This window comes from Nyctibius grandis, chromosome 5, assembly GCF_013368605.1.
Source record: "Nyctibius grandis isolate bNycGra1 chromosome 5, bNycGra1.pri, whole genome shotgun sequence".
Lineage (NCBI taxonomy): Eukaryota > Metazoa > Chordata > Aves > Nyctibiiformes > Nyctibiidae > Nyctibius > Nyctibius grandis.
Genome location: NC_090662.1, coordinates 30,091,050 through 30,163,138, shown reverse-complemented (window position 1 = coordinate 30,163,138; position 72,089 = coordinate 30,091,050). Strand labels below are relative to the sequence as shown.

Sequence of the window (72,089 nt, the reverse complement as noted above, 5' to 3'; positions counted from 1 at the left end):
GAGGTTCCTCTGAACTGGAAACTCCTCTTTGATACCCCATAGAGTTCATCTGGTGAACAAGATAAAAATCTCAGCTTTTCTTTTTGTCATATGCTGGATTCATAAATTTTTCCCTCCCTGTTCCTGACTCCCCTGCTTTGTCCTGTCCCTATTAGAAAACCGTATGCTTCCTCCATGACTTAAGTGTCCTGACGCCGTAAAGCAGGGAAAGTTCATTGACTACATAAGCCCACTCATTATCCTCTTCTACAGCGTTGAGCTCTGCCTTATTTATCCTTCTCATCTTTTTCCAGACTGCATTTGTCTTGCTGAAAGTTCATGTGTGGTCTAAGCTCGCCATCTAGGCTCCTTAATAGAGACACAAAAAATGATTCATTTCATCTCTGTTTTAAAACTTCAGAGGATAAAATTACTCACCTTGGGAGGAGTTTTTCTACCTCTTCCCTTCTCTCTCTCTCTAGAGGAAGTCTAGACAACAAGTTTAGACTGAACGCTTAACACTTCTTTGATGAAAATTAGATGGGATGACTTTCAGTCCCACTTACCAAAAGCTTCCCCCTAAGTAGCTGCTCTGCCCCTCCACTCTCCAGTATTTTTGGAAATTGCAGAGGCTTCTCAAGGAGCCTCAAAAGGAAGGAGACATGCCATGATTTATAAGGCTTGCTAAGCAATTGAACCACTGAGCCAAAAAAGGACTGGAAACACTGTACAGCCTTCTCTTCTGGAAAAGGTTAGTGTTGCCTGACGCATCTGTGCCTCTGTAAAATATGGGGTGTTTGGAAAAAGTGGATACATTACTTTCAAGAACCTCCACTATCTCACCACTTCACTGCCCCAAAATTACAAATTAGAAACCAAGAAAACACTAAGTTTCACTCTCAAAAAAAACATCCAAATTACCATAACTCGAGACTCCATGCACAGGCCAAATATTGAACACTGTAATAAGTTTAAAGTTATGCACAGATTGACATACATATACAGCTCCAGGATCCTGTATGAGGAACTACCAACATGAATACTATTTTGTATGCACGTGTGACACACAGTTGCATACAAGCCTAAGATAAGATGTACTAACCCTTTCCTGTAGGAAGCTCACAGAATGTTTTACTGGATCCATACCTCAGGAAACAGGAGCAGGTGGTCTTTCCTTACAATTTGCTGAACCAGAAGCATATTTTCTTCTATGGAGGCTGTTGGAAATATCATTCACCCCTAGCGATTTTTAATTTCCCATCTTTAAACAGCATAAACAATTGAGATAAAAATATGAATAGGAAAATGCAAAGAAGACAGTAAATATTTTGTTATACGTCTTTTTTTTTGTAATAAAAAGTAATGTTTTGTTCTGTATAAACACCCATATAAAGGGTGTTTTGAAAATTCTCAACTATACTCATTAATTGTATATTATAATAAAGCCTTCTAACTACACAAGACTAGTTTGTAGAATCTTTACTGTGCTTGTGGTTAAAACAGTATAACTTCATGATATTATGAGGCATTAAAGTGTATTATGACACAGAGTTCAGATGGGATTGGGTGATTTTCTCTCTGAACTCCACAGTTTTATAATATCTTTTTTTTTTTGTAGCTCTTATGTTCTTGGAAGATAAAACTCAAAAAAGCTTGCTGTGCCTAGGATTTTAATAAAGTGTTCAGAAGAACTGTTACTGATAGGTGGTCAGAACCAACACTCTTTCTCCTGTCAAACATAATATTTCTTCCAGAACAGACCATGTTCCTATTACAGAAATAACAGGCCCAGATTCAGCAATATTCTTCATCCGTTGTCCAGAATAAAGTTAGTAAAGTTATTGTGTTACTGGCACTCTCACTCTTAAGTACGTGTTCAAGTGTTGGGGAAGCTGAAGTGCTCTGAATTTTAATTTCTGGATAAAATATTAATTTAAATTGGTTTAGCTTTAAAAAATTAAAGTTCCCTTAAAAGTTCAATTTTAACAGCTCTGTTAGTTACCTTGCTAGGAGTTCCTCCTGAATGTAATTCTCTTTTCTAATATAAAAGCTGCCAAACCATTCAGATGTTCTGCTAGACCTCGTCAGGCCTCAGACCCTTTATGAAATCGTCACAGTCTAGGAGCGCACCTTTAAAAGATGCTTGTTTTACACTTTTATTTTTCTTTTTTTGATGGAGATTAAAATATTCCCAAGAATTAATAACAGTGAAAAGGAATTGTCAGTAATCCTCTGGAAGTCCCTAAAAGCAGTCCTCAAAGACAAAATAAATGGTTTTTTTTGAAATGCGTATGACTGGGCAGAGAAAATCCTTATTATCCTTTAAGATTATAATTGCATATTTTAAGGAATGCAACACAAAAAAATCCCACTGGAATACTGCTAAAATCTGTGAAGTGCAATAGAACAGAATAAGGATAAGAATAAGAATAAGAATAAGAATAAGAATAAGAATAAGAATAAGAATAACTTAAAACTGACTTGAGAGATGTATAAAATCGAACTTGGGGAGGACGGTGCTTAACTTTTATCTGAGGGAGCAGCAGCCCTCCAACACAAGCCCACACATTTTCTATTTGTTGTTGACTAAACCAACAAAGGAGATAGAGTTCCAGGTTTTCCTAACTATCAAAGAATAGGAACACAGGATAACAGCAATCCCATGTCTCAGCATCAAAATACAGATCTGCCTGATTAATATCACATAACATGAGCACCTCTCAGAGAATTGCTGTGAGAGTGGAATAGTAAAATACTCATCATTAAGCCTTTTAGTACACACAGAATTCTAGTCACTACTGGAAAACCTCCACTGAACTCTGAAGAGTATAAAGCATTACTATCATAAAATAAAATGTAAAAAAAAACAGCATTCATCTACTTTTACAGCAGAGCATGTAGATTAAAATGCCCTGCTACAGAAATAGTTTGGGTAGTGACTCTTCAGAAACTATCTATATCAAGGATACTCTCTCTGGCTGAGGTTCAGCTCGAGATTAAGAGACGTCAGTTTGGGTGCCTATATGTATAAAGCCTCACTGTGTTAGGTACTTAAGCTTCCATTACAGTCGGTGGATATCAAGACAGCAATCAAAGAGCAATTCAGTTCACCTTGGAGTTAGCTGGTCAGTTGAATCACTATCCAGGCAGGTCTGACTGTATTGACCAGATGATATGCTTTGAGTTTAAGGTTTAGACAGCTAGCTCACAGGTAGACACACAGATGTCTGAATCTCAAAACAAATCCCATCTCTTTAAAGGACTTTAGAGCATGATATTATGGCACTTCCTGAGTACAGCAGAGTTTGATTCTGTTCCAACCTGTTTCCACTAAGATTCAGCTTGGTCTCTGGCTTGGAAGAACAACTTAAATGCTGTATTCCAAGTAGCGTACGCAACTGCTGGTTTTCTACCCTTACTGTATGTGACAGCATATATTATTTAATTGTGATATCATAGATCATATGCTGCTATTTTTTCCCTCAAGACTCTGTTTTATTCAGTGCAGAAGCCTGATGGTATATGTGATAAAAGGAGAATTTCACGCACAGAACAAGAGGACACTGCACACCTGTATGAGATCTCCTTCCACGGTTTTCATATGATTTACAGAATCTTGTTCTGGAGTATTTATCATGTTCTTCACCATTGTATTCCTCAATGCTTACTTCTCTCCCTCCACAACTCTCTTTCCTCTTCTCATTATTTTGTGCAGCAAGTGATTTTTCCCCCCTCTTTGATCCTAATTCAGATCATCCTGAGAAACAACTTACATGTAGAAGCTGGATGCCTCAGTCCAGCCAAAATATTATCAAAAACAGATGGGAAGGAACTGATCTCTGAGGCATTCTCAGACAACATCTAATGTGCTTAGAAATCACTGACTTCAATGAAAAATGACAGTAGTCACATTGAGAGAAGTGTGAAGAAGTCTTTGGCAGTGATTTCTTATATTAAGAAATTATTACAATGCTCCAAGAACTGTGAAACCAAGCTTTTGGGGACCTCCTCAGTTTGATGAGGGTGAAATCTACAACCCACAACTTCCCAGGAGATTGCCCTAACCACACCACAGTTTTTCATCCCATGTGTTAAAACTAGGCCACAGCTCAGCCAGGAGTTCCTGGTACAGAGAGTAAGTAATAGGTAGTTTGATCTCATAGCCCGCTGATGAACACCATGAGAGGGAGGGGCCAAGGTCTTGGGACCCTACTCAAGGGTTTGCTTATGCATCATGGATTAAAACATCATTGGAGAAAATGTACTTTTGACTTGGGTAGCAGGGACTAGATGCCACTGTTGCAGCCAGGAAAATAAACCAGATCTCCAAAGCCTGGCCCTAGCCACTGCCCTTCTATCATTTATAAATGCATTTGGCTCCTGCTCTAGAGAACTTCAGTAGCTTCTGCTGTATTAGAATGATTTCATAGTTTTTTTAATCCCTTTTTCAAGTAAATGAACACAAAGACCTATAAATAGGTTTTAAATTACTGTCTCTATCACACACAGTTGTGGAGGACATGAAATCTCCTGGGAGTTTGATCTGTGTTAATTAAATCAAAAAAAATCTCTGTAAGGTCTAAAGCATGCTTAATGAATTAACATGGAGGCCCTGTTGAGTAAAAGCCTTTTAAACTCCAGTGAAACAAATCAACTCACATTTTATTATTATCCACTTAACAAATTTAATCTGTCACTTTATATCATGTGAAACCACAGTTTTTCATAAATGATAATTAAAACCATTAAAAATGGAAATCTTCTTCTAAGGGGCTTATGCAAAGTGTGAATATATGCAAAGAGATAGGCCTGTTTGTCCTTATGAACGAAAGATAGTACTTCTGCTATAACAAACTGTACTTGGGAAATCTGCTGGGAGTAAGCATAGATGCCTAAATAAATGTGAGATAGGGAGGGGCTTCAAAAAGCATCACTTAAAGGAAACTGGTATTGCCATTTCACTGACAAGGTACCACCAGTTTTGAGGAATGCCATCACATTCGAACCACAAAAAGATGGAGAAAGGAAAACAAACTAAAATGAAAAACAAAGCACCTCCTGATCTGAATCCTTAGAATCCATACATATTGAAGCCAATTTAGTGATCATCTATAATTTGACCCATGCATTATTAATGTATGGGAATAGCGATGCTTATAGAAAAAACAGAGGAACTGAGTCTGGTAGGATGCTCAGAGCACCTGAGTGAGTAACCCTCCTAGCCAGTGGCAGGAAGTGAGGGAATTCACATGCATTGCATCCCTTCTTTGGCAATTGTTTTTACTCTGCCAAATTTTTTCCAAGCATGCACTGAGGAGCACATGCACATGATTGCTGACAGTTTCTGCTGTTAGATCCTAAACAGGGTGGCAGATTAGTAGGAAGAAACATGAAAAGCTCACAGTTTAAAAACCTGCTTAAAATCCATGTAAGCAGCCTTTAAATCTTGCTTTCTTTACACATTCAGAGTAATTTTTTTATTTTTTCCTCAAGCACTTCAAACTAATTAATTTCCCAACAGTTCAGCATAAATCAGAAACAACACTAGAGCCATTAGAAAAAAATCATAGAAAATAACAACTTGAACGGTCATCAGGATATCACCTCATCCATTCCCCAGATCTACTGTGTGATAAACTGTACCCACGGCATGCCTGATGGATGTTCGTATAATATGATTTTTAAAAGCTCCGGTGGTAGAAATTCCTTCGCAGAAAAACAGACACTTCTCAGTTGCAGCATGTGTAGGCCTTAGCATAAACTCAGTTTTTACTATTACTTGTTTACTACTATTTGCTAAATCAGAAATCACTTACTTTATTTTTATACTTATGTCATATTTATATTATGTATTAAAGTACATGCGTATACATAAATATTATGTATATTATACAATAATATAGTTATATTTATAAACTTTATATTTATATTTACAACATTAAAATTCGCCTAGATATTTAATTTTATTAGACAAGTATGATTTACTATTAGAAATGGTAAGTGTTTTTTAGAAGCTGCCCATTGTGGTTTTAACATAGTGACTATTTTCTTTTAGTCTCAACTATCCTAATTATCAGGGCCTGCAGACCTTCAAACAATAGTATTCATCTCTAAATGACACTTGCTGTCTAACAAGAATTTACAATAACACATGCCACAACACAGAATAAATAAGCTAAGTTTACCAAAAAGAGTTGGCACCTATTACTGGTAAATGTGATGGTATTTTATTTAATTGAGGAAATTCAAGACAGTTCTGAGTCATTCTCACTCACGTGATGTTCAAGTGCCCACACATGAAAAATAATATACACAACTTTTTACCCCAGAGACTTTATACCTCAAATGTCTTAGATCAGTGCTTTCTCTCTAGTTTCACTTTTTGTCAACATAACACTCTGAAAATGAAATTTTGCCAACATAGAATCATATCCTCAGACCTGTTTCAGGAGACATTAAGTTGGCTCAGCCATTCCAGCAGGGGATTTTTCCTCCATCAGGGGATTCCTTACATACTTTTGAGCCAGGATATTGTCTTCACCCTTTTTCCTAAAACTTAGTCAGAATGGGAAAAACAAAAAAAAAGGAGCACTACTGTGGTATCTGCAGGTACAAAAATAGCTTCCAATGAATGGGCCAAAACCAGGACACTGAAAAAGTAATAAAAAGCCACCTTTTTCTCTTCTCTCTGATTCTGTGTCATAAGCAGGTGAGAAACTTGAGGAGACAGAAAAAATCATAGCAGTAAACCAGATGTATTTAGGAGGGGAGAAAACTGAGTCATTTCTGAAAAGCCAGTAGTCAAGTTGTCTCTTATTTTCAGTAGGACTGTTCAGAAGAACAGAAAAAAAAAACAACTATAAACCAACATATCAGGTGGCAGCAGAAATAATGTGGTAAGACAGAAAAAAAGGCCATATAGTCAAGATAGAGAAAACAATGGGGCATTTCCAAACTTATAGATTTAACTATGGGAATATTAGTTTCAAAAAAGCCAATGGAAGTATTTAGCCAAGAACAAGATAGTGATTTCTAAAACGGCAGAATGATGTGAAAGTGGCAAGCTGAAAAAAAGCCACAAGTTAGCGCAAACATAGACATTGCCCTTAAGCTCTAGTGATAAAACAAAACTGGCATGGACAATTTCTCAGTTGCTAGCAAGAGAGTGATATCTGATCAATAAATAGTTATTCTATTGCTGTTAGAGCATTCACAGCATTGAAAAATTACCATCGATTTCCACATTGGGTAGGAGGCACACGCAACATGCTCAGGACCTAGTCAACAGAGTCTTTGAGAATTTTGAGAACGATTCAACAAAATACATAAAAACATAAAGAATAAAGAAAAACTTGTATTCCATCAGAAAGGAGAATGACATGCAAATGCCAGGCTAAATGCTTTACATAAGGAAATTATTCATATCTATATTTATAAAAACTGAGTGTAAAATGAAACCAAAGCAAAATGGTAACATTAAAATCTACGACATATAAAATAAACCTGTCTTGTGTTATGTTCATAATTTATTGTGATACTATTTTATTGTGTAAGTCAGGCAGCAGCTTTGCATTTAAGAAACACTTTTTTCTTCTAGCTATTGCTACTCTTTATGTCTTTCACTTTTCTACCTTGTCCTTCTATTACCTTATCACCCAACAGCCTTACTCTTATTAAGAACATGACACCTTATTCTTTTAGATATTCTCAGATAAGTAAGGCAAATGGAGAAACTTTCGGCATTAGACAGCGGAAGTTAGGGGGGAAAGGGTCACAAAGATCCAGAAACTATAGTGAGTCATTTGAACATGACATAGAGACAATCTTATGGAAAAAGCTACTGATAAAAACGTGGGCAAGATACAAGAAATTAGTCCAAACAATAATAGCAAGGAAAAATAACACTTTGGAATTCAAATACATTAAATTAGAAGAGCTTCTTAAAGCTATGGCAAATTTTGTTTTTAAAATAGGTGTTTAGCATCCAGCCCTACCATAACCTCTTCTCCTACAAAGAGGATAGTTTTTTTCAGGTAAATGCATAGCCCTCCTTCCTTCTTAGGCCATGAGGAGAAAGCTCTTGATCATTGAGGGTAAGCAGAGAAGAGAAAAAGAGGATTCATAATACTTTCCACCCAAAGCTACTTTCAAAGTCATAGGGAGCTAGGCATCCTGCATTGTATACACATATGTAGATGTGTATATGTATTCTGTGCATGTACACCTATATATTGACTATATGTGCCTACCCCTTTCCAGGTACTCAATCTACATCACAAGTTAGGTGACATTGGACTCAGCGCCTACACAATGTGCACACAGGCCAAACAAGTGCATGCAGCACAACCTCAGCCCAGGCTGCACCGCTGGAGCAATGGCGTGCACATTTAGGGGCACCTCCTCCGTGGGAATGCCAAGCCCTTAGATACAAGACAGATATTTCCTTTATGGAGGCCAAGTCCTCACTCTAGACTCCAAGACTCTTTTCCACAGAAGGAACTGGTGGAGAAGCCTAACTACGTTTAAGATCAATTTAAAAAGGGCATGCACAGTCTCCTGTTTAAAAATCACATGTTTTGCAATATGTTGAAAGAATATAGATCCCCCTTTCCTTATATCTAAAAATACATAGTGACATTTGAAAGAAGGAAGTACAGTCCAAATATAGATGTGGGAGATTTCAGCATTGTCTTCCTGTGCTGCTAAAAACTATGATAAAATAACTAAACACCCATTGTTCCATATACACAAAGCCGTTACCAGAAACTGAGCAATTATAGGACACTGCGTATTTTCCATATATTCAGGGCATAATTTTGATGTCTTCGCTCATTCTTAATAGTGCTTTACTTCTTGAGTAGCTCCACTTATGTCAGTGGTAGCACTCAAGCAATATGAATAAACATTCTAAAATTGTATTGTTTTTTAATATTGCTTTGCTGTTCTTTTAAAATGTAAGTAAATATAAATGCTTCCTTCCATTTTTGTGGGTTTATTTTGGAAGAAATTTTCTTTCAAGGAAAAATGGACTGAAATAATCACTGATATGTTTTTAGCAAAGTAAAATAATAAAATGGCTGCTTTAAATCCTAGGTATGTCATGAAAAGATAATGGTCTGCAGATGAATTGAGAAGCCAAATTTTTTTCTATTAATTATGACTATTAATTGAAAAAAATGTTCTAAATGCTTTGGAAAATATGAGGGAAGTGACCGCTACTAGGAAAGAAAAAACATCTTGGATTTTTGAGAGCGGTTCTAGCATTTTGTGATAAATTGCTGAATTGTTGCAATTTGTGTCTAAATTGCTATTTTTATATGACATCCAGTTCTACAGACACTTTGGGGACAGTAGCCCATGAATAGGCTTTTTGCCTCCATCTAATTTTCAGAATCTGAATGCCAATAAAATATTAGTTGGTTTCTTTTTCATTTTTTTTATAATGGGCTTTAAATATAAATTGACCAAAGAAGGAACGGAAAAATCAGGGCCTGGTTACCTCCTCAGTGTCAGAGATTTTAAAGAACACACTGTCATTTTACTTTTTTCTTTCTCTGTCAGAGAGGAGATTACTTTCCTGCTAGCTCGCACCCAGGCCAGCTATTCCAATTAGAAAATAAAGTTCTGGTTCTGTCACTGTGCTATTCTAAAACTTCTGACCAAAATCAGCAACGATGATGCAACTTTATGTCCAATGCCATTCATACCTACTTCTTGCAATCGAGAGATGAGAGGAAGTCAGTGTGAGAGTCTAACTGAGTGTGAGATTTGCTGCTCTGTCTTTCATCAAAAGCACAACAGAGAGTCAAGAGAAGAGGGACCAAGGCCAGTAAACTATTCTTTCACCTCCACACATTGGGTTTTACATGGCTGGAAATCTTTCCTCCAGAAACGCTCGACTGGAGAAGTGTGGCCCCAAGGAGGGCACCAGAGCTTGAACAGGACGAAGCCACCAGCCTTGACCCAGCTGCAGGACGCTCTGGACTGCAGGACAGGGACATCCACGGCTCCCTCCCCTGTCGCTCTTCCCTTTGCCCTCCCCCGGCACAGATGGGGATGCAGAGCTGGAGCACAGACAAGAAGCTGGCTCAGAGCAGGGCATCAGTCAGCACCAACAACTAACGAACACGGCACTTGCACACTCTGCTGTAACAGTGATTTTTAGCAGCATACGTTGAAGAATATGACTCAGCCATGAACACCAGACCTGTGTCTAAACATCTTAACACTGACCTTGTGAAACACTACAATATCTGTGTAATAACATTAATGTACCCAGTATATCACATGCAAAATTTTACACATAATAATGAACTTTACAGCATCTTCATAAAACAGATAGATAAACACACTGGTATTACTGTTATTCTTTTGCTTAACACATTACTTTTCTCATTTCATTAGCCCTTTAAACTATGATACAAAGCATTTTATGGCAACGAAATGTCTTTTCCTGTTTGTCCAATACAAGGGCACCCAACCTGTTCAGAACATCTCTGGGCATCACTGTAATACAAACACATAATTAAAAAATATTTTATTTCTCACAGCTTGCTGCAGTGAAGTTATGTCTTTTGATTTTTTTAAAATACGCAATATATTTCAATCATCAGTAGTATCTGCTTTCTTGTTTCTATTTCCTGAAGAAATATTCTGAAAAATGTTACCTTCAGTTATGCTGCAGGCACATGATTTGCTGTATGTATTTTCTGTATTGGCTTTTCAGACATAGAACATGTTCTCCTTCAGTTCTAAATGAGCGACTGTGTCTCCCCTTAGACAAGGTCATGCTATATAAACCAAAGTCGCTTCCTCTTTTTCGCAGAAAACTCATTTCCCATTTATTAAACAGAAATGTTAAGCTGTGACTAATGTAAAAGCGTAACTATTTGACTACTGTCAGCCTCTCAGAGAAATTTCAGGATATTTCTTTAAAATTAGAAATAATAGGTATTTCTGAAATGCCTTTAATACAATTCTACTAAAGAGGCCATGAAAAATAGCACAGTATCTTTTAGCAACGGTCCAATACTGCATATGATAAAAAATCAAATGCACGTATTTAGTCTAATAAATAATAACACTATTCAATACCAAATGCTAAACAAAAAAAGTACAACTGAGTACTATTTCCTTATAAGGTCAACTGCATTTATAAAAAATTAATATATGTAAATATTTTAAACTTATCTTAAATTATGGTTACAATTTCTCTCCTTATTCACTTTAAGTGTTCCAGCAAATCAATACACAATTTATGTTACATTTTGCATACTGTAATATTTCATTATTTCAGTAAAATTATGAGTATACTTAACAAGCATTGTGACGGTTAGATTCAGAAAATAGCATGTGGCATTTCATTATTAACACTCAGGATAAAAAACATATTCCCTGCTCTAAAAATGGCACTGAATCCAATTTTCCTTCCATTTCATTTGGTGTTGAAATGTATTTTTTGTCTATATGAGTTTTAGATGTTTTTCTGACCAATTCAGGAGCTTTCAGGAAATAAATTCTTTATGTCAAATGTCATTTCTTCATTAATGTTGCTTTTACTGTACACAAAAATGGCATCTCTGAACAGAAGAAGTACTGTTCACTTCATGGAGGTTTACAAACCATTTTTCTGTGTTTGAAGCAGTCTTTTCCGAAGTTGTCATGCATATGGTTTTGCCTTGGGCATGTTCTCTTTTTCCATAAGAATTTTTTTTCCAGGCAGAATTTTCAGGATTTTTTTTTGCTTTTGTTTAGAATTTTAAGATACACTTCAATGTATTCTAGACACAGTCAGCTCTGGATGCTTCTGAAGTACATGGGCTTCTTAAAAACATCAGATGTAGCATGATTAGGGCTAATTCGTACCTGTGAAATATGTCACCACGTTAGAAAATTTCTAGATATGTAGATGTAGCATCTACATTACCATCTGCAGGTAATTCAGTGCTCTTTGGAACCTCTAGCTTTACAACTTCTGGATGTCTTAGTGCATGCTCGTAAAAGGTAACATATCTGTCCAGGAAATCCTCTGCTCAAGTGCTCCTACTCTTCCCCTAAGTAAGGATCAACATTTAGGTTTTGACATCCCTAACACCTACTAGCAACTTCCAAATCCAAAGGCCAAGAGTACATAACCATAAAGATTAGCAACTCTCTCCGCATGTTTGGTTTCTAAATTCTTTACTATAACCAGTTTGCTTGCTATTTCTGAGTTTTGCCATTGAAATGCAAGTGACCAATACACACACTGACAGTTTACAAAGTTTTCACACTGCCGTCAGCCAGGCCGAAACCGCAGCCCTTCCGCTGGCCACCAAGGAGCCAGGCTGGTACCCCACGAGTGTACGGGAAGCACCTGGGTTCCTCCCACCCCTGCTGAGAGTGCACTGAAGGCCGCATTCCCATCTTAACATTAGACATAACAAAATCTGATCAAATGCAAGTTACTGACCCTCAGGCTGACATTTTAGTTGACTTCTACCCACGCTACCCTTCTCTATACTCCCACAGTTTCATTATATTGCTTCACCTGAAATTCCCTGACTAGATACCCTGCTCCCCACCCACGTCTACAAATGCTGTGCCTCAACATGCCATTTGGTTTGCACACTCTTGTGAAGGAACATTAAGGGAAAGTATCCCCCCCGAAAAATCTCCCTTTTCCATAGCTTAACCTCACTGCAAAGTAAATCTTCATACCATAATAGCTATCGCAGGAAGCTGAAGAATAGCTAACAGCAAATGGCAGAAACTGATAAGTCACTGTTAACAGTGCTTAATAAATTTCTTCTTTGTAATGAATATATCCGTTCTTTGTGTCCAATCCTTCATTCAGCATCAGTAGCAAAATCTCCTAAGCCTTTAGAGATGGACCAGACCTTCTAGCCTGTAATATTACATAGAGTGTTCTGTGATAGGCCATTCTGGAGCATCCTTTAAGAGCCAAAGCTTCTGACCACTTTGTTTCTTTCTCCAGAATTTTTGATTGTCTCGACAGTCATGCTGAAGTAGGAAAAAGGAAATATTACTGGCATTTTAGTTATTATCTATTTTGTTACAGGAAGTTTTTCTATGCTTCCCTACTCTACTTACCGGTTACTTCCTCTTTATTCAATATGACTAATTTATAAACTGATAACAACCTAGTTCTTGTTAGAAACTCCCAGGAGGTGCTGTTGCGGCAGATGCTGGAGTTTAACTGCTGAGTCATTGTGTCATCTGATCATACCAAAACCGACTTCTAAATTTACAGGTTTATATCCAAATTAAATCAAAATCACTAGACGGTAGTAAAATTCTTGGTTCTGGATCTATATTTGTAGATAACTGCTGTAAAGCACTCAGGTTTAAGAAAATGTACTGCAGACCTTTACAGTGGAGTGGCATGTTCAGTAGGACGGAGTGTCTGAGCTTCCTATCCACCACTCAGTGGGACTGCACATCCCCAGAAGTGTCCTTATGCTAGAAAATAGTGTTTCTTAAACTTAAGAAGAAAGACAACTCTAGACATATAGCCTCAACTGACAGTCCTCAATGCAGAGAACCAACATAGGTGATGTAACATTTTTGACACTGATTTCATTAGCAATCATCTATGGAGAGAGAGATTCGTTTATTTTTAAGAGCTAAATCAAATTCATGTTAATGCCAGTAAATAGGAAGATAGAAATAAATAAACGAAAAAGAATATGATTAGCAAGACAAGATGAACAACATATTGATGGCCTCTGTCCCTCCCAAAATATGTGTAAGAACACAGAAACTCAATATAGATACTGCAGGCTGGGTACTGACACAGTCAGTGCCCCCAGGAGGGAGACAGGCAGAGAGGAACCGTCGGGGCGTGAGGGGGGGCACTCTCTCAGCACTTCCTAGTGCTTCCCTAGCTAGGGAATAAAGAGAGGCAGGAATATAACCTGTGATAGCTGGGCATTGCCAGTAGTACCTACCAGTCCACACTGATTATATGCTTGCCTTAGGCAAACTAGTTGTCCCACTTTTTCCCTCAAAGATGAAAACCTGATTTCTGCAATGAAATTCTAAGTTTAGTGTCCAGTATAGGTTCCTTTGACTAATATATGCCCCATATGTACCTCTTCTTAAAGAAGATGGCTATGTACTCTCCATTGATTGCCTGCTATCTGAATACAGAAATTATCCAAGTCTAGGAGAAGAAGGAACCAAGCTATAAGGGAAGAACTAGTCATTTTGTACTCAGGCAATTCTATCTTTGGTCATGTATTAACAAGGAAATGTTTAATGACAAATGATAAATTATGTCACAAATAAAAAGCTTTTTCTTTGTGGTAAATAACTGCATGTCATGCTAGAACAGGAACAAGAATTATTTCTCTAAAGTCAAAAGGAGAGGTTGTTGGAGTGAGAGCTACACAGTGACATACATGTTGTCCTATTCTGGCTTGCAATTTTATTCATGAGGTTTATCATATGATATATGTACTTTTAATTCCCTGAAAATAAAACCCTTATTCCTATAATTCATACAACTGAAGTATAGCTGCATACAAACCACCCACCCCACTGCACCTTCCTTTAAATGAGTAGCCAGGTAAAGACATGGAAGGGCATTAGATAGCAGAATACATTTCTACAACTAGTGTGAGGTCCATGATATTTGCACCTCTCTGGGTGTGTTTAGTATGAGCTTTACTCAGAGAGAGTCTGGCAGCTTTGCCTCAGAGACAGCAACCTCCGCTGCTCCCTAACACCACTGTCCTCAACAGGCACAACCTGCTTCAATGAAGACAGTAAAAACGCTGAGTGAAAAGGCTCAGGCTTCTGGATTCAGTGGGGAGCCCATGGAGGGAGTAAGGTGTTAGGTACCGAAAGATATTTCGGAAGAAATTGACGCTGCAGTGTGCACCAGTCCAAGCACCATCAGTAGCCATCCCTCACCCGCAGTCAGCCACTAGAGGGAACACGCACATGCTGGAATTATTAACACAGGAAAACCACATGTTTGCATTTTCTTAATTGTTTATATTCCTTTTAGGATTCTTTTATCAAAATTATCACTTACCTGATGTTTCTGAAATGTGCTCTACAGACCCATTTCAAGTTAGACAAAGTACAGCATTAAGGTTTAACTGAAAGTGAAAGTGAAATTTTTTGAAGTGAAAAATTGTTACCTGCAATTCAACTTCTTGCAACCCAATCTGCCCCATTTTCTTTCAGATTTGCAGAAAAGGCCAACAATATCACTGAGTTGTTTGTGAGTAAATCTGAGCGAGAACTTTTCAAGGAAAATTTCCTAACAGAAAATGCTGTCTCACTAAAGAATCCTTTTTTGCAGAAATGAAAACAATATTTAAATTCAGTAAGTTTCCAATTTCATCTTCCATGGAATTTCCAGGCAGAGCAGAAGTGTGAATTGCAATACCAGCGAAGCAGTTCTGCCCTCCTTTCCGACTTTCTCGCATTCCAGGTGAGAGACACAAGCTCTTGGATAACACTGAATTGGTTTTTTTTTTCAGAAGCTGTTTCAGTTTGCATAAACAAACGAAAAAACTCATTGAAGCAGGATTTCTTTCCTATCCTTATGAGGTGAATGCACTAACTAGAGGCATATTTACTAGTCTGGAACCTCTTTCTCCAATAAATTTGTAAAGTTTCTGGTTTATTCTAAGGCAACACAGGACTTAATAAGGTCAGAAATTTCTGTATAACAGAGAATCCTTTCCCCATTCAGACCCACACTTCCTCATAGCTGTCCCAAACAAAAGCATGTATTGTTTTTTTCTTTAATGGGAAGCACACTTACAGAAATACAAGAACTCAAATTCTGCTTGTAGTTGATCTTTCTTCCCTTGTACTTAAAAAGCCTGCAATTTTAAGTTAGAGCTTGTCTGACTTACCATTTCATCTGGACCAGTTACTTACATGTTAAAAGGTATCGAAAACCATTACTATTTAATACGAGTATTTGCTTTTAAGATGAAAAAATTTTACGCAGTCTTGACCCCTGGCCAGAGAGAAGGACATACCCTATGTGCGGCACTCCAGAGTACACGGCAAGATCAGTACATCTTCAGTAGATATAAAAGGAAATTCCTTCATCCATCAACAGGCAAGTCTACCAATGTAAAGCAGTGTCGCATGTAGAGAGTTAAATGTCTGTCATCCAGACTGTTAACAGGGTTTTAAAAGTAGTAATTTAATATCTTAAAAGAATTTCCACAAAATAATTAATAGACAATATAATAAAAAATATACATAAGCTGCAATTAATAAAATATTAAAATGTGTATTTGGGGTGTGGTGTTAATATCTACTGAGAAGGTTGACCTTTAAAGCACCAAAAGAGGCAGTTAAATAAGGCAAAAATATGGAAGTGGGTTTTTTAATGAAAATGCATTCAAAAATTAAAAGAAAAAATTAGAATAGGGACAGGTTAGGGTCTCATAAAATCATCTATACATTAAGGAAAATCATTTTAAGAACTATTCATAACAGTGTTGCATAACTTTTAGGAGAAAAATACTTCACAAACCCATAAGGTGGCAGCAAACCCCTTTTTAGTTGGAAGTTAGTGGCAACTTTCTGTCCTGTTTTGCACAAACTTGACGTTTTTGACCACCCACCATGGCCCAATTAACACAAAAAAGTTAGTACACAAGTAGCATATGTATTCCTCTAATTTAAAAAGTATTATTGCGCACGAGGAACATTAGATGCTTTCATGAAGTAAAATCAAATGCCATTTAGATCCTCAGGAAAAAAAAAAATCAAAACTCCCACAACCAAAGGACAGAACGTGCCCCACTGTGAACTGACTGGTAACTTCTTTTCGTGATAAATCAGCTGATCTCAGTGCTCTGGCTATTGAATGAGCAAAACTAACAACAACACTTACCCAGCAGTTCACTGTGATAAAATCCTCTTCTCTAAGTTTTAATGTTACTGAGCCCCATGCTTTTTTAATACTCAATATCCCCAGAAAGCATATATTTGCAAGCAGCATGGAAAATATGTGACTTTTCACAGTCATGTTTACAGCTAAGAAATCTTTCCGTCTATGCGCTAGAGAGGTTCACTGTAAAAAATGAACAAGCTGTATTGTATATGAAATATTCTCTTTGCTTCTCCAACTTTATGGCTGCAGCACAGTATCTGTGGAACTGACAAGTCTGTGAGAGTCTCATCTACAAGGCTTGCCCTGTTTTTCAAATCTGCTTGATGCTGGAAACAAGCTACCGTACGTTTGGGTTTCCCCAGATATATTTAATCTTTTTGCACTGAACATGCATCCAGGCAGAGTGACTGGTACTCTCCATCTGTCAAGGACTGCAAGGCACAGAGTTATGGCCAGACTGCTGACCATGCAGAAATCCCAGACACAGATACTCTGTGTACGCATTCCTGACCTTGGTACACATAGAGTTAGCTTGGTACTTCTGCAAAGCGCTTGATGCACTGAATCTATATTGCAGAAACAGTCCCATAATTTCATCATACTTTCTGATTCTGTACAAATGCTAGCCTATAGCACTCACTGTATGTAGGCCACGCTAACAAATACCCCAAAAAATCACAGTTAAGTGTACATAGTAGCCATTTTAATTTTGGTCATAATATACACAAGCCTAACCACCATGAAGCTTTTTTCTTCAGTTTTCAAATAAAGATGATTTTTATGACTGCTATCCTGGCAATCTCAGTCTGGAGTTTTGCAAATCAAGCCATATTAAAAGCTGTTCAGCTTGTAAAACATAGCAAGAATGAAGACTTGCATTTCTGAGTTGTCAGAGCCTTCCTTGGCTTCATCATCAAACTAAGGAATGAGCGACATGTGGAGATCCATAACAGGAAGACACAGCAGCCTGTGGGACTAGAGCTGAACTAGATCACACTGCCTCATAGTCTGCAGGATTTACGGCCACCACTTTAACAACTGCCACCTTTTCCTTGCCTGTGAAGGAGCAAGGAGGGTTGAATTTGCTGTTTCCTGACTTTCTCACAGGTGTTTCCTATTTCTAGGCTTCTCCTAATTTAGTTCTTATACTGTTCGGTAGACACTGTTTTCCATGTTTCTGCTTCCATAAACAGTCACCGAACATTGTATTTTGTCAGCTGTGACAAAAGAGGTCAGTGCGCACTACGCTAATATAGAAATACCCAGTGTCAGGATATTCCTCTGACCTTCAAAAATGACATCCTTTTTCATCTGCATTTCATGCATTACTGTGAGCCATCTGTTTTTATGCTCTCCTCATTCCGTAAGATCATATATTATTTTGTCATAATTAATGCACCAATATTAATGACTATACATTACTTTAAATCAAAAGAAGGAAAAAGGAAAAGAATGAAACAAGTTCCACATCTGGTCATTAAATTAATATGATATCAGCTGTGAGCTAAACTTGTCAGAAAATTGAGCTGTTTTAGTCGAGAAGATTTATCAACGGAGCTTTTACATGGAAGAACTGTGACCTTTAGTTAGCACTACACTTTCTTCTTTGGACTTTGTTCAAAAGCTAAACTAACTTGGACTCTTGGGGCAAAGCAAAATAAGTAATAAAATGTCTTCTCTAAGTAACAAAGAATAATTCTTCGGGCGGTTGGAAGACGTTCCTGCTCTAACACATACATATTTTGGGAATGGTTTAATGAAACCACAAAAAATACAGTGGTCTAATTCTGAAATGTTTTATGTATTGAATACACAAATATTTATACATGGAATAAAACCTTGGCATGGGAAAGACATCTTCATTCAGCACTTACTTAAAGATATATGAATCAATGACAGGAATAAATTCTCTGATGTCGTACAGTTATTCGGTTCCTTCAGAGCTAGAAACAGCTCTTAGGATTGCCTTCTTGGGCAATGGAAAACATAGGACATTCATACTGGTACTTCTTATACGAGTGGTTCCCTCATACCTCTCCCTTTTCTCCATGTGAGCTGTAACAATCTCAAGTTTATTTGTATAAGCTGAACCATTAGTAAAATTGAGCTTTTTCAGCAAGACACATCTCAGAGGTTTTATTTGTATATAATTTCAACTGAAATGGTTGGTATGCTTTTAGAATAGAGAACAGCACTGCCAGAGCTGGATTTCTTACCATTGTGAGAAGTTATCAGCCTTACCCTTTCATTCTGTTTTGCTTTCTGAGATGACTGCTGAGTTGTGCCAATTAAATTGTTTTCAGAGCCACATAATAAACGAGGCTGCTGTGATTGGTGCCCACACCAATGTGGGCACAGAAACGTGCACATGGGCACAGTTAAGAAGGAAGGAGACTGCTTTGGGGGAGTCAGTGGTGACTTAGATGTATCTCAAACTACAACTTGAGGATGCTGTTTTGACAGCTTTGGCCTAAGTCAAAGGTGTCACAGTTCCTTCTGGTCACTTGTTTCCTCCCATCCCTTGATGCCAAGACTGGCAGAGTGAACTAATTCAAACAGGTAAACTGGCAGAATACTATTCTTGTCTAGGTTTCCTTCTGGCTTAGGAAGGTGAGAAATATCACTGCAGGATCAGACCAGCAGAAGAGAGATGGTAAAACCCTGAAACTAGGAGCCAGAAGGTGTGGGGCAGCCTCCTGCCAACACCAAGTTTGATCAGCTCAAACTAATGTGGAAAGGGAAGTTCAAAGGGGCAGCGTTTCACTGGAAACAAGTCTGCGGCTTTCAAAAGGAAGAAGGTGGCTGAGGGTGAGGGGAACCATAAGTTGTTTCCTTACAAAACTTAGACTGATGACCTGGGAAGCTTTGAAGACCAATGTTTAATTGTAAATTACTAACTGATGCCTATAATGTTATTTGTTTGGGTTTCTGCTTCACATAAAAGTAATTAAAACTTAATTTTACTCCATTACGTTATCAAAGTCAAATGCAACTTCAATCCCTTAGTATTATAAAAGGGACAGTATATATATAAAAGGACAGTAATATGGCCATCACTACCTGATTCAAGTATTGGTTAAAATTTGGTGGGGGGAAGGTGTTAACCAGGATGGATGGGAGGAAGAAGAGGCAAAGAAACCAAAGTCATCTGTGTAAGATGAAACCCACTGGCTAAACTCCTTTGCATTATGCCCACAGCTAGATAAATCAAAATACTACTGACTCAGCACCCAAATTGTCTTCAGGTCCTATCAGTAATTTGGTTGAACTCTTTGGTTGGGTTTCTACAGCCCACGGGAGCTTTCAAGGTTACTTGCTTCTGAGTTTCTACAAATAGTCTTGCTTTTGATGAAAAACTCTATGAGAAAGTTGTATGCCTAATAACATCTGAAATAGCCAAACTAAGTAACATTTCTTGGAACCTCATTTAATGGTTACTCCCAGTTAAGATGTTAATTCATACAGTCCTCCTACCACCTTTGCTTGGCTCTAACAGGTGTCCAGAAGCCCTTCCAAGTTCAGCTGTTCTGTCATTCTGTGGTTCTGTGATTCTGTTATTTTGTCAAAATGAGTTAAACTACTCTGGCTTAAGGCTGCAAATACTCACACAGCTAGGGGTGATCTGACAAGAATGTGATTAACTAAACATCAAAGATAAAAAGAAATTGCTGTCTCTAAAGGATGAATCACATCACCCTGGTGGCTAAGTAAGCCAGGTAAATCACCCATTAGGAGTACTTATTTCTTTCCATAGACTATAAAGGGAGCTTGGAGTGACTAGCTGTGACTCGTACATTTAACCCCTACATATCTAAAATTGAATGATGAAAAGCTCTTGCTTAATAACAAGACACAACTGTATCTGTCTTCAGAGGGAATACAAGAAGTTGTAGACTACCCTACGATCTGTGTTTATACTTGAGCAATAATGATGATTGGACAGATTTCTACTGAGCAATGATCTGTGGTAAAAGTAGGTACTGTTAGCAGCAGCACTGCTGTTACATCACGTATACCTCCCGTTGGTAGCTCTTCTCTCCCCAGTGGCTGGGGTTTGTTCTTTTACATACTTATTCTGGTTTGGGATTTGTTCTGTTTATTATTTTTCTTCACATTGCTGCTTCTTGTACCTTCTAAGAACATCCACAGATAACAGCATCTGGGTGACTGAGGCTTTTTTAGGCTGGTTCATGATTAAAAATCACCTGCCTCTTTAGTCATTAGCTTTCTACTGATGAGGGAGCAATCGCTGCTCATCCACAGTAGGTACACCTATTGAGCTGCTAAATAGGAATACAGTAGAGTTTGGTAATCAGTAGGGCAGGTTGTTTAGAAAAGGCTTTAAAATAACTGCTCCAGTTGGTATGGGACTGTGCAGCAATGGTGGTCATGTGCTGTGAGGTGCAGTCTCCATCACCAGCTGGAGAAAGCACCCTGGTGCATAAAAGACCTTGACCCTGATGGCAGTCTGGAGGGTGGTGATGTTGTGGCCAAGTGACAGGTTGCAGGGAGTCTTTGGGCTGGGGTTAATGGTGGCCTCATCTGTGGGAGGTGTGGTCTGTTGAGGCTGCCAGGTAAAGGAGTTGTGGGGTGTGGTGACTGACTGCATACCATCATGGAGGAGGAAATGAAGACCACCAGGTCCTCCCAGACACCATACAGAGGCAAGAGCCTGAGCCACACACTGAAGTAAGCATGGCATGAGGCTATGCTTGAACCCATGGTGGATGGAGACTCCCCCAGTGGGGGAAACTAGAAGCTTATGACTTCTGGCACCAACAGAATGGGTCCTCCTCTGCCTTCAGATCTGAGCTTACAGTGCCCTGAGAGCCAAAGAAGAAGCACAAGCTTCACTGGGGAGACTCTGGAGCCCGAAATGTGCATTAGCACCAAGACGAAGTGGTAGCTGATAATGGTTGGCAATTCTCTTGTGTAGGGGATGGAGCTGCTGTCATGGGAGGTTTGCTGTTTGTTGTGGACGTGATCCAGGACATTGTGGAGAAACTGCTGGGGATCATGATGCCCTCGGACTATTATTTCCCATTGCTCGTCCACACAGGCACCAAGGAAGACCTGGAGCAAATCTAGGGGGTCTACAGAGCTCAAGAGGCAAAGGTGAAGGACATGGGAATCCAAGGGGAGTTTTCAATTCTACAGGTGAATGGGAAAGGCCTGGTAGGATTGAACATCCTCTGAGTTAACAGCTGGCTGCGTGGCTGGTGTCGCTAGCAGTACTTTGGCTCTTAGGATCATGTTGTAAAATCCTTTTCCCTGATAGGGGATCAAGTCAGAGGGAGATGCAGGTCACAGTCAATATTTATTAGAGTATTTACTAATTAAGCTGTCTTTATTAATAGCAGATTACTATTCACACAGTACGTGCCTTTCACACAGTTCACTTAAAGACACATACACAGTTACCAGTTGGAGCAACAGTTAAAAGGCCAACCCCAGCTGCTCACTCAGAGACATTGACACACCAGTGGCTTGTACATAGGTGTTGAGAACAGTCCCTCCAACATTCCTTGTTTCACCAGCTGTATATGCAATCGTAGTATTCACCTGCATAAGCAGCCACCACTGCTTCTTGGATACAGCCTGACCTAGACAACATATTGCTGATACTAGCTAGCATAAGCTAGTGGCCAAGTACAGATTCAGTTAACTCTTCATGTCCTGAGTTTATCAGTTCTTGCAGATTCAAAAGGACCACTAGACTGTGGAGATCCTGGAAGATCTTCTTCACATACTGCTTCTCAGCATGCACTTTTCCTCTCTTCAGGCTGCTGTTTTCTGGTTATTATTTCTCCATCCATACCCACAGATACCTACAGAGCCCATCCACACAAATTCACACTGAAAGGGTTTTTATGAATGAGGACTGCTGGCAAAAGATGAGGTCCATTGGGGAAAAGGTGGTCAATGTGGCAATACACCTCAGTAAATTGGTGATAAGAGCTTGCAGTTAAGTGAAGGAACAGCGGTTAGTAATTGTTAGCACAAAAGGCAAGGTGGTGGGAACAAGAGAGCCCTCAGGAAGGATTAAAGAGTTCCCACCTGCACAGTTGCACACAGCTTGGGAGGAATAAGAGCTCTGCACGCAGATGCAGAACTATGACATCACTGGAACAGTCGCTAAGTGGTGGAACAACTCAAACGACAGGACCTCACTGATGGGTGAACACAAGTTCTGTAGAAAAGACAGGCAGAGGAGAAGAGGAGAGGGCATTGCCTTTTACGTGAAGGAGCACATGAAGGAGAAGTTTGAGTGTGTGGAGCTCTTCTCTGGAGTAAGCAACAGACTGGCTGAGTACTTGTGAGTCAGGGTCAGAGAATAGACCACTGAGGTTGGCACTGTAGTGGGAGTTACAGAGCACCCAATTATGGTCAGGAAGTGAATGAACCTTTTTTCAAGCAACTCGAATAAGTCTCTAGATCACAGATCCTGGCTCTTACAGGGGACTTCATCTTCCCTGACATGCACTGAAGAGGCAACACAGCAGGATGACAATCTAGGAGGTATTTGGAGGGTATCAGGGACAACTACTTACCACAGATTTTAGGTGGGCCAATCATAATTTTGAACAAGAAAAACTGGTTGGCAATGTGATAATCAATGGCAGCCTTGGCTGTAGTGACCAGGAAACTGTGGAGTTCAAGACCCTGAGGGGAAGGAGAAAGGCAAATGCACAGACCCTGTCATCAGGAAAGCAAGCTTTGCCTTCTTCAAGGAACTGGTACATGGGATCCTGTGGGAGGGATCTCTGAAAGCAAAAAAGAGTTCAAGAGAGCTGGCAGGTCCTTAAGGGAAACCTCCATGTGCAAAAAGAGTTCATCCTGATACTCAAGAAAATGAGCAGACGTTTCAGGAGACCAGTTTGGCTAAACAGGGAACACAGTTAAGCTCCAGTGTAAAAATGCAGTATATAGGAGGTAGAAGCAAGGGCAGGCTACCAAGAAGAATATAGAAACATTGCCAGGGCATGAAGGGATGGTGAGATATTCAATTCCTTCTTTGCCTGAGTCTTTACCTGGCCAGGTGTCCCTGGCCTTTGTGCTTAGAGACAGAATTCAAGAAGAGAACTATCAGCAATGGAAGTGAATAGAGTCAAGCATCTTTAAGAAATATTGAACCATAAAAATCCATGGGATTGGATGATATGTGTCTGATTGCTTGCCATCGTCACTGTGAGGCTGCTTCGCACCATATCTGAAAGACTGTAAAAATCAGGAGAGGTCCTGATGACCGGAGAAAGGCAAATGTGACGTTCTTCTTAAGATCTTGTTGATCTGAGGAACAGCAATCTGGTCAACCACAATTTAGTCCCTGGGAAAATCATAGAATATGTCTTCTTGGAAGCTATTTCTGGGCACAAGAAGGCAAAGAAGGTGATTGGTAATAGCCAGCATGGATATACCAAAAGTACACCTTGGTTAACAAATCCAATGCCAAATGCCTTTCATGATGAAACGACTACATCTGTGGATGTGGGGAGGACAGTGGATGTTATCTACCTTGACTTTAGCAAGGCCTTGAAAAGAACTCCCACAGCATTCTTGTATCTATGTTGGGATGTTATAGTCTAGGCAGATGAACTACTAGATGGTTGTATTGGTTTTGCCTGAGATAGAGTCAAACATGGGGCTATGTTTTGGATTTGTGCTGAAAATAGTATTGATGATAACACACTGATGTTTTAGTTACTGCTGACCAGTGCTTACACAGTGTCAAGGCCTTTTCTGCTCCTCACACCATCCCACCAGCAAGTAGGCTAAGGGGTGCACAAGAAGTTGGGAGGGGACACAGCTGGGACAGCTGACCCCAACTGACCAAAGGGATACTCCATACCATATGATGTCACGCTCAGCAATAAAACTGGGGCGGGGGAGACATTGGCAAGGACTAGCTGGGCATTGGTCCATTGGTGCTGAGCAACTGTTTTCTTTTGCATCGTCTGTTTTTCTTGGGTTTTACTTTCCTTACTCTTTGTGGTTTTTTTCTTCTTACATTTTTTAAATTTCTTTTTAGTTATTAAATTGTCTTTATCTAAACCCATGAGTTTTCCTCACTTTTACGCTTCTAGATTCTCCCCCTATACCACTCAGGGGGAGTGAGTGAGCAGCTCAGTGTGGTGCTTAGTTGCGATCTGGAGTTAAACCACAACAACAGGTAAAAAAAAGTCTGGTTCTTCAGACCAACTGTGTACTGGGCTGCAAAAAACAAAAGACTGCAGCCACTAAGTCAAAGGAAATTATCAATCCCCTCAACTGGGCACACATTAGACCACTTCCAGTGGGGGTCCCCACTGTGTGGGATCCCACATTCAGTTTGGGGCCCCTCAGTATGTTAAAGACTTTGACAAACTGGAGACAGTTCAGCAAAGAGCCACCAAGATCATCAGTGGCTGGAGCATTTGCTTTGTGAGAAGAGGCTGGGGGAGTTGAGCTTGTTCAGCTTGTTCAGAAGAGGCAGCTTCAGGGGAACTTAGGGACCACCAAGAGAATAGAGCCAGGCTATTTACTAAGATGCAGTGGCAAAATGAGGAACAGTGCCCATAAATTGAAAGATGGGATGTCCTGACCTCGTACAGGGAAAAAATTTTTCACTATGAGTATAATTAATCACTGGAGCAGTTGCCCAGAGAGGTTGCATAAACTCTATCCTTGGAGGTTTTCAAGACTGAAAAAGACAAATTCCTGAGCAATAGAGTCTGAGTGTTGATCCTGCTCTGACCTGGAGGTTGGAGTAGACGAGCACCCTTCCAATCTGAATGAATCTGTGAAATATTCTTTTTCATCTCCATCATTAGTATGCAGTGACAAATCATGGGTAACTCTGTGAATGAGAGTGGACATACAGGAGAATGGCAAGGCTACACTCCTACCTGTGCAGCAACTCCTGCCTGTTCCTACCAGAGACTCTGGAAAACCCATCTGACTTTCCAAACTCAATTCTTACTTTTCTTTATAGGTGGGAACCTTAAAAATACTTACAAAAATTAATATTTTGAGAACAGTATCGCCTTCCCTTCACTAACCCCTGAAGTACGCCAAGATTACAATCTGTAGTATTCTAAGATCTCACTGTAGTTTGGTGATCTGCTTCCCACCAGATTCACCTTCCCCTCAAAAGAGAAAAGAAAATAACGGATTATTTTTCCTGCAAAAAAAAATTATACCAAAATTGTGATGGCAGCCATGGTAGAATTTCAACCTTAGTTACATAAGAATTTCAAAGCAGAAGGTATACTTGTGCTATCCTATACTAAAATGGGGTTTACAATTTAAATCGTAATTATCTCTGAAAGCTAATTCAAAATGACTGGCATTTTATAATGATCATCCAAAGATGTGAAAGTCTGTAAAGCAACTAGAGCATTCTCAGACTTCACAAGACTACTTTTGATGTAATTATAGCAATTAAGACCCTTCTGTTAATAACTTTCTTTTCAGATTAACAAGCCACTTATGTAGAGCAATACAAAGAGGCTTCTAATTACAGTGACAACATTGTGATTTTTGAAAACTGTTTAATAATGCGTGGTAAGTGACTGCCAACTTTCATTAAGATGTTTTAGGAATCCTGCATAGACCTGATGTTTGATAATCCTGTTTTGAAGACACGATTTGAATTGCAAATTCAATTCAAAGGAAAATGCAGCATTCTTCTGCCAGAAGGAGCAGAATCTTTATTTGCAGTGCTGAGCAGACCTTTAAAAGCCTAGCAGCACTTGATAAAACAAGTCTGTAATTTGTTGTCATTTGATGTAGCTGGCCATCTGATGCAAAGCACACTGATGACAGTAAATCTTCTCTTAATAATCTGAGTGGATCAAAATCTTAAGTGAATTATCTGGTTTAAACAAGGCATCTTCTCAACAAGAAAGATAAACTAGTCCAGAAGAAAGAAATAGATACATATTATTTGACTTAACTAGCATCAGGAAATTGTAAAATGTTGGAACTGAGTCTCTATTTGATTGCTCCAGAGCAATGTATCTATTTTAGGTATTTATTAAGTTACTCCCTTGCTGCATATGAAGCCCTTAGATTCTTGAATTATATTTTTTTCAAATATCATATGGGTTTAAGGAAGAGTTATTATTCACATTTTATACTTACATATTGAGATACAGAAACATTAGATTTTTCAAAAGAGAAATCAGTAAGATTTGAAGAACATTAGAAGATTTCTTTCCTGAAATTTTTATCTCCAATACATTATTCAGAGTCATGTAACCATTTCAGGTTACTGAGCCTAGGGTGAATGATTGCTGAGTTACGTGGTATTGACAGGTTTCAAAGTGAGCTACCAAATTGTGACAAGTTTTTGTGAACACAACTTTTCAGAAGTTTATAATGTGGCAAAGTTAGAATCAAATTCACTTGTTCTTTACAAAACATGAAAAGAGAAAACTCAGACTTGCTTTCTGAAAAAAATCAAGTATTCATTGCACAGATAAGAAATACTAGACTTACAGTTGGATATGGATAATTATCCAGAAGCAGGGGTTACTCCTTCACAGCAGGGATTCTGCCCAAAAAAAGGATATATCAGAAAAAAAGAATGTTTCTTGTCAAAGCTGTTCTGTTCAGTATTTTAAGTACGTACTTGGTGAGACAGAATGTTTCCTTACCTTAGAGGTTACAGGATTTGTGTGGGAGATTCAGTACAAAAAGACAAAGTATTAGACGAGGATCTCCCACACTTCTACAGTTGAAGGCCCTAACCACAAGACTATCCAAGAGGAGATCAGTACATCCACTTGGTTTGTTTGCTGGATGTAGCCATTAACTTCTATCCAAAATTACTCCAAAATGAGCCTCTAGCTGTCAGTAAAATTTCCAGTGAAACAGGCACAAGAATTTCTAACTCCGACAAAAGAAGGCAAATATTCTCCACAATTCATGTTCTAGGAAACACCTTAATTATCTGTCATGAACAATAAATCAACTTGTTTCTCTCCCCTATTGTTCCACCTCCACAAGCAAAACAAAAAAGAAACAATAACAAAAATTTTAAAAAATAATTATGCTGGGTAGGATGTGAGGCAGCAAAGCTTTCATCTCAAATGGTTGATGTTTGACAAAGTTATGACAAACTGAAAATAGACCCTGTACTGGGAAGAGCTGGATAGCCTTGGCTAAGGTACTATATTTTCTCATTCATGGAAAAATGAGCAAAGAAAGAAATGAAAGAAAAAAAGTATTGAGAGGAAGACATGTACGAGGGCACACTGACTGCTGACTTTCTTTTCTTGAGTACCTTTTTGTATATAATATTCCCTTAGCAACAGATAAACACATGATGCTATCAAGCTATATTAATTTTTTTTTGAGAAAGGAAGGCAAAACATGGATGAGAAAAGTAAACTAAGACTTCAGCCACTCCATATAAGGGAGTGGAAAGAAGATGGAAACCAAATAACAGAGCAGCAAAGGGTAAGAGAATGCATACATAGAAAAAAACAAGGGAAATATATGAAAAGCTCTAATCTGATGATCCATGTTGTTCATACTGTTTCTTTTTATTAATGTCTTGTGAATCCTTTAGTATTTACCCATGAAGGAGTACAGCTGATATAAAACAGCTGTCAGAAATTCTGCTGTAATTTTTCATGCCTAATACATACAGAAAAGAAGAAATACACCATACAGGCAATGAAGAAGTGAAAACACAAAATGAGATATAATTTCAACAGCTTCTGTTTTCTTCAGCATTCATGCATCATATTCTATCCAACATCTCTGAGACAGCAATACATCCATTGTGCATTAGAACTAGGTGCTTGACCAGTGAATTATTTGTTTTTCAGTCCTTAGTTTATGTACTGTAATTATTTTACTATTGCCCATTGAACAAGCCAGAACCTAGACAGTACTGTACTTCAAGGTGTGCAAAGATACTGATAAACTTTGGGACTCACAGATTTGGTTCCTGCTCTGTGGTATGTACAACAGCCAGTTTCCCATTTATACAGTACAGAAGACATGAATTCTAGAGTGTCACCTGAACAACCAGCCACTTGTGCTTGCCTCTGCCTGTCCCATTTTCAAGACCCAATCCCTAATCCTCTCTGGACATCATTTTGTAATAAAGCTGTCTCATGGCTGTATGTAACAGTCCTACCACTTCTGTGTCTGCAATGACTTCTCTATCTATCTGGCACCCTCATTGTGGAGTTCCATGAGAACTTTTCTGCTCTCAGCTATACCATCCTACCCCTCTTCTTCTACCCTTGCTGGTGTTTGATTTCCTCCACAACCAGTTCAGATCACTAAGCTGACGGGAAACTAATTAAGCAACAGATCAATACATTTCTTCTGGTCTACTGAGTTAACTGGCTACTCAAGGAATCAGAGAAGCACCAGAGGTGGCACAAGGAAGGTCATGAGACTGCGCAAAGGGCAGCAGGGAGGGAAGGAGGAAGAAACAGAACTGCTGCTTTAGTCAGAAATAGCTGTTAGATATGATCAGTTGTCGTCTCTAATTGCCCCTCAGCTATATAGGTAACTTTACTGAATTATTTTTTTAAGCGCGTGAAAATCTTCTCTTTCTCTCCAAAACACGCTTAGTTGTATGCAAGCCAATAAGCCATTTGAAGTCACTGGCACTAAGTGGCTAGGCAAACTACTTGTAGGACAAGGCCTAACAAAGACCAAATGCAGTAAGTGTGTGTAAGCGTCAGCCTGTGGCTGAACTCATGCCTTTGTAGGCTCTTTGTCATAGGAAAAGAAATAAAGTTTCCTGAAAGCTTTTGAAAATTCTTCACATTTGCTGAAAATGCAGTGTGCTCTGATTCTTCATCTGTTCTTGAGACAATATCACTTTTTTTGCAGTGAATATCACTCCGGCAGATCAGTCCTCTTGGCCCATGCTTTTCATCTGTTTCAGAGCTAGGAAACCTCCACACCAAAGACCTCCAAGTCAAACATCAGAATACAACGGCCAAAGTGAATTGCATGTGACAGATTCCACAGCTGCCACAGGTATAAATGGCACAAACGTAGGGAAATTCTCTCCATGGATGATTTATGAATCTCAGCTAGCATTTCGATCTGCTGGATTAGGGCCTAAACTTGTATTTAAATAGAGGGAGCAAGTGCTAGACTCATAGCAAAGTCATATTATTATATGACACCACTTAAGTCTGAAGAAGGATTAGAGTGCAGTAGAAAATCTTGCAGGACTGGAAAAAAGAGAAGTAGCAAGCCTAAGCAGGGAGTTTACTTACTGTAGTTTAGATGATTGCTCTATTTTTAATTTTTCTTACTGTATACCATACATAACACCAGAAACTACAAATCATTCCTACTGAGACCAGTCCTTTGACAAGCTGTAAGTTACTGGGTAACATCTCAAATGGGTAGCTTTTTGGCTGGGCTTTTTGTTTGATCAGTGACAGAAAAAGCAAGAGCATCTGATCTATTGCAGTGGCAGCTTGGAGACGGAAGACCCTAATGACAACCTCAATCCACTTGAGAGAAAAATTCCTGCTTGCAGAGCCAAGCCGGAAGATTTTTTGATGGCTATAAAAGGAGTCTGGTGTGCAGGAAAGCTGATGAGCTGTGCCTGTTTCCTAAGACTTAACAGGCTTGCTTTTCTCTGATGTAGGTGGCAAGTATCGTAAGTCCATAATTATGAACGGATACATAAAGAATTCAATTAGCTATTAATGTTCCTTGGCATTTGTAGTCATAAAAGCATGATCTCATATACTGTAACTACTTTCTTTCAATAGTGTTAGACATCATCTGTGCAAGACTAGGCTGAAGTTATTAAATATACATTATAGCAAAAGAGTTGCTATGTTTCTGTTCAGCTGGTACTTAAGTTGTCCCTTTTTAGACATTATATACAATCTTTATGTAAATTATTACTAATGGAAAATCTGAGAACTGCAGAACATTTGCTGGAGCTCTCTTGCACGGGAAAGAAGCCAAACAAGTGCTCATAACATTATATTGTTAGCAGAGCTGTATAGGAAATTATTTCCCATCCCATAGCTTTTTGAGAGATCAAAAATTGTCTTGCATTGCATTGGAATGAAACCAAGAATGTTCAAAGTGAGAAACCTGACAGAAACGCCATTTGCCTTTTACTGAACTACCCCCCCCCACAGTGAAAGCATTCACCACGGTTACATTTTTCTCATCTGAGCCAGGCAGAGTAGGATCAGATATTGGTCTTCTGTAACTCATGTAAATATCTTAATCCTAGGTGAGATGGAAATCTTTTTCCTGTGTTCTCTCACCGAGATCAGAAATTCCTCTCCTAGTGTTTGGATTCCTGCAGAAAGTTTTGATTTCAAAGAACCAGCCTGTTCTCATGATAAAATAAAAACTGTTTGGCATAAAATTTCCAATTAATTCCAGTTTCAAAATTTTGCCACTGGACATTGATAGACCTCTGACATAATTTTCAACAACAAAAAAGGGTTAAACTCATTGACTTAGATAATAAAGTCAATGCAGCTAATAGATAAACATCAAATTTTTGGATCTCTCTTCAGATGGAAAATACAAGTGTCTAGATAGCTGTTCCAAATCAAAGTAAAATACTAGAATCCAATAGAAATTATAATAAGGAAAAACTGTCACAACAGAATTCCTAAAAAAAAAAATCACATTTGCCTTTTGCTATTTTTTCACATCTTTAGGTGAGACAGCTCCTCTCAGTACTGTCAAAAATCAAATCACAGAATCACAGAATGGCTGAGGTTGGCAGGGACCTCTGGAGGTCATCTGGTTCAACCCCGCTGCTCAAGCAAGGCCACCTCCAGCACGTTGCACAGGACCATGTCCAGGTGGCTTTTGAATATCTCCAGAGAGGGAGACTCCACAAACTCCCTGGACAACCTGTGCCAATGCTCAGTCACCCTCACAGTAAAGAAGTGTTTCCTGATGTTCAGACAGAGCCTCCTGTGTTTCAGTTTGTGCCCATTGCCTCTGGTCCTGTCCCTGGGCCACACTGAAAAGAGCCTGGCTCTGTCCTCTTTGCACCCTCCCTTCAGATATTTACAAACATTGATGATATTTCCTCTAAGCCTCCTCCAGCCTAAACGGTCCCAGTTCTCTAAGCCTTTCCTCATACAGGAGATACTCCAGTTTCTTAATCATACATGCTGGCCTTCACTGGACTCTCTCCAGTACACCTGTCTCTCTCTTGTACCAGGGAACCCAGAACTGGATACAACACTCCAGTTGTGGCCTTACCAGTGCTGGGTAGAGGGGAAGGATCACCTCCCTCGACGTGCTGGCAACACTCGTCCTAATGTAGCTCGGGATACCATTTGCCTTCTTTGCTGCAAGGGCACATTGCTGGCTCATGGTCAACTTGGTGTCCACCAAGAACCCCAGGTCCTCTTCTGCAAAGCTGCTTTTCAGCTGGTCAGCCCCCAGCATGTACTGGTGCCTGGGCTTGTTCCTCCCCAGCTGCAGGACCTTGCAATTCCCCTTGTTGAACTTCATGAGGTTCCTGTCAGCCCATTTCTCCAGCCTGCAAGATCCCTCTGGATGCCAGCATGACCCTCTGGTGTCACACCTACCAGTTTTGTGTCATCAGCAAGCTTGCTGTGGGTACACTCTGCCTCATCATCCATTAATAAAGATGCTGTTCTCATCTACCAAGCCAATCATGTCATCTTAAAACGTTATCATCAAGTTGGTCAAGCATGACTGCCCCTTGGTGAATCCATGTTGACTATCTTTTTGTCCTTTATGTGCCTGGAAATGGTTTCCAGGATTAGCTGCTCCATCATCTTCACAGAGATCAAGTGGGGCTGACTGGCCTGTAGTTCCTTTGGTCCTCCTCCTTGCTTTTTCTGAAGATAGGAATGACATTTGTTTTCCTTCAGTCTTCAGGCACTTCTCCCAGTCACCATGATCGATCAAAAATTATCAGTTGGCCTCACAATGGCATCACCCAGCTTCCTCGGCAGTCATGGGTACCCCCCATCAGGGCCCATAGACTTACATATGTCCAGTTTGCTTGTGTATGCCCTGATCTGATCCTCTTCCACCAAAGGTACATCTTGCTTGCTCCAGTCTTTCCCCCAGTCTCAGGGATTTCTGAAGGCCAGTCTTATTAGTGAAGACGGCTTTCAGTACCTCAGCCTTTTACATGTCCTGTGTCACCAGGGCCCCTGTCCCATTCAGCAGCAGGTCCACATTTCCCCTACTCCTCCTTTTGCTAGTTGTGTACTTAAAAACCCTTTCTTGTTGCTTTTGACATCACTTGTCAGGTTCATCTCCAGGTGGGCTTGGGCTCTTATAAACATGTCTTTGCATGCTTGGACAGTGCCTCCATATTCCTCCCAGGTTACCTGTCCCTGCTTCCACCTTCTCTAAACTCCCTTTTTATGTTTGAGTTTTGCCAGGAGCTCCTTGTTCATTCATCCATGAATTAAATATTTATGGAAACTTACTATACAATAAGCTTTTCAAAGAACAAGAAGTGTATCTCTGGCCTTACTTAATATTTTTCTGATACCTTATTTATAATTTTTTTAGAATATCATTTATGATACATGTTGAGCAAGTGTTGGGGTTTTTGGCCTAAGTAAATTTACCTTAGAGTAATTAGAGATTTAATAATGCAGGAACCTTCTTCAGGTTGGCATGTTTGTAACTACTGATTTTGTGACTGGGACTAAAAAGCAGAGATGAATTGAAGAAATAGCTCCATTCTCCACTACATAATTTCTGAATTATATCCAGTAACGGACTTAAAAGCCTAGAAGTTACACACTATAATGCTTGGTTTCTATGCTAGGGCACCTAAAGCACATGGAGTTCATGGAGCAGTTCCATAATCCAGAACAGATTCCAATCCATGAAGCACACTGAGCAAGAAAGGAACCACAGTCAGCAAGCAGCTGCCTCCCAACTTATCTGAATCACCCATACTTGATAGAAAACATGTCTGCCTGCTGGGAAACAGAGCCTCCTCTTAACTCAGTTCTTTCAAAGAACAAAGGACAACTCATTCTTTCCTTTTAGAAGAGGTTTTTCTTTTATTGTTTTCTCCCCTCCCCTTCTCTTTCTGCCTCTAATACTGTTCACAAGGTAGAAGATACAGGTTCAAGTTCCTCTTCTGATTGAAGCAAGCTTTGATTTTCCCAGCAAGCGCCCTAATCATGAAGCTACAGCCCATTTTTCCACCATTTTGCTTTGCCACTGTTTCAAGAACTGAAGACTCACAGGGACAGACACGGAGAATGAGAAAGAGCATGACAGTAGCCCGTGTTAAGGGCTCTTTGGATAACAAGTCCTCCTCATTTGTAAAACTATAGGTTTACCCAATATCTCGTTAATGTAGGTCTTGGGACTGCATACCCACTAACTTAGGTGGACATACTACTCTCTCATCATTTCAGTGGACCTCTTTTTCTCTTCTGTACAGTGGCACTTCTTCAAAAGCATAGTTAAAACATCTCATTTAACTATATAGCCAAAGTCTGGTGGCTCGGCTGCAGTCGTAACAAATTGAAGCTGTAGTCTGAATACCCATCAGGCTGAGGAAAGCTTACTGCTTTGTATCCCAACTCGGGGGCAAGTTCACTGTCTACTCCGGCATTACAGAAAAAGTGGGGCAGAGCCTCTTCTCAGTATATTCTTTTAAAAAAGCAATAGCTGTTACTGAATTTTGTAAGGATCTTAAATCAGCCTCTATTTCATGCATGGTCTGAAACTTCCTAAAACATTAAGCCTCTCTGAAGAGTTAAATTCAACGAAGTTTAGTCTCTAGATCTTGAAAGGACCAAGCATGAAACAGGTTTCAAATTATTCTTTCACTAGTAACATTCACAGAATCTCAAATCTAAGTAAGCAAAAAGTAAAACAGCTAACGTACAATGGAGAACTAAGTATATGCTTAGCTGGGAAACAGATAATCAGTAATGCAGTAAGATTTCACACTTTTGATTTAGGCAGCCAAGTTCCCTTCTGGGTTTTTTTATTGGATCTGCCCCAAGACATTCCATGTAACATTCCTTTGTTTTATCCAAATGGATACAAAAAAGCAAATGTTATTCCTTTCTCAAACTGCAATGTTTTTTGAAAACTAAATTAGTGTATTAAGCCACTTTGAGGCAAGACAGACTCCTATATTTATATTACACTTAAGATTATACTTAGAAAAAAATCTTAAAAGCACACAGTTACAACATATAAAGCACTGGGTAAACAGTACAACTAGAATAATTCAGCTGGAAGCTAGTCTGAAGTATTTGCTTCAAAGTTTAAACAAAAGAACTGTTTATTAAATAACAGCTTTACTAGAAACAAATTTTCAGCATTGCTAAGTCATCTTGATACTATCTTTTCTCTCATTCGAGGATGGACTTATAAATCACCTATATAATCTACATATCTAATATTTGGAGATAGATATATAGTAACTCCAAATGCATTCATTGTTACAGTATCTGAGTGCAAAGAAAACTGTAAAACCAGGAAGACAATCTGACAGATCGTCCACTCTCGTCTGTGTTCCCAGAAGCAGGTATGGCAGAAGTATTAGCTTTTTCCCATCTTCTGCCTGTCGTCTCCATGAACATTGTTGTGGGAAAGTTAATGCTGGAATGCGTCTTGCTCTTCCTTCAAAAAATACTAATATTTAAAACAGGTATTTGATATTCCCCAGACTGTTATGAGAAAACCCAGCTCTGTGCCCTGGCACATTTCAGTGCTGTGTGCCTGGCAACCTCAGATTTCTTAAGGGGAAGAACTATACACAATCACATTCACAGAATAGGAAGTTATTTCTGCCAGACTAATTAAAGTCACAGAAAACACAGAAAAGACTTAGAATCTTAAAAAGCATTCTTTATTGATCGAGGTCTCAGAGGAAGTATGTTCTAACAGCAATGTCCTGGTTTGCAAAATAGAAGTCTTATATTACTGTCTGCATTTTCCATTACATATATGCACTTGTAGGCTTCATACACAAATTCATAGCTAGGAAGGCTGTTAAAGTTTATTATATTTTGGCACTAAATTACACAATTGAAAGATGCACAAATCACAGCCAGAGCATCTCCAACTCAAGAAGTTCAAGAAAAATATAAGCAAAAGAAATTATTATTAACCCAGCAGTGTCATAGCTTAGTAAGAAAAAAGAAGAAAAATGTCATGATCAAAACTAATATTATGCTATTATTCTCAGAGAGATAAGAATAAGCAAAATACACTTAAATCACACAAGATTTTGTTTCACTTTTTTTAGCTTCCTAAAATGAAAATATGCTTCTACATTCATTCCCATATGAAAAGCACATAATGAGGACTATGATACTTTCATTTCTCTGCTTAGCACAGTCAGAGGTACCTAGCAAGTCTTTGTAATTGCTGGCATTTTTCACTATTACATTATATCATTCGACAGCACATTCACTGAACAGGAATAATCTCCTGCTTAGTCCTTTGATCTTAGTCTGAGGAAGTTATGAGCATGGATGGTATTCGAATTATATGGTCCCAGGCATACCAACATTTCAGGCACTCTAACTTCCCCTTGTTTTTCACCCCCAAAACCAGCAGGAAGAAACGACTAAACCAAACAAAACAGAATGAGAACAAGAAATTAAAAACAAAATTTCAAAACCAAACAAAAAAAATTCATGCAATACGCTTTATTATTCACCTCTCTTCGGAACAGACGCATACTGAGCACAGCAGCATTACCTGATGGTCTATGTTCTCTCATTTTTTCTAATGTTACGGCTTGAGACAATCCTCTCTTAGTTTTGTATTGAACTTCTTGGCCAAGGTCTGCTGCATAGATTCACTGTTAGGAGCGGTTGGGCCATGCCATACACCATGACGCCTGTCCCAGCAGAAAAGTCAAACAGAGTTTTGCTTTTACCTGTTAACAAACAGACCTAGTCTCATTTTCATAGAATCATAGAATTGTTTTGGTTGGAAAGGACCTTTAAAATCATCGAGTTCAACCGTTAACCTTGCATTGCCAAGTCCACCACTAAATCATGTCCCTATGCACCACATCTACACGTCTTTTAAATACCTCCAGGGATGGTGACTCCACCACTTCCCTGGGCAGCCTGTTCCAATGCTTGATAACCCTTGCAGTGAAGAAATTTTCACTTTGTTGCAAACATCTTTCAACAAGTGATGGCAGAAAAAGAAATTAAACATTGAAAGAGAAGTATATTTGGCCTCTGGGGAAGAAACAAAATGACCTAAGACTTACTTGAGAAAAGTTGGTGTGTGTGGAGAGAAAAGATTAGATTCTGCAGATGAATGACACAATAATCTACCAAATTATTCACCACCACTGCCTAGGGTAGCTATAAAGTCTGTATGAAAGTTTTTTACTTTTTCCAAAGATCAAAAGAAATATGAAAGAAGAAAATATTTATGGAAGTATTCAATCTTGCAAATGCTTACTTATTCTGTCATTTTATATTACATATACATAATAAATATATTTTATATTACCAGTGACATCGCAGGACTGATCACGTGCATATGAGCTTGAAGACTGGGATCAAAGTCTACATTTTTTTCACAATATTCATCCAGGGCCAACAGGAGAAAAAATTGTTGTTCAGTTCAATGGATAGAAAAAAATCACCACAGTAAAACATGTGGTAACACACGATGAGATCAGGTTCCACAGTGTCAAAACCTCGAGCGGATTCAGGTGGAAGCAATACACCTGGGCAAAACCAGTAATTTCCTCCAGATGTAGTGGGGGTGAGAGGGCGCAGAATTAGGTCACAGAACTTGCATGAATGAGCAGTTCTACAGAGTCTCAGGGTCTGGGCTGGGCAGGTCGGCAGCAGGGTCCTGCCCCAAGCGCCCCACCACCTGCCCCAGCTGCCGTGTCTCTCCCCGGGCCACCCCCTGCACAGCAGCCCCGCTCCCCACCACCCCCTTTGCAAACGGACACAAGCGACGCTCCTCCGGTGCCTCAGCAAGAGCTCGGCCCCGGCAGGGTGAAATCTCAACTGCTTTTATCGAGCTGTGCCCAGCCCGTGCCCAGCACCCCCCGACGCCAGGCAGCCCTCCGGGCCGCCAGCAGGAAGGCGGAGGCCGGGACGCGGCCCTTGTGGGCACGACACTGCCTAGGAAGTCGCTGAGGTGCGGGAACAGTCCCGGCAAGGCAAGGGACCCGCCCGTCCTCGCCTCCCCCTTCTACTCATGTCAATAAATCACCGGAGTCCGAGATTTTATGTTTTTTTCCCTCCTTCGGGAGGCACCGCGTTTCCAGGCTTCTGTCCTCCAAGGTAAACCGCTGCGCCAGCAGATGCCTTCCCCATGACCTTACCATCCCGCCAGGGATGACTCAGGAGCCCTGCCCGCAGGCACGGCCCCAGCCGCTCCGCCACCGGCGGCAAGGCGGGCGGGCAGGGCTGGGCAGGCTGGCGCGGCGGTGGCGGGTGATTGGCTGGCGGGGCCGCGGGCGGCCGCGCGGGGATTGGCTGCCGCGCTGCCTTTGTTCGGCTGCAGCCACTGCCGCAGGGCAGCGGAAGTTTGAGCGCGGCGGCGGCGGGTGCGAGGGGCGGCGGGTGCCTCGCCTCAGCGCACCGCAGCCCGGCGCCGCTGGCCAGGAGCCACCTCACGCCCCGCTCCGGGGCCCGGCCCGGCCCGGCCCGGCCCGGCGGCAGCATGGACCTGGAGAGTAAAATGAAAAAGGTAAGGTGGGGGCTGCCCGCCGAGTTGCCCTCCACGCCGGCCGGCGTCCCCCTCCCCAGGCTGTGGCGGCCGCGGACCCGCCTCAGTGCTGCCGCCCGCGGCGGGGACTTCGCCGGAGTCGCCCCCCGAGCGCTGGGGCCGGCCGCGGAGCGGTGCGTCCCTCCCGGCGCCCTGCTCCTGCCGCTCGGGATCCATCGCCCCATCTCCGAGGTGGGGGGAGGCGAGAGGCAGGGAGAGCTGCCTGCGGAGTGACTCCCGCTGCCTCGCCCTGCAGCGGGACAGCGAACTTCTCTGCTCCCGATGCTAACTCAGACGCTGCGGTTTGTTCCTCAGGTAGCAAAGAGGGTAACCCTGTCCTGTCAGGCAAGTAAAAACACCTATCTCCCCGCCCCCCCCCCCCCAAAAAAAACAACCCTGAGATCTACTAGTTGTGTTGAGGTATGAGCTCCGTGTTTGTAGATATGTGTGAAACCTAAATGACATGCAGCCAAAATGTTGTTTGTGGATATGCTGAAGATTAATTGCTGACCTTTGATGTGACTAGCTCATTACAGATGTGTTGTCAGCATTTCTATGGTTAACTCTAATGAGACAGAAACTTAGGGTTTGTTTCTTTTCTTTAAAGGCATATTGACTAGTTAGTTTGGAGTCAAAAAAGCAAGAAGTGAAGGATAAGTAACAGAAATTGAGAGGTAATCCAGTTGTGTTAGATCTCTTTTCAAACCTCACTTAAAACTTCATATGTAAAACCGACTTCATGTGGGACATACCTCTAAATGTTTGCTTCTAGTGCTTTTGCAAATTACATGCAGCACTTAAGTGATGACTTCTTTTAGTAAGAACTTCTTTATAGTATCTGTAGCGACACTATTTGATAAAGGCAGAAGGAGCATTGTATATGAACATGGGTTAAGTCTATACATAACCCTCATTGATACATGAAAACTAGTCTTTTGAAATGCGTGTGGTATGGACATGCATGGTTTGTATTCCTGAATTGTTATATTTAAGGATAGTAACTTGTTTTAAAGTATGCATATGCACTTTTGTATACTTCTATGCTTTTCCAACTTGCAGGCTAGAAACGGACTGAGACACAGAAGTAGTTGTGCAGTGTGGAAGGCTGCCTGTTAAGTCAAGGCTGAATCATAGTGAAGCAGGTTAGCCTTGAGTTACAGCTTTCTCAGAGTGATGTCACCATGTGATAATGTCACCTGGATGAAACAATGTTGTGGTTTGGAGAAACTACATATCTCATCCCCCAGTTAACATTAGGCAATCACTGTATTGATGGCCTAATAGTAGCAAAGTACTATCACTGTCTTTAGAAGCTAGTTGTGTGCACAGGGTTGGCTCCCTTGTGTGACTGCTTGTGTGTAATGAAAACAAGCTTTTTGAGTAAATTTGCTTGTATTTTCTGAGCACAACTTAAACTTGACAGCATCGCCGAGCTTGCTCACTGAATGTTTTTTGAACTCCAGGAGGGGAGAGATGCATATTTGTGGAAGATAGAGCATTCCTATTCAGAATTTCTCCATCTGAAGAGAAAATAAATATGTGCTGTGAAATACTGATAAAATTCTGCTGATAATAGAGTCTTGGTTTGAGTGAACTTGTAGTTGCTGAACATCAGCTTTAAATTGCTGTGTAAATATTGGATAGTTGTGTGTGTTGTAAGTGTATTTGACTATTTTTGTCATATTTTTCTTTGGTCATCTTTTATTCTTCTCCTTCATCAACTTCAAAGATGCCTGAAGACTTTTCTGAACCTGCTCAGACAGACACAGAAGCTAGTGCCACAGAAGAAACTGGCAAAGCTCTGTTTATAGAAAGTAATTTGTATTTTCTATTCTGCTCAGCTTTAGTATTAATACTACTGAGAGATGTTTATGATGTGAACTTCGTTTTCTCTGTTTCTACTATACGTATGTTCAGAAAACTACTTCTGTTCTTCCTCTGTCTCCCCTCCCTTGTTCACATCTCCTCATCACCTTCTTTCTCTTTATAACTCTGGGTGAAGCTCATTTCCCAACAGAACAGACAAGGATCTATGACAGGTCAATGCAGGGAGAAGTGGGAAGCTTTGATATGTACCAGTGTGTTCAGTACTAAATCCTTTCCTTCTTTTTTTTGACTACCTGATATTGACTTAATTAACATTTCGTTGGATTTTGTACACTGGAATGATGAATAACGGTTCATGTCAACTCTGCAATAGCTGCATGTCTTCAATTTCCATCCTTTAATTCTTTTTCTCAACCTGTTTGTTTCCTTATCTTTTACTTCTCTCTCCTTTTTGCCAACTTCCTCTTTTCTTGAAAGGTGGAAGAATGTTCTGGGAAGTTTCCAGTCAAATTTATCAAACCCAGTAAACTACATGGCCTTTAAGAGAAACTTGTCTTGAGGTGGAGATGTCCCTGTCAGATTTTTAGTCCGTCAGCAGTAATGAGTTACTTAAGCACACGTCGTGGTTCTCACCCCATCTTTGTTTGTACCCTGGGCCGAAATAACTTGAGCCCTTGTACAAAATCTGCTTGTTACCTTATGTTAACTTATTTTGTAGTGACTTGTACCTGTCTACTGCCTGGCAATGGAGGTTAACAATAGGGACTGATGAGTGGCTAACCTGCCTGTTGGCTAGGAAGTTTCAAGAACATTGGGCAGAAGAAAGCAGGAATTGCCAGGTTATCCCCAAATAAGTTGCTGTTCCCTTGCTTTTCTGAACTAAAAGTCTGAGTTTAGAAGTTGGCTGTTCCGTAACCCTGGCATTCAGCAGAGCAGAGGGAAATGAACACCCAGTGGAGCAGTGTGTGGTGTGGAGGCTCAGACTCTCAGCTGATATTGTAGAAAAATTTCTTCGCCTGCCCACAACTGTTAACGTATAACTGCACAGGGTAATACAATGGGACATTTTCTGCGTCTAGAAAACTTAAGAGATGAAGTTTCCAAGGTGACTTTTCTAAGATTTCTCCAACTGTCAGTAGTCCATGAGTCTGTTCTTCAGTTGTGAGCTTCTGCATTGTCTCTTTGGAAAGCTGCTATTGACTTTCAAGGAGCTGGTACTGTATTGGAGAAAAATATGCACATAGATATAAATGTATTATTCGCATATATGTGTCTGGGTTTGTACAAAGAGAAAACACACTTCTGAACTGGCTCAGGAAAGTCCATTTAAAGTCTGTCAAATTTAACAGTTCTACCACAGTTCATCTGACAGGAATTGCTTCCTCTCCAGTGCAAGACCACTAGGGCTCAAACAACCTACCTGTCCTTCAGCAGGAAGATCTACTGCCCCACCTGCCACAATTTCTAACCCATCCTTTTAGCAGTGAGTAGCTTATATATTTGTTGTCTTGTGAGAGAAAAGCAGCAGTCCTGTGTAACATACCCTTAAGTGTTTCACTGTGAGGAATCTAAGAACATAAATACTTCAGCTTAGATTTTTCATTTAACTTCTTCTGTTTGGTTTCTTTTATGTGCTGTAAAACTCACCTTGCTGTCTTCACAAGTGGCTGGAGGAAGCAAGTCTACTGTGTTAGCCAGATGTATCTTGGTCTGAATCCTGGGTTCTGGACAACCACAGTCTGCAGGAAACACAATTCAAAATGAATTTTCAGCACTGAGAATATATACAGAACATTTACACATTATTCCACATATATGTATCTTTTTTGTACTCACGTCACCATGCTGCTTAGAGATATAAAATGACTGGCAAACAACTGGGCAGTGAATAGTGTGGGAAAATAGAGTTGCAAGGCAGTCTTTTTAGCTACTATGTGAATACTGAGTCTGAAACATTACTGTCTGTTATAATTTCCCCTTAAAGGGGATGGGGAGTTTAAGGCTGACTATAGAGTTGTCTCCTTTTTTTCTCAGGAGGAATTGGATTTGCCCTGGTATTTCAGGATCATGAAGACAGTGTTGTATATAAAAAGAGACTGCACAACAGAGCTGAAGCCTGAAAACAGTAGCTCCAGCTTGAAAAGTACTTGTGCAACAAACAGACCACTATTTCTCCCACATACAATATGCACTGTGTTCTCAAACGTTGCTTTGAGGGTAGAGGGAAAATGAAGATTTAATGCTTTTTGTTGAAGGCTCTGTTAGAAAAAAGTTCTGCTAGTCTGGATTCCTGCCCTGTCTGTCACCTCCCTGAACTTGGTAAAATGAATCAGTAGGTCACAGTCCTGCTTTGCAGTCCTGCTGGCAGCATTGTCTCATGCCTCACTAGAGAAAATGAGAATCTGGCAGCGAGTCTGTTCTGTATAAGTTTTCACAGTATAATACTAGCTTTATAAAAGGAACTTTGGTTGCGATGGAGAAGGGGCAGAGGAGTTTGGGGGGGAAGAGATGCAACTTCTCCAAAGTGGAAAGTCTGTGTGGTTCTTTTCCTATGGCATGAGGCTTGGTTTGTTTTGTTATGGTGGAAAACCAAACACGGAGTGCTTTAGACATTGTTAAGTCAACAACTGTAATGCTCTTTGATAAATGAATGGTGAATAAAGTATGTATAGGAGCAAAGTCAACTTTTTCGTGTTTTGCAAAGCATGATTTAGTAATATTTGCTGGGCTACACTTCCTGTTGAGGTCACTGTTTGTTTTGATGTTACTGCTGTGGAAACCCATGATAGCAGAGTTTTTTTTGCTGTTCCTTATGTGTAGTAAGATCAAGGAAAAGCAATTTTATTCATGGGTGAGTTTTGCCTGTAAGGACAGGTATGAAAACAAGTGTGGAGATGTGAGAGGAACTACTTCAGTTTTGTTAACAAGGAAACTGAGTAAATGCTTCCTGCATATGTTGTGGTGGGATTTCTTTTTTCCACTCAAACTTTAAAAAAAATTGTTAATTGTTTTCTGGAACACCTATCTGAATTAACACTCCGAGTTACTTTTTGTCCAATGTGTCTGGATATCAGCTTGGCAAAGATGGCAAGGCTAAATTAAACTTTCTTTGACTGTTTTTTTTCTGTGGCAAAAGTACTCCCCAGGTGTTTGACCATAAAATATCATGCAATGCCTGAATAGCAAGCCAAGAAACTCTTTGAATGCATCACTTCTAAGATCAGGTGAAACTTTCTTTGTTATGGTGTAATTATAAGCTGAGTATTAAACAGTGAGATGGAAAATTAACTTAAAGTAAGTTACAGTATTCTGTCATTAAAGGCACAAAGACCTGTTTCTGCAAGTGTTCCTGGAAAAAAAAGAAATGTTCTTCCTTTTCTCTAAGTAAAATAATAATAATAGTAATGGTGAATAGCAATTGTGAATGAAATTTTATTGGTAAAAGTTGCTAAAAAACATGTTTCTTTTACCTCAAGAAAGTATACTGAACATGTCTTGCAAATTAATGCTTCTTCCTAGCAAATACAAAGTTTACAGATGTAATGGGGTAGATATATATATTTAAAAATTATATTTTACAATCTCTTCTAAATAGATATAGGTTTGGTGTATATATATATATAACTAATATATGTGTGTATGGGATGTATATATGTTTTTTATAGGGTGTACATGTAAAAAACTGGTAATATATATTTTCTGCTAACATGCAGAGTTGGTGAGGTTTTTCTAGGTGCTGGAGACCTGCAGGAAGAGTAGGGCTGTGAAGATGAAATCTAGAGTCTTAGACTTGATCAGATGAGTAGGTGAAGTGTCAAGGGAGTAAGGAGGCTTGTGTCGTGACAATTCCAGGTTACACCAGATGTAATTGCACTCTGGTACTGCTGTATGTGTGTTTCTGGTCTTTTTGATTTTTAAAGTCTGCCTAACCCTTCCTTTGTGCCTTGTTTTCAGTCTGAGGCTGTCTAGCTGCAGCTTCTAAAAGCACTGGCTGAAAAAAAAAAATGCACTTTCCTGTATCATTAAAGATCCTAATAAATGAGTATGTAGATTTCCAGGTCTGCTTCTGAAAACCTAATATTAGAAGATGCAACTGGGCAAGAGCACTGATGTCAAAACAAAATACACCAAATACTGTGAAAAATGCCTCTGCAGCATTGGGTGATGGATAGTGCTGTATTAGAGATTTATACAGTGTTATAGCCCGTGTCAGCTGTGTTCAAATTTAGCTAGCGTAATACTGGACTTTGTGAATAAACACCACTGGTTTTCTGTCCAGCTGAGATATCTTTAATAGCTGTTAGTCTTTTGACAGTAGACTGTGTAGCAGTGTCTTAAATATTTATATTGTGAGCTGTTTGATATTTAGTTGAAGATATCACAATAAAATAAATTCTTTGTACTTGTGTACTATCATAGGCTGCTGCAGCTCCTTGATTTATTCTTCTGCCTGTCCTCCTTGGATCATATTTCAAATATTTTTCTTGGATGCAGCCACTTTTTGGCATCCTTCTTTCTGTGCAAACAGACTTCCTTACACAAGCTACTGCATCTTAATTCCAGTCAACTTTTCCCTAAATCAAAATGCATATTTAAAAGAAGCTAGGATAGACTGCCATCAATTTTAATAGGTGTGTTAAATAATAACAAATATAGAGTGGTTCATGGGAACTGCTCTTCACTACAGATGAAAATTTTTTCTCTCTTCTCATACAGTGTCTGTAGAAGTCTGCTGGTACAGAATATAGTGATACAAGATCAGGTCTCAGCAATCAAGCATGCACAGCACATAAGATTTCTAATGTGTCTTGTTCTCATGATCTCTTTTTTTTTTTTGCATACTTGGCTTTACCTTCTCTTTGGAAGTTCCTAAAGCATGTTAAGGTATGCTAGAAATCTGTTTTGTTGTGCTATACAGGTGTTTTTCTCAAGCTTACATTGGAAATGGGAAACAATATCACTTGATGTGGCCCCTCAGACATCCAAATGGATCAATAGTTGGGTAATCTTCAAACCAGAAGATTCCTGGGACTTTATGGGAAATCCAAGAATAGCTTTAGCATGGATCTCTTCACTTCTGCCCTTGGAGCACTCAAGGGCACGGAAGAAAGATCTGCAAAAAGGACAGTGAAGAGGATTTAAGTCTATTCTGGGGCTCACTGTTAATTATCGCAGTCCACTAATGACAACTTTCTCACTGTGTAACCACGACCTTTCAAGTTCTGGAGAGGTATCAAACAGTGGAAGGACTTCTGATTTTCTGCAGAGGCTAAGTACTGGTATTGTGTCTTACTGTCTGTGGCAAGGTGAAAGATTAATGCAGCTCAGCTGTCTGGTGGTATAGGAATCCCCTCTGGGGGAAGAGGAAGGAAAAGCAGCCAAGACCTGAGTTAGCCCTGGTCTTCTGGTGGGACTGCAAAGGTAAAAGAAATCTTGTGTGAGGGAGACATAGAAATGCCAAGTGGAGCTTCTGCATTTTGTTACGGGTTCCTCTTTTACCTTCTTCTTACTGCTGCACCCCAGTGCTCCTTTCTAAAGGGGCAGGAAGGTCAGAGCAATTAGCTTTGAGGGCTATATTTGTGCTGGGTGTGATGACCATTAAATGGTAACTATTAAAATTATTAAAGACTTCCAGTGGAACTCTGTCAGGATACTCTTCTTATCGTTTGTGCCCAGCTGCTGAGTGGGAGGTAATAGAAAGACGGAATCGGACTCTAGTCACTGTACAGTGAGAATATTGAGAGACAACAGGTAGAAGCTGCAACATGAGAAATTCTGATTAAACATATGGAATTTCCTTCCTCTGTGTGGTCCAACATTGTACCAGGCTGTTGAATCTGCATCTGGACAAGGCCCTGGGCAAATACAATTTTGTTGCACCTGTTCTTTGTGGGCAAGTGGTTGACCTCCAGAGACCCCTTTCAACTTAAAATAACCTATGCTTATTAAAGCTTGCCTACACTTGCTTTTAAAAACTACTGCTTGTCTTATGTTTTCATTCATCTAAGATTTCTTAGGGCTTATCTTTGTTTTTCTTGTAACTGTCAACAATAATCTTGAGTTCTGTGACATTATGCTTTTTTCAACTATTAAAAAGCTAATCCTCCATTCATCACAACATTATTTTTTTGCCAGCACTGTGAGCTGTGGCACAGTTCATTCCACACAGAGATGAAGCTGTTAACAAACTTATCTGTATTTTACTGTATAATAGAAACTGTAGTGGACAAAATAGAATTGCATTTATATTGACCTGCAGACTAAACTGACCATCTACCTCTACATGCATCATCTATATATGTCCATGATTTATTTTTTTCATATCATCCTATGTGGGGAGATGTTTTGTCTGATGGTCTCTGAAATCTGCTGTATTTACAGGAATACAAAATCTGAAATTAGTATTCTAAAATTGCAACAAAGCAGGACTTCAGCATTTGGTGGCAGGTTTAAATTAATAGGGAGAAACAAGATTTGGTGGACTCTCAGTCTTGGTCACGTTCAATAAACTTAACAATAAACCCTTCTGATAAGCCAGGTTTAAATGATTTCATAGCAACTGCTGTGTTTCTTTCACATCTGAACAAACTATTAGACACTTCAATAGGACCATTTGGTTTTTTAAGATGACAATAAGCTTCTACACATGGCTACTTAATGTAAGGACAGCTAACTTTTGATACTGGATTCCAGTCTGAACTGAAATGGGGTAGTCTTTCACTAATTCTCACTTAGATGTAACCATTTAAAATTCTTTGCCCTTGAGGACTATTTAATCTTGAAAGCAGCATGCAGCAGATTATCTCAGTCGTATTTATATCATCTGTACTCGAACTATTTAGATCTGTATTGAGGATGTTAGTAATATGAGATGATTTTGGATAGCTTTTGCTGTAAAATGAAAATTAATGGCAGTAGGCACGCAGGAACCTTCTTGTGGCAGTATTTCAGCTGACCTATCTGTGCCATTTCTCCCATAACTCCATTTATGGGGAAAATGGATTCCCTCCTGTTCTCAGGCATGCATTCCCACTCCAGTGTGTGCTCAGCCTGCTCTGTGTCTCTGGGTGCTTCAGCACTGAGCCGGCCGTGCCCTTTGGAAGGCATGGGGAATAGATGGCGGCGGCAGCAATGAAGAAGCACACTGCAGCTTTAGGCTCTCTGAATTTCCCAAATTACAGCAGAATCAGCTGCTGAAGAAGAAACAGTCACTTCTGAGGATGATGCTTCTTTACCGCTGAAGGAGGTCCTGTTACAGGACTGTGGAGGAATATTTGATGTGCACTGACTTTTAGATAGAGTAAAATTCAAAAGCACTGTGGGCTATTGTTATTTTATAGCTTTATTTTTGGCAAGCGGCCACATAGTTTCTCTGTCAGAACAAAGGCAGAGGTTGTGCATGCGTCTGGACTTGCATCTAATTCAGTTCTCAATGCGCCCTTTAGTTTCAAGCTAAACCTTTTCCATAAGGTGACCAGATATCACATACAGAAAGGTCGTTCCCTTCTTTCTCTTTCACAGCAAATGGAGAAATACATTTCAGAGCAAGTCTGTCTTGTTTGCTGATTCAGTTTATTTGTCTCAAGCTGCATAAGCATTTATTTAATGATGTGCTTTTTATTCCTGGAGCAAGGATGTGGAATCCAGTGTTACCGAAGAAATCTGCGCCAAGACTGCTGGTTGTGAAGGTGCAAATAGGGTGGCCGGTTGTTTTCAGTTTAGCCTGGAGAGGGAATGTGTTTTGGGTGGAGTGTTTAGACAGCACATATTTCCTCTCCTTAATTTGTTTCTGGAGAGGTATTTTTAACTTAAAAAACCCTTAAATGTTAGGAGGCTTGGAAACGATATATTAAAAAATTGTGAAAACCATTTTCATTTTTTTGCTTGCATTTCAGATTCTGCTTTGGGAATTCTTGAAGTGTTAAGGCTATTTCTCTGTGTACTGTACAATAGTGCTCTATCCACAAGTGATCCTAGGTTTCTAAGCCTAATAAAATTTATCATTATTCCCCTTTCCCCTCTGTTTAAAGGAGAGGAGAGCCCAAGCATAAAGAAGTAATGCCAGTTTGTAGCTGAAGTAGCAGCTAGAGAGAATGGGTTAATGTTGGCTTTTTTTTTTTTTTTTCCAGTGGTGGGGTTGGTTTGGTTTGTTTTTTTTTTTTTTTTTAGGGCAGTGCAAGCATATTTTAAGTTTAACAGCTTTTTAGGGAGGATGATTTTAAAAACCAACCAAAAAAAAAACAAACAAGCAAACCCAAACAAAAAAACAACCAGTCCTGGGAGAAAAAAAAAAAAAAAAAAAAAAACAAAAAAACAACCACAAAACAATTGTTTTGTGCTGCTTTAGCTTCCTCTTTCTCTTTAGAGAACATCCTGGCCAACATTTTGTTCTGTTTGTGTGTGGCTTGACAAGAGTGCTTAGTTGTTTTCTGGTGTACAGTGTGTATGCATGAGGTACAGCATGTGTATGGTGGGGCTCTGGATCCCAGATGAGAAGACCCCTGTAAACACCCATCTTCAGTGAAGATGAACTTTTATTAACCTGTTTGCTTTATATATCCAACATAGACAAAAATGTAGTTGATGAAAGAGAACTTTAAAGTCGTGTTTATTTTAGATGTCTGCTGGTCTGGCATCAGGTTAGCACCTGTAGCATGTAAACTTCTTGCCACGATCACAGCAGGCTTGTATTATTTCTTCCAGATAAGAAAGGAAAAAATAACTTTATGTCCCTCTGTCCATCCCTGTAGTTGCAATCAGTAGCTTAATAGCTGACAAAGGATCTCTTCTCCCTAAATAGATCATCATCTGCAGGAAAGCTTTGTAATTTCCTCAGGGATATCTAATGACTGGAGGCAGTGATCCTTCAAATTATAAAATAACTGAAAACATGGTCTTCCCTGCATCTTATCATGTGTTCTGTGTTGAGCAAGTGGTTTGTGAATAGTATGTTCCTTTGTTTTGGACAGAAACAAGTTGAAAGTTGAGCTGTTTATATCCTTGCACATAGAACAATAGTAGTATGACTTCTTAGAGTAAATTGCAAACTTCTTAATAATAAAACTGTATTACCACGTCTAATTAACCCTGGCATTGTATTTTTGTTGCCAGAACTAAGACTAGTACCAGAACTTGTCAGCTCTAGCTCACTTTCCATTCATGGTTAAAGCCAAACTAGAGGTGAGCAGTCTCCTTCGTGATTATCATCCTTCCCATTGCGTCTACCCACAGCTAACTGGGAGTGCTCCTCATGCTGCTGGAGTGGTGGGTAGGAGGGTGGGGATGAGTTCCCCTCTGCGGGGCATGAGCCTGCACACCCAACTGTGACCACAGATCCACGGTCCTTCATCCGTCTGATTTAAGAGCAATGTTCTCCAAAGGTTTAAAGAGCTGTAATGAGGCATTTTAAATTTACTGTGTAACATGAATGCAGAAGTTACCGTGCTTGGAGTCTTTTTTACCTCTGACTTCCAGTACTGTTACTCAGTTAAATTTGCTGATGTGTTGATATATTGTGTGAATACCTGGCCCTTACTCTGCAGTTTTTTTATATTCTCATATTTCTTCTGCATTGAGTTGGTCATCTGCCCTTTTAATCTTTTCACAGTGAAACCCTTTGCATATCATTTATGGTGATTGCTTTTGCTAACTGCTGTTTCTCCTTGGAGAGTAAACTGGTATTAGTCCAGTTGAAACATAATTGTAAAGGGTATGTTCTGCTTTCAATCACTATCAGAATAGTTTCAAATATACTTGGGAGTATTAGACTAATCACGTACATGTTTTCTTTATTCCTATCAGATGCCCAGGTTAGTGCACGTAAATGTGGGATCTGTTTATTTCATGATCTCCTGTATTTTGCCAAGTCGCATACTGCAAATCACTTTGTCCTGACAGCTGGATTAGAAGTCCTTTGACTTGAGGTCTTATGGCCTCACTCCTTGTGGTGTCACAGCCACAGACCTAAGTCAGGGCTGCAAAGAACCTGCTTCCTCCCTTGTGTGAAGCTTGCAGAGTGAGCTGGGCTGGGGAGACAAGTCACCAGAAAAATACTTGGTTTTGGCTAAGGCTAACTTTCTGCCTGCTAGCTCAACCCTAAGAACAGGCTTGCGCGAACACTTGTGTAGGTACAATAGAAAGGTGAGGGGACCCTAAAATACTGTCCTAATGTCAGTTTAGTCAAATGCTTAATCTTTTGCTTTAGTTGTAGATTGTAGATTATAAAGTCAGCAGTAAGATCATTCATGCAGCATGTTTCTTGAAGCTGACCGTAGTTTTCTTCTTACTCTGTATACAGATGGGCTTGGGCCATGAGCAAGGATTTGGTGCCCCCTGCTTAAAATGCAAGGATAAGTGTGAAGGATTTGAGCTTCATTTCTGGAGGTAAGTGACACCAGATCTCTCAAGCTGTGACTGGGCACTGCAGATCTTGGCACGTGTATGCAAATGTGTAAGTAACTGCTTTTGTTCTCTCTTTCAATTAAACTATTCAGATGCTTTAAAGGAGCTGTGTCTAGGTTCAGGGCCAGGGCTTCTCAGCTGCATTACAACAGAGTGTTTAAGCATGTAATCACTTACAAACATACATTTCATCTGCACTGAAGTCAATGATAGTACTTCTACTAAAGCAAATGCTTTAGCTTAATAAACAGTTGAAGTAGGTTTGTAAAACACTTCTATCCCTACAGTAAGAGAGATGACAGGGAAGAATTGTGCTTTATCTCAGTAATAAAATGCTTTCTCAGCTCCTGACCAAATAATAAGCTTTGATCTGAGATTTTAGGTAAAATTATCTATGTTGAAAAGATGTTGAAACTTTGTATACATCTAAAAATAATTTAGAGGGGGAAGAGGTGTCAATTCAAGTTTGATAATACTTGGCCTTGGATGATGCACGCTTCCTAAACCAGTAAGAGCTGATGATAGTTGCAGTAAATAGGCTATGCTGTAGTCTATGCAATTACTTCTGCAGAAATTTTGTATTCCATTAAGACTTTTCTTGTCTTACTGAAACCTTAATGTATATGTCTAGCTAGCTCAGTTCACTGATTATACTGGGTGTGCTTTAAGATATAGCTTAGTGATTCTGATTTATTTAAAAAAAAAAAAAAATCCCTCTTAAAGGGAGCAGAGTGCACAGGACATAAAAAGAAATAATTGTTAGTAGCACTAGCACATGCTAGCAATGAAAGCGATTACATTTCACCAATGCTATTTAGCTACAGTCATAACTGTATCTGCAGTAGGATTTTATTTTGTGGGTTTTTTAAGGTAGTCTTTACATCTGAACTGGAGTGGCATCAGGTGCAGATAAGGCCTAGGAGATTTCACATCTTTACCTGAGTATTTGACTGCACCTGAGTCTCAACTTAAAAAATAATGAAAGAAACAGACCACAGCAAAAACTTGCTATAAAATTGATGAGGATATAGCTTCTGGGTTATGTATCTCTAATATATAACTATAGAAACAACTTACAAATAAGGACATGGAGCAAGAAGTGGTAATACACCAATAAATAAACATAATCATCTAAAGATAGAAGAAATTATTAATTTATGGAAAGACTCTTTTTAGATATGCACTTGGTTGCAAAGGGGACTTGTGTAGAGATAATAGAAAAATAGAACACAGTTAACATGTGTAGGCAATTCAATAAAACAGAATAAAAAATTTTGCAGGAGTAAGTAGTGTTGTTCATCCATGGTTAGATGAGAAATTATGTCACTTCCTACTTGAGAGAAAGATCTTTGTTTAGAGCCAGTGTGATAAATGGGGAAATCACAACTGGGAGAGAAAGAGTAGGCCAGTTAATTACAAGCTAGACCTTGTAATTCCTAGCTTGTCCTTCAACAGGGAAGAATTTGGGATAAAAAGATATAAAACGTCTGAAGTTATTTAGTCACATAATAGCATGTTTTCCAAGCTAGAATGTGTCTGCTTCAGTGTGTGTACTTGGAGGTTTTTGTGTGTTTCTTTATACACATTTAACTACGCTCCTGTGGTTAGGGCTCATAATGCCAGGTGCTGAATACATAGCTCCTCAGAGCACTGTCTATCCTAGAAAGCAAGAGCCTGTAGACAGCAGTGGATTAAATAGCAAGAAAGAAAAAGACAAAAACAGTGGCTGTTCAGTTAAGATTAAGGTTTAATTTGGAAATCTAATTGACATAGGATAGACCAGGTAAATAAGGTGGCTGGAAGTAGTCTGAGAAGTGTCTTACAGATGTCAGACAAGTGTGGCACATACCTCTGAAATAGTTGAAAAGTTAGCCATTGAGACAATTCAAGAATGGATTAAAAAATAGCTGTTTCTCCAGTGGAGCTGCTGCAGGGGACAGGAAGGGTGTGAATCTGAAGTCTGAAATCAGTCTTGTGTAAACAGTTTTCAAAGGAAAAAATATATTAATGTGCTTTGCATGATACAGAGATTTTGGGAGTCCATCACTTGAACAGAAAGGGATGGATCCCAAATACCTGTTCACTTAGTCATGTTAGCCTTAAAGTCTGAAACTCTATTTTAAGTAGAACCAAGCTGTAACGGAAGTGAACAGAATATATTTTTTTGTAACATGAATGATGAGGAGCAGTTCAAGTTTAATCACTAATTTCACTATTACTTCTCTATAAAAGATAGGTGTGTAAGTAGGGATTGTAGTTAGAGGAACTCTTACTAATTGGTAAGAATAACTATGGTGGCTTGACCCCAGCCAGCAGCCAAGCACACGTGCAGCTGCTCACTCCCTGTCCCCTCACAGCAGCGTTGGGAAGAGAAGAGGAAGAACAGAAGTGAGAAAACTCATGGGTTGAAATACAGTCAGTTTAATAGGCGAAGCAAAGAGGAGGGGAGAAAAGTGATGCAAAGGCAGTCACTCACCACCTCCCACCAGCAGACAGATCCCCAGCCAGTCTCCAAGCAATGGCCACTTTGGAAGTCAAAAACCCGGCCTTCTTCATCCTCTACTCCATCTTATTGCTGAGCATGATATTACACAGTATGGAGTGTCCCTGTGGCCAGTTTGAGTCAGCTATGCCCCCTCCTAGCTTCTTGCCCACCTCCAGCTTGCTTGCTGAGGTGGGGATAGAGTCCAAAAAAGAGGAAGCCCTGATGCTGTGCAAGCACTGCTCAGCAATAGCAAGTGCTATCAACACTGGTTTAGCCACAAATCCAAGACACAGCACTGTATGGGCATTACGAAGAAAGGTACCTGCATGCCAGCTGGACCCAGTACAGTAAGCAAGGTGGTAGTTGTGTTTGCAGCATAGGCAGGCTGCAGTCCTTGCTGTGGTCTGTGCAAGGGTGACACTGCCCTCTCCTGGGTGGAGCTGAGGAGCTTCAGCAGATCATGTAATTCTTGTTCCCTGGTCTGATACATGAAAACTCTGATGTACATCAGAGCTAGGTGTAATTTCTCTGTGTTTCTGCACAAAAGAATCTCAGTTCTGCCTTCGAGCAGTCAGATTGGAAGGTGCGTGAAAAAATCCAAGTATACCTATCTAGTAGCAGAGTTTTACACAGAGTGGCTACACCATTCTCTCTTCTCTGTGCTGGGATCGTTTGGAAAATACCTCTTCTGGGGTGGCAAGTGCTCTTTAAGTTCCCTGTGCTATAATTCTTGGCACAGTGTGGGATGGCTGTATAAGTGCAAAACTGTTAATTTTGGCTAGCTAGTACCGAAATAGTGGTAAACAAAGCCCTTAGTAAAATTTGTTCCCAAATTTTGAAGTTCTGAAAGCCTCAGAGTGGTAAACTGAATGCAAAATGACTACAAGGAGAGCTACAGTCTACAATGGTAACTGAATGGTGGATAATTACCTGCTTTTTCTGAGTGTGTTAATAGTTTTTGCTTTTAAAATTGTCCTCAGAATCATGCTTCTATCCAAATGCAACAGCAGGGAGGGTCTTCTCAGTTCAGGTAGTAGGCTTCCTTCAGACTGCAAAACTGTCTCTGCAAAATTAGCAGGGCAGGGTACCTGCAAGAGACTGCTGCTCGGATGAATGTTTGCTCGTAGGGAATGTGTTTCCCACTACAGGGAAGAGTGGGACAGGAGTCAGAAGTTGCTAAAAGCAGGAGGGAAGGTTCTGACTTATCTTTGTCATGTATATACTGGAAATTGTCTCTGATACAGCTTGCCAAGATATTAAAAAGCTTCTGGAGACAAGCATCTTAAGCTTGGAAATTACAGTTTTCAGCATCTGGGTTCTCTGCATAGATGCAATCCCTGGAAGGTAGAGAGCGCTTTAAGTTGGCTTTAACATTTTCTGATACTAAGGCTGAGTACTAGTACTGAGGCTCAGTTCAAAGCATTTGCAATTACAATAGCTGCATTAATAGGAAGAAAACATAATAGAAGGAATTGTGGGGAGAGGTTTAGTCTTTCTGTATGGAGGACACAAGGCTCAAGACTTGCCAGAAATTTGTTGAGGGCTACTCTGTGCTTGTGGGTGCCCCCTCCTGTCACTAGGAGGCACTGCAAAGCCGGTGTAGGAGAGTCATGATCTGAATTACTCTTCCTCTCCATACACCAAAATATAGAAAAGTAGGAGGATTGATGACATTTGGTTTTAGAGAAGGAATTGTAAGACTTTGATCTTTGGTGTGTGTAGAAATCCAAGACAGGGGAATTCACCAGCCTGGGAAAGAGGATGGAATCTGCTTACCTTCCAAGACCTAGAAGCAAGACACAATCTACTAAAACTGTCTTTTATGGTGATATGCAACTTTTAATTCCACAAGTTTTGAAGCTTTATCCCTATCTTCCATGTTTTGAATGGGAAGATCTTCCCAAACAGCTGAGATTTGACCGTAGGAGCATTTCTCTCCTTTGCTGAAGTCCTGAGAGCTGTGAACACATAAGCAGGAGTCCCTAATACCTCCTTCAGTAGGGACCTTGCTGAATGTCCTCAAATGAAGGGGGAATCTTCTTGACAATACAGATGAAGAGAACAAGAAATCCTCACTGCCTGTCTTCTTGATAGAGCCGAAGGAGATAAAGTTAAGTCTATACATATACATGTGTTATATATATAAAGTCTGTGTGGGTATATAATAACAACTGGTTTTCCTGGCATATGTGAGGTGTTTGCTTTAACACCAAAAATAAAAATTAAGCATCACTTATCACAGATTTGTGAAGTATAAGTTTGAGGTAATGGGATGGGGTCGCTTCAGTAAGATAGCTGTATCGTAGTCAAAGAAATGACCAGCTGATCTATTTTAAGTAGAAGTACTTGGCCATATCCCTTCTGCAGAAGGGACAGTGACTAATGAACGGGACTGTGATGTGGCAACTTAGTGGAAGAAGGTATGACTAAACTGTAAATGGTACTCTGCAAGAAGAGTTATGTGTGTGACTGTCAACTGGATATCTTTTAGGACTGGAAATTATTCAAGAAAAGGGATTATAAATCAGGACAGGAAACCTTTTCTTGGCCGTTAGCAGTGTACAGACGTCTTCATGTGGCTGAGATCCAGAGGAGCCTTGGGGAGCAGGGGAAATGGCAACAGCCTCGGGGATTTTCCTTCGACTTACTGAGATTTGCTGACAGTTGTGACTCAGCATGTGTCACATTCTTTCTGGATTGTTTTCTCCTTCATTTGGAGACTTAATTATCCATGGGTCTCTAATGCCAGGGCCACTACACTTGTAATTTTGTAACATAGCCCCTGTAACGCTTCTTGTAAACTCCATGTAGGCAAAGAGTCATTCACTTATCTCCTTGCTCTTTCAAGATTAACATTAGACTGAAATGTACGCAGTCAAATTCTTAATTTAAGTAAATCTGGGGTAGGGGGAGATTAGCGAGTACCTAGTTCTTTTCAATGCCAGTATAAAGCACAGTAATTCTATGCCAGTTTTCACAGTGGGACCCAGGAAGGACCTGAGGACAAGTTGTATGCTTTCACTTCTTTGCAAGTATCTGTTCATCTATTTATCAGGAAAACAGAAAATCTCTCAAGGATATTGAAATTAGTGAAACATGTTAAGCCTTAAAGGTGGGACTGAGGATGATAAAAGCAATTGAGTCAGGTATCTCTCCTAGTTGGAAGCAGAAACAGGATCTGAAAGCTGTTCTGCATTCTGAGAGAATACTACTAGAAAATAAATATAAAAGGTGCCCTTGTGGCTTTTCCAGTACCTGTGAAAGTCTCAGGGGAAGAATTCCACCACAGCTTGTTGGGGTTGGTCTGTTCTCTGCAGGCTGTCGATGCTGCTTCACTGTAGTTGGATGCTGTACAGAGCGGGGAGAGCTGCACAAACTGTCATGGTGCTGTTGGGACCGCACAGGCAGTACGACAATATGAATTGTTCTTACTGAGTTCTGTTTTGCAATCAGAACAGTTCCAGACAGCAAGACTATACTTTACTTGCACAAGTCTGTGCAGGTTACCTGAGAATGTCTGTCTGTTCACCAGCGTTATTAGATCACATCATGTTAAGAGGCAAGACTAAAACTGAGGCTTACTATTGCTAACAACTTCCGTTGAACAATAGCTTACCAGATACTTTCTTCACTTTTTTCAAACAGGCTAACTGCCTGAATTCACGTTGCATGTGTGCTGTGAGGCATATAGCTATGTGATGGTCATGTTATAATAATGAACTAAACCTGCAAAAAGTAAGACCTGATTCTGTCACCTAGTGTTAGATCTCAAAGAAGATACAATTGAGAATTGGTAATAAGGTATTATCATATGCACACCTTAAGATGAACAAAGTGAATATAAATTGCTTTATTAGTATATTAAATAATATCTAAGTATTAGCTGGGTGAAGGACTCATGTAGACTGATGCTGAAAATCTTGCAAAATTTGATGTTGCGAGTGCGTGAGATGCATAGTAGAGCATTTAGGCTTAATGGGCAATGCTAGTTCATGCTTGAATGTTTTGCTAAGCTGGGAGATTGCAAAGTGCTTAGTGTTTACTAGGTATCCAGATAAGTACGAACTTTGAAATTCTGTAATCTTACTTGTTGTGGGAATGAGTTGGAAGTCATGCAAGCTGTCAGATGGCCTACGCTTCAATTATTGATCTCTTTAGGTTTTTATGTATTTGAAAGCAGAGTCTGTTCTGCTTAACATTCTTGTTTTGCTCGTTATTTTTAGAGTGGAGTGGCTCATTTCTATTGCAGAGTTAGCTATTTTTATTTGGAGTGTGCTTCATAACTTAGGTTACCATAACTTACAGTTGCTGTATAATCACATCACACACTGAAGTGATAGTACCCCACATCATAAACCAGTGTACATACGTAGTGCGTATCTTTAGGGCTGGCTGTGCATTGCTTCACGTGACCAGTTGTATCCAGGTCCTCCTTCTTCCTTGCTTTCCCATCACCTGATGGGGAGGCTGTAGTCATGGCACGTTCTTGTCATGTACCTTATCTTAAGGCACCCAATAGGTACATATCTGCCTTCAAAGCTTTAGAAAGCAAGATGCAGAACAACATTAGAGTTCAATGGGTTTTGGCAAGCGGGGTTGAGAAGCATTTTATAGGTAGTAGTTTTATGCTATTTGCTATGTGAAGAATAAATAATGGGGTAAAATATTATTCATTCCTCTTCAAAATCTAGAGAATCCAGAAGGTTTATCTGTTTTCTTAGGCTATAATAAGAACCTGTAGTTAACACCCAGCTTCACTAATTTCCATACACTGTGACTGACTGCTTTGAACTGAAGTTCTGGGGAAGCCATGAATAAATAGTAAACTAGCTTGTCTAATCCAAGGTTCTGTTTATTATATGTGAATTGTTTAATTATGCTTAAGGTAATAAATTGCTATCTAATATTTCTTAACCAAAGGAGTTCAAATGTGTTGTATAGGAAAGAATACCATTTATATCTAAGTAAAGCCTTCTACCTTTTAAGGATGTTATCTGCAAAAATTCTCTGTACAGCATATGTCAGAGTACCTCTGACTTGGTTCAGAGCCTTTTGAAAGGCTTTGTCCATATAAGCCTTTCACTTTTCTTCCATCTTTGCTTTTAAATGCTGAATGTTGAACAGAACTTGGTGCAATTACACTGTATATATGTCTGTATGCATTTTTTTTTCCTTTCTAGGAAATATTTGTTTCCACTTGATAGCAACCTGTGATAACCAAGTTATCATGCATACAGTGAAATGCATATGAAGAAAATAGTGTAGCGTGTGTAATTTTGAGTGTATAAAGAGAACCTGAAAAACTAAAAGCGCAAATAAGTGATTGCTGGGAGGGATCATGTTGATGCATTTAAGTTAACTCATGGGTTACTATCGATAATAAATCTGGTAGGTGGGTGATAATGGACATGTATGTGTGTGATCAGTACTGATTTGTAACTGAAAGAATAATATAGCATCATATTCAAAATGCATTAGTGTAGTTGACTGATATGTATCTGATCACAATCTTTGTGAACAAAGAATGTAAATAATACAACAGGAGAAATTGAGAATATCCACAGGATGTGTTTGACATATTGCAGAATAACTTGTATATTCCCTAATCAAAGCACTGAAAACAACGTTTTGAGTTCCCAGGGATGTTGTTACTACATGTGCAGCTGGTGTGAGATTTAATTTTCTGTTGCTGTTTCCATAAATTTCAGAAAAATATGCCGCAACTGCAAATGTGGCCAGGAAGAGCATGATGTCCTTACAAGCAATGAGGAAGATCGAAAAGTGGGGAAACTCTTTGAAGACACAAAATACACGACCCTTATTGCAAAGCTGAAGAATGATGGCATTCCCATGTATAAACGCAATGTAATGATACTGACTAATCCAGTGCCAGCCAAGAAGAACATATCCATCAATACTGTGACTTATGAGTGGGCTCCTCCTGTTCAGAATCAGACACTTGTAAGTCCGGTTCACTTTTTCTTCATGTTTGAGGCAGGAGTTAACAGGAGATAGAGAAGTAGAGCTTACCAGAAGGATAAATTTGCCTCTTGTAGTCGTCTTTTCTTCCTCCTCAAAACTGAAAATACGTTAAACAGAGGCCTGTTTAACGAGTCTTGCCTCTGTCATCTTTCAGATATGGATGCTTGTCTATGGAACTTCTTGAGAACCAGGGAGATGAGGTGGTTTTTAATAGATAGGATTAAGCATTATCTGCTAAGTCCCTGGCATCCAATTTCTCTAACCTGCCTTTTTTTATAAACTTGAAAAATTTGCATGGAGTGTGGGCTTAAAAGCTGGGGGGGGGTGGAGGGGGGAGGGGGTGCAGAACCAACCCCACAACAATTTATGTCATTGTTTAAAGTTAAGAGTAACACTCAGTCTTGCATATAGCTTTTACTGTATATGGTAAGAACAAGGTCAGTGTTGACATCTAAAAGAGCAACTCTTTTCCAGTATGTTTTCAGCTGAAGTAGATGAGATGGTAGATAGCCTTCTGAGGATTTTGCTTCACTTTTCAAACTTAAGTTGCTAATTTACTGTACTGCACTGTTGCATGATCCATGCCGGAATCATGTTAGGTCTGACTTACCTGTCAAAATATCCTTTTTCAGTGAATTAATCAAACCTTGTGTATCTGAATTGTCTGTTACTTAACGTTCAGTTATTGCTTTGATTTTCAGGCTTGTCCTTGCTTTATTAAAACTAGAGGGTTTTTTCCTTTATTTAGCTAGAAGTATTTCTGTAATGGGCTGTGTGCCCCAGGCAGGCTATTTCAGCTTCTACTTTTTAAAGCTGTCCTGATGATCAGTAGTTTTAGATAGCTTTGAAGAGACAAAGTGCTGTGTAAATGTTAATTATTCTTTACTCTGAGAAGTAATAACTCTATTCTGCGTGTTGTAAAAGACTTAAAAGGAAGCCTGTCTCTTACTCTGGGAAGAAGCTGATTAATGCATCTGCTGTATTTTATCTCAATCTACTGTGTTTCAGGAGCTCAATGTTTATGGAAAGAACCTTGTTTTTGACAAACTTGACTGTTGCTAACAACAGTAGAGATGATTTTAGTTGCGTGTGTGCTTAAAAGGATGGGTCTATAGTTGAAGTGGCATCTGATATCTAATTCCTTCTGGTTCAGGCTAGGCAGTATATGCAGATGCTACCAAAGGAGAAGCAGCCTGTTGCTGGCTCGGAAGGCGCACAGTACAGGAAGAAGCAGTTGGCTAAGCAGCTGCCTGCTCATGATCAGGATCCTTCAAAATGCCATGAGCTCTCCCCCAATGAAGTTAAGCAGATGGAACAATTTGTGAAGAAGTACAAAAATGAGGCGCTTGGCGTAGGAGATGTTAAGCTCCCTGGTGATGTGGGAACGAGAGCTACTGACAAGAATAACATGAACAGTGCTGACAGAGGCACCTCAGCTGCTGTAGGAGCGATGGAGGACAAGTCCCCAGATCAGAAGGCATCTCAGTATGTAAGTATAAGAAAGGAAAGATAAAACAAGGAGGTATATTTACCATCCGAGTTCTCTCTTTGGTTGTTTTAACACAATTAACTTGTTTGTTAACTTGGAATAGTGGAAATCTGGGGAGGGAAAGAAAGAAGGGGAAATGGAAAACATTGTGAATGTCTGCACAGAACCCTGGTTTCTGACCGTATTTAGTGCATTGCAGCAAATAACTTCCAAGGTGACCTTTTCATCCTCATTGCAACAACATGTTAGCTTGGAGGTGTAGTATAGCAGGGTGGCTTTTACAGAATAATCATCAAGAAACTTGTCTAGTCTTACAGACAAATTGCTACACTTCTCTCCTCTTGAAGAGTTTAGTCTAATTTTAGAAGCCTGTTTTCTCCTCTTTCTTGGAAAAGCACCAAAATTACCCGCTTGACAAATTGTGTTTAAAATTAAATGAAACTAGGAAATAATAAAGTAACATATCTCCCTCCAATGTCCAACAAGCCAAGCCATATAAAGGCTGTTTTGACTAGCCGCCTTTTCATATTCAGATCTGGTTTTTTTCTTTGATCTATTTTTTTCTTTGGCATCTGATTTCTGCCTTGTAATAGCTCAACCGAAAATAAGGTATGTAAAATTACCCAGTTTTCACTGATATTTCTAAAGCTATAGCCTTAATGAAGTATTTCTGCCATAACTTGCTAACTTCTGCTGTGCATGTCTCTGCTACCAATTATGAATACAAGATAGGGGTGGGAGTACTGAAGTAACATTAGTTTAGTGAAGGTGGATCTTCACTTCAGAGTGGCAAAAGCTCCTATAACTTGATTTCCAGAAATGTTACTATTATATGTATGAATCCCCAAAATTATTTGTCTCCAAGTTAGTTACAGAAAATGAATATGCAAGTTCTAGATGGAGATAAAAGTTTGTTAACGTGGTTGTGGAATATGGCTTTCACGGTTATCGGGTGGTGTGGTGTGCTTTTTTGGTGTGTTTTTGTTGTTGTTTGTTTTTTAAACTGATGGAGTATATTAGTTCTGCTGTAACTCATGTGGAATATAAAATTAATACTTAAGTTTTAGCTTCGAACATGCACACTTAGCTTAATCAGTATTACGCTGTGCTATTTGGTTACCTGTAGCTACTTTGTAAAATTAATTAGTTAGTTACTTTTGCTATTATCTTATCGTGGAGATTCCAAGATACTAACAAGTTACTTTATAGTGGCTTGACTAGGTTGCTGTCATTTTGTGTTAACTCGGCCTCTCCTGCTGGGTTACTTCTAGTTTCACCGCAGCAATTCTTCACTTACCTCCTCAAGAAAGACCTGCAGAAATACATGCCTTGCATTGTACCCCGCTGGCCAACTGGCTTGGACTGCATTAAGTCAAGGGCAGGAGACACTTTGTCCTCTTGAGTGATGGTATCAAAAGGTGCTTCGTTTTTACATTACACCTATTTATCACTTCCAAAGTTTTCTTACTCGAGCACCTGAGTATACCTCCTACTGTTTAGGCCAGTCCTATCTCATCCCTTTGCACAGTGATTTAGAAAGAGGCTTAGAAGTGTTTAATAGTGTAAGTGAATAATTGAATTGCTTATCTATTGTTAAGTACTGAGTTTGCCCTGGGCTAAATAATCATGATTTAGATATATTATTTTTAAGTATTTTTTTGTCTGATTTTGCAACGTGACTTAGTCTCGGCTATATGCTGTAGCATTATCTCAACTTTTTTATTTAGCAGTTCAAAATAAACAGGTATAGAGAAGAGCTCTTAAATACCTTGCAGAAGAACTGCCATCCTGGTCTACACTTTTTTCTATCCATTAGTTCTGCATCTCTGCTCTCCAAATTTTCTTGTACATTGTCTTGCAGACTGAGTCTGAAAGCATGTATTCCTGTAGCTGCGGTAAATATAATCTTTTGGAAAAATTAATATTTGTTATAGGAATGGATTGCAATTCTTTTAAACCTGATTTAAAAAAAAAAAAAAACACCAATAAAAAACCAACCAGGTCTCCACTATTAATGTAAATGTATCTATAATAATTGCCTCTGTGTTTAAAAAAAAAAAAGTTTACTTCATCATGATTAAAAGCTGAATAACAGAAAATGGATATTCAGCATATTTTCATCTTGTAAAAAAGCAAATCTCTTTATGCACCTTTTAACCACCTAGGCTGGGGATGTTGCAAACGGTACGTAAATAAATCATCTTGCCCTCATCTGTGTCCATACAACTACTAAACCTTCCAACTGACTCGTCTTGGCGTATGAGGTCTAATGTAGAAAGAAGAGTCAAAAAGCTTTATGTACATATATTTTTAAAGTTGCCCTTTCATTAGTTCCCCTTTCATTCTGTTCCAAGGCCGTTCTTCCTCCCATTTTGATGTCTTTCTATGTATATTTTGAAATTGCTTGCCTGAAACAAGTGTGGTGATCTGATCAATATGCCTTACAGCTGAGACACTTTAAAAAAAAAAAAAACCTACATATATACACACACAATTAAAAACTGAGGCCATTTGTGGCTGGGCTTGTAATGATGTGAATCACAGAGAAAACCTTCTCAGGATGTTCAATCCAGTCACAGACCAACTGGAGTGCAGGAAATGCCAAGCTGGTGATTAAACTGTAGATTGAAATTTTTGTTTCAGTAACATAAACCACCTGTGTTTTTTGACTTGATGACAAAACCCTGTCACTAAGCAGGTACAGGGCAGAAGACTGACTGTGGACTTCTTGAAACTATTTGTAGTGTAGCTGTGTTCATAAACTCTGTAGTCCCTTTTCCATAATCACTCTCCCATCCTAAGATCGTTAATCACAGACTATTGGCCAACAACCATGAGTGACTAGTGTCCTTAAAACACAGCTTTAAACAGAACGAGTTTGAAATATTCACAATTTTTTTCTCACCAGTCATGCAGATATGGCTTGATCTTCTCACAACCTACAATTACAGCCATTTTCTTGTCATGTGTTCTAGTCAGTTAGCTTTGATGGAGGCTCGTAATTATTTCCTTATTCTTGAGCGTGTAAGGCTTATAGAACATAACATGAATTTTGATTGCCTGTTGTTTTTTTTAAGAACGACTGTAGCTGCAAGAATGTGAATATGGCAAAATACAATAATCTATTGAAATAGCACTAGTGCTATGTCAGTACAATGTACATTGTCTTGAATTGCTTAGCTAAACCTGTACTGTGGCACCATGTCACCCTACTGTCTGATTGTGGGAGTACACTAATGATTTCATTTCAGTCTGGGAAGGTGGGATTTATTAAATATGTCAGTAATGTGTAATTGCTATAAATTGCCTCTTCAAAGACTTATTTAACTTGGTAATAATGTCTTTCCAGTCCTGCTATCGCTGCAAACTGAGCATGAAAGAAGGTGACCCAGCTGTCTACGCAGAACGTGCTGGATATGACAAGTTGTGGCACCCAGCTTGTTTTGTCTGTTGCACCTGCAGTGAGCTTCTAGTAGACATGATCTATTTCTGGAAGAATGGTAACCTGTACTGTGGAAGACACTATTGTGATAGTGAAAAACCCCGCTGTGCTGGATGTGATGAGGTAGGAAATATCCTAGTCCTTTGTTTTAGCACACAAGTTTGCTCCCATGAGAAGCGAATATGATTTTTAGTAAAATATTTCAGTACAGGGACATGATGTGCCTTCACCAGTGTTAGCTGATTTTAGTTGCAAGGAACTGAAACTGATGTGGACACACCACATTCGGGAAGATCCGTAGTTTGCTTTGGATTTGGTGGGGATTTTGTGCGGTCTACAGGGGCATAGGATGTAATACACGAGTGCAAATTCTTCGAAGTCCCGGTTAAGTGTTTTTTTCCTCATGAAGGGCACTAGGGGGAGTGCCGTACTAAATTACACCTTGTGCAGCATACAGAGAACAGCCTGCCTGGTGTCTTTGGCATCTGTTGGCTCTTAATAAATGAAATGGAGGCTTTTGGAAAACAGTCACAGAAGCGGATGCATTCATTTTTGTTGTTCACAGAATCACAGAATCAATCAGGTTGGAAGAGACCTCTGGGATCATCGAGTCCAACCAGTGCCCTGACACCACCATGTCAACTAGACCATGGCACTAAGTGCCATGTCCAGTCTTTTCTTAAACACATCCAGAGATGGTGACTCCACCACCTCCCTGGGCAGCCCGTTCCAATGTCTAATGACCCTTTCTGAGAAGAAATTCTTCCTAATGTCTAACCTGAACCTCCCCTGGCGAAGCTTGAGGCTGTGTCTTCTTGTCCTATCGCTAGTTGCCTGGGACAAGAGGCCAACTCCCACTTCACTACAACCTCCCTTCAGGTAGTTGTAGACTGCAATAAGGTCACCTCTGAGCCTCCTCTTCTCCAGGCTAAACAACCTCAGCCGTTCCTCATAAGTCAGACCCTCCAGACCCTTCACCAGCTTGGTTGCCCTCCTCTGGACTCGCTCCAACACCTCGCTCCACCTGTTGAAGTTATTTGAAACAGTGGAATCTCCAGGAGCTTCGTGGAAATTACAAAACATCCTGAGGCTAGCTTTATTAAAATAAATGCTATTCAGTGCATATATTAACATTTGTTTGTATCTTCCTCATAGCTAATATTCAGCAATGAATATACTCAAGCGGAAGGTCAAAACTGGCATCTGAAACACTTCTGCTGTTTTGACTGTGATTGCGTTTTGGCTGGGGAGATCTATGTAATGGTGAATGACAAGCCAGTCTGCAAACCCTGCTACGTGAAGAACCATGCTGCGGTAAGATCCTTACACATGCGTTGGTGCTGTGAAGAAAGGGAACGTACATCTGTGGAGCTTGAAAATGTTACTTTCTCTCAGTGTGGGAGTACCTGAAGAGTATAAATTGAATGCAAGTTTAGGCTCAAGTCAATCATCTTTTTCCCCTTTGAAAAAAAACTCAAAAGCAGACAAGTATTTTGTCAATTCATAAGCTTGAAAAAAGCCACTGGCGATGGGGGAGGCTGTTCTGAAAATACCTTTAACTTTGCCGGTGGTGAAGCAGGATTTTATAACAGGAGGATTAAGGTAGGTGAAGATGAGCAATGCTGCTAAAGGTTTAGTTCGTATTGATCATAGTTCATTGTTACTAGTGGGATTTAACTTCAGCTGGTCTGCTAAGTGGCAACTGCAAGCTAAGTACTTTGTTTCTTGGTCTTTCTAACCACATGAGTTACAAAGGAGAGTGACAGGCTAAAGCTAGAAGTTTGGGAAAGGATGGTAGTTCTCAATTCCTAGTTATGCTGGGAACTCTAATCTGAGATGATGGTCCATTCATATCTACCAATTAACTAGCTATTAGTTGGGAGTTCAGTCTAATGTGCATCTAAACTGTTTGTATAGTTAATTGAGGGAAAAACTACTTATGTGGCAGTTAATAATCTTCTGAAGTAGGTATGAAGAATTATCTTTTTGGAGAGGCTTTTTTTTCTCTTAAAACATTAACTACCTTGAGATCTAAATGATAATTTCTGACAAACAGATTTTTAAGATTAATTACACCCAAGACTTTCCAGTAACCTTTAATTCTTTGGCGTTGCTTTACAGCTGCCAATGCACAGGAAGATCTGTAACTAATCTCTTCAAATGTGTGGATTAATATATGAAGATCTGTGCTATTTGGCATTACAAGTTTTTATAATTATTTGGGCATTGAGAAATCCTAACCATCATAACTGTCTAAGTGTAGTCCCTGCAGCAATTAACTTCTTGTGTGCATTTTATTATTTTCTTTTTTGTCCTCAGCTGCATTTCGATTGGAAACTCTGCTTTAAAAATAAAGAAAAATCAAAAGCTGGAGACTTATTTCAAAGGCTTCTTTTAACACCTGTCTCTCTTCTCCAAAAACATTTAAGAATTCCAGCTTTTATTGTCTTGTAAAGAAGGTCTGTATGCTTCATTTAAGTGTTATTTGTTTCTAAACAGACCTGCCAAGGCTGTCATAATGCTATAGATCCAGAAGTTCAGCGTGTGACATACAGCAGCTTCAACTGGCATGCTACGCAGGAATGCTTCTTGTGTTCCTGTTGCAGCAAGTGTCTAATTGGCCAGAAGTTCATGCCGGTGGAAGGTATGGTCTTTTGCTCAGTGGAATGTAAGAAGAAGATGATGTCTTAAGAGAAGACATGCACAGAACCAAGCATTGCTGTGTTTCAAAGGCTCTTGCATTTCTACTGTAAAATATATAGTATCGGGGCATTTAAAGTTATTGAAAGTATTAAATAGCATTTTCCCAAAGATTTTTTTTTCTAATGACTAGAACTTGCTATGTAATCTTCATTTCTTAGCCATAATACTACTTTCTTTTTTGGAATATTGTTCCTGAGACTTCTGTCAAATGACTTCATATCCCAGAAATGTAAGAAAAAAATGTGTTATGAACTGTATACACTTTAAGGGAGCTCTTCACCGTGAAGGATTTTTTTGCTGTATCTTGTCTAATGGAAGAAGAAAATGTGAAAATGCTCCATTTTTCTTGTTTTTTTATGATAAATGTAACTCTTCCACTTTTGGTTTCACTGATTTATCATTTTTACAGTTTCCCTGCTTTCATCAAGCACTTTAGACAAAATGATCAGCTTTACTGCCACATACAGTTTTGTTCACTAGACCTCAAGTATGCAGGGAGAATGAAGCTTAAAACAAACAGTTGTCTGTAACCATTTGCTTGTTGTTGACACATGGGTTCTTGAGGGATAGTAACTACTCTCACATCTATTTTGTAAAGTAACTCTGCACCAGTAGAAGACTGTTGGCTCATGTTTTTCCAGGCATGAACAGTTGTAAGAAAAGTTTTCATTTTATGAATATTGAAGTTACTTTACGGATTTTCTTTTTGATGGGTAAGGGGGGGAGAAAATATAAGAGGGGAATCTTGCCCAGATTTAAAAAAAAGTTTAAAAATTCACCAGCGTTAGTAGGTGTCACTCTTTTCCTTTCAGAACTGGCCTCTGTTTTTTCATGAATGTTCTTTTCATAAATTGTGCCTTCTATCAGAGGGACGTGGCATACAATACTGTATGCATTTCCAAGAATGTCATTCTGCAGAAGGATCATACTTAGGCTTCTGATTTGTAAGTTCTTAACCAAAGCACGAATAAGTATTTCCCAGAAGACTTCCAGTATTTGAGTGAAAAAAATCACAGCTGTGTATTAGCTTTGCTTACTAGGTAAACCAAATGTGTCATTCTCTTTCTTTTTCTTAAGAATTACAGATCTACAGTGAAACTTGTTAGCTATCTTTGTGCCAAACAGTGAATGGAAAGTCTTTGGCCTAAAAAAAAAAAAAATAAAATTTTTAAAAAATCTATGCAAGTCTTATGTTCAGCTCTTTTTTAAGTTTTATGGTGGGTGTGTTGTAACACTTACAAATAAGAATCAGTGTTGCTCACTTGAGTTGTCTGCTAGTTCTGTTCTTGTTGAATCCACTTTAGGGGAGGGAAAGAGGAGGGAAAATGTTTTGCTACTTCTCTTTAGTTTTGACATTATTTCCAAAAAAACTTTAGGCCTGTGTTACTGTAAAGTGCTTATTGTCTTGTGTAATACTGTTGGTGTGCTTTACAAGTGCAAAACAATGGGTCTTGTTGCAACAAATACACAACTTAAAACTTAGTGTGAATTTACTTTTTGTTCATATAAGCTATGGCCTTAGTTATATTTTAAGACATAGCACAAGAAGTTTTGAACTCACACAGGTGAGCTAGTGTGCTGAGAAAATAAAGTGCATTGTGATCCTTTGAGTACTGCAAAAAATAAGACACTGGTATGAGATACATACTTTGTATGTTGTCTAAATTGAGATGTAAACTTTAGGTCCATGTTCTGGAAGCCTGTACAGCTTTTCTCAGGGTTCCTCAGGATGTACAAAAACACATGTCTTTCAGGTCATACTAATGGGGCTGTAATCTTTCTCAGATTTTCAGTTTTAAACCAAGGAAAACCAGGATGCCTCAGTATGAGAGAAGGTATTTCCATTTTTCCATGGACGTGCTCCTTAATCTGTAGCAGGATGTGCCGTGAGAATGCTGTTCGGAGGGTGGGATAAGGTCTTATTTAATTATTGTCTGTGAGGGTGGGTTAATATTGCCTGGGTTTTACTTGGCTTGAGTGTTTCTGTCCTCACCAACTCACTAACATCTATTCTAGAAGATGCAGCTGATCTTTATAAAGAACTCTTTGTGAAAAGCTGTTGTGCAACTTTCCCTGCCCCTCCCTTGCCACCCCATGGAACAGCTCTATTTCTCCTTAATGTGGTTGCTCGCACTGATGGCAGTTTTACTTTTCACTTTAAATCTTGTTCTATGCAGTTTTATTTATCAAACTTTGTTATTGTGTAGCCTTCATTTAAAAGAATGATCAGGCACTACCTCAGGACTTACTCATTCCATCAAGACAGAATTGCTAAGGAAATTCATGTCAAACCAAGCATCTCAATAGTCCCATCGTCTTCTGGGACTGGCTTTTTCTGTGCCTCTTCTTGAAGCATGCTGGCTTCCTCTCTTGAGCTAGCTCTGTTTTTGAGAAGCTTAATCTCCCCTTGCCTGCTTGATCCCTTCTGGCTCTCTTCCCTGGAACCTGATGCATCTAGGTGTTTCTGCTAGCGGGTAGCCAAAGTTTAATCTATGTCTTTGCAGTAATTGGAAAGGATCATGTTATAGGAAGGTCAAGTGTAATGTGCAGATGATACAGAGGGGAGACAAAGATACTGCTCTGTGACTACATAATAGATCAGGAGATGATTAGGAGTGCTAAACAGCTCTTGTAATGAGCTAGGAAGGAATTTATGTTCCTGAAGATAATGCTTTTGGTGTTAGCTGAAAGATATGTCAGCATACTGGAGCTTGAAAACAAGCACAAAGGAGATTTCCTTTGGTCACTGCTATAATAAAAACATTGGCAGCCAAGTGTTGGGTTTTTTTCCCTCTTTTATTTTTTTGACTACTTTATCACAGAGTCCCTTTGAATCTATTTATCTTAGTAAGCTAAGAATAGAAGCTGGAAGCTTTTGCATATTTCAGTAATAAAAGTACGTACTTTGCAGATGAAATTTTGAACTCAAAGTATGAAAGTTGAAGCTCTACGCTTAAGAGTAGAACTTTGCGGGTAGGAAAGCCCTATAAGCGCTCATTACAACAACACACTTCTTTTCAGAAATAGTTAATTGGCTGTAAGAAACAGCCCGAAGAGGCACTTAGCCAGCTCTATTTATCAAGCCACTTGCCAGAGGGACATATTTGATTTTAACTCTTCACATGTTGAGAACCAAATGAAGACAAAGATTCACAGCAGAAGACAAGTTTGGCCTTGTCACTATTGGCCTGTGTGAGAAGGACAAGCCCAAATTTACCTTTGGAATGTAACTTTCTGCCTGTCTTAGCTTTATGTTCTGTGTTACATTTTACGTGGCTACTGTGACAATGTAGGTTGTTATGACTCGAAGTTGATTTTTTAGAGTAGAGCTGAGTTTTTAGTAACTGGCTGTGAAGAACAAGTGGAACAGCTTAACAATAGGGATTTAACAGAAGTGAGGTGCAGCTTAAACCATGGCAGCAGAGGGCACTAAAGAGACCATCCGGTCACTGACCTAACTGGGACATCTGGGAATTGATTTATTTTTTTTTTTCTCCCCCCCCCATATGGCAGTAGCAGTCAGCCTTTTCCAAGAAACACTGAAATTACCGGGTTTCTGTCCAGTTATGCTTCTAACGTTCTGTGACATTTTGAAATTTGCCTAGTGCCCAAAAATTACAGACAAGGTGCAATGCCATTGAGATTATTGATGAATCTCGCTCACTTCACTTAACCTATTGATAACCTTGGCTGGAGCATCTAGGTATTACTTTGTTGGTTGACAGCTTAGGCACCCAGGAGGCCCATTGTACAAGCATTGCAACGCAGCCGCTTCCATGGCCTGAGAGCAAAGAAGGTCTGTGGCACTCTGAGCATGCATAACTCCTGCTGCTTTTCAGGAGATAGGGATGTTTATGCACATGACGGGTTTTTAGCACGCTTATGTTCTTATCTTTTTTTAACCACTTCCTATAGTAAAACTTACTTGTGTATGTCATTCTAAATATTAGTGGATGAATTGGAGTCTTTACAGTCTGGATGAAGAGAAAGTGGTAATGTCATTGTAGCTTTTATGGTAAAAAGAACAAGGCTTGCTTTATTTTTTTTTCATGACTTACTGCTACAAAAACACACTTTATGTGAACTCCAGGCAAAACATTTCCATTCTCCAGGAAGAGGTAAAGTCAAGGCTGAGTCAGTTCTATATTGCACGGTATTTTGGAGGACACCTTAGCATACAGCCGAGTTAGCTTTGGATTTCATGAGACCACTGCTACCATTATATATTCAGAATCCATGTCGCATTTTATTTAAGGAAGAGTTATCCTGCAGGCCTGTAAAGTCCAGGCTGGCAAAGGCTTTGCAAAAACTTTAAAAGATCAAAGCTAACTTAATGTATCTTTGAATTAGTAACAGACATTTATACATCGTAGGAATAACCTGTACTTTTGTTGAGATTAGGATTGCATCTCAAACCTGTTATGGTTATAAATATGCTAGAAAGAAAAGAAAAACATACTTCAAGCAGCTTTTTATATGTTTTACCTCTGGAAATCTAGGAAATCTAACGTCTTATGTCTCTTAAAATACATGCTAATAAGCAATCAATACTGCAGCTTCCCATTTTCCTGCAGAATCCTAGGTATTGGGTGTTATGGAACACAGTTGATGGTATGAAGCAAAATTATCTGGCTTTGTTGCAGTAACGACCATTAGCACAAAACCATTTACATTCAGCACTTGAGGTGCTTGGAAGCTCTAGGCAATCCCTTCCCAAAAGAACTGGTGAGGTAGGGGTGGCAGGACGGTAATGCTTCGTTCAACAACCTCTGCCAAGTTTAGTATGGATTTGGGGTGCTAGAGCTAGCAATGGGTGGCAAAGAAGAGATTGGCAGTCTGGGAAAGGATTCACAATTCAACTAGGAGCAGGCTCTCCAAGGGAATAGGGGTACAATGGCTGTCCTGTAAGAACAGGATGAAGGAGCTAGTATGAGGATGCAGCAGTTCAAGGGCAGGGACTTGCTCCAAGAATTTGAGAATTCCTGTGTGATGTTCTCATGTCCTGGGTGTGCTCTCCCACCACAGCAGAGCCCCATACCCTGTGGCATCTCAGTGGAAAGCCATCATAAAAATCACCTCACAAGAGCAGTCCACTGGATCACTGGGGCCAAGGTGGTCTTCTCCTTTCCCAGCCAAAGCAAAACACTATAACAGAAGATTCCAGTTTGATTCACATCCAGTATATATGAATGCTTTTGTGTGTGGTGGAAAAGGATATGACAGGCCAACA

The 72,089-nt window shown here is 39.6% G+C and overlaps 1 protein-coding gene across 1 annotated transcript; it reads left to right on the top strand.

The window, feature by feature from the left end:
- Positions 1-38,405: 38,405 nt before the first annotated feature.
- TES (testin LIM domain protein) lies at positions 38,406-68,039 on the top strand. The gene is made up of 7 exons (XM_068401433.1): positions 38,406-38,512; positions 50,655-50,740; positions 58,952-59,204; positions 60,379-60,714; positions 64,064-64,279; positions 65,312-65,470; positions 66,656-68,039. The coding sequence occupies exons 1-7, from the start codon at positions 38,486-38,488 to the stop codon at positions 66,845-66,847; spliced, it is 1,269 nt and encodes a 422-aa protein (XP_068257534.1). The 5' UTR covers positions 38,406-38,485; the 3' UTR covers positions 66,848-68,039.
- The last annotated feature ends 4,050 nt before the right edge of the window (positions 68,040-72,089 follow it).

What these genes read in the sequence shown, in the direction of transcription:
- TES (XM_068401433.1), top strand. Translation starts at nt 38,486, where the DNA reads ATGGACCTGGAGAGTAAAATGAAAAAG. An exon ending in TTTGAGCTTCATTTCTGGAG is followed by an intron (nt 50,741 to 58,951) that starts GTAAGTGACACC and finishes CATAAATTTCAG; the next exon opens with AAAAATATGCCGCAACTGCA. An exon ending in ACGTGAAGAACCATGCTGCG is followed by an intron (nt 65,471 to 66,655) that starts GTAAGATCCTTA and finishes GTTTCTAAACAG; the next exon opens with ACCTGCCAAGGCTGTCATAA.